At 34.8% G+C, this 70,723-nt stretch overlaps 8 protein-coding genes across 10 annotated transcripts in view; 3 read left to right on the forward strand and 5 right to left on the reverse strand.

The window, feature by feature from the left end:
• The window catches only part of LOC133866211 (alpha-glucan water dikinase, chloroplastic), a 15,218-nt gene extending 13,779 nt beyond the window's left edge, over window positions 1-1,439 (reverse strand). For 2 of the 3 annotated variants that reach the window (XM_062302757.1, XM_062302752.1), the window contains exon 1: window positions 1,104-1,416. The gene's annotated coding sequence lies outside the window, so the exon portion shown is untranslated. Of the gene's footprint in view, window positions 1-1,103 lie in introns of all 3 variants that reach the window. The other variant, XM_062302759.1, reaches the window with a different exon arrangement.
• A 2,509-nt stretch (window positions 1,440-3,948) lies between these two features.
• On the reverse strand, window positions 3,949-4,452 carry LOC133865994 (pectinesterase inhibitor 12-like). Its single transcript, XM_062302540.1, has one exon. The coding sequence runs from the start codon at window positions 4,450-4,452 to the stop codon at window positions 3,949-3,951; it is 504 nt and encodes a 167-aa protein (XP_062158524.1).
• A 9,618-nt stretch (window positions 4,453-14,070) lies between these two features.
• Window positions 14,071-15,986, forward strand: LOC133866222 (high affinity nitrate transporter 2.5). The gene is made up of 2 exons (XM_062302762.1): window positions 14,071-15,308; window positions 15,431-15,986. Exons 1-2 carry the CDS (start codon window positions 14,179-14,181, stop codon window positions 15,804-15,806), a joined length of 1,506 nt encoding a protein of 501 aa, XP_062158746.1. The 5' UTR covers window positions 14,071-14,178; the 3' UTR covers window positions 15,807-15,986.
• Window positions 15,987-18,999: 3,013 nt separating this feature from the next.
• Window positions 19,000-22,522, reverse strand: LOC133866227 (polygalacturonase At1g48100). The gene is made up of 8 exons (XM_062302767.1): window positions 22,177-22,522; window positions 21,978-22,106; window positions 21,669-21,836; window positions 21,538-21,573; window positions 21,236-21,443; window positions 20,188-20,269; window positions 19,579-19,687; window positions 19,000-19,481 (listed from the first exon to the last, which is right to left on the reverse strand). The coding sequence occupies exons 1-8, from the start codon at window positions 22,453-22,455 to the stop codon at window positions 19,077-19,079; spliced, it is 1,416 nt and encodes a 471-aa protein (XP_062158751.1). The 5' UTR covers window positions 22,456-22,522; the 3' UTR covers window positions 19,000-19,076.
• A 6,834-nt stretch (window positions 22,523-29,356) lies between these two features.
• LOC133866233 (cysteine-rich receptor-like protein kinase 3) lies at window positions 29,357-33,248 on the forward strand. The gene is made up of 7 exons (XM_062302772.1): window positions 29,357-30,371; window positions 30,674-30,784; window positions 30,878-31,017; window positions 31,109-31,319; window positions 31,411-31,645; window positions 32,088-32,232; window positions 32,351-33,248. Exons 1-7 carry the CDS (start codon window positions 29,609-29,611, stop codon window positions 32,678-32,680), a joined length of 1,935 nt encoding a protein of 644 aa, XP_062158756.1. The 5' UTR covers window positions 29,357-29,608; the 3' UTR covers window positions 32,681-33,248.
• Window positions 33,249-34,240: 992 nt separating this feature from the next.
• On the forward strand, window positions 34,241-40,083 carry LOC133866243 (cysteine-rich receptor-like protein kinase 2). Its single transcript, XM_062302779.1, has 8 exons — window positions 34,241-34,461; window positions 36,735-37,574; window positions 37,705-37,818; window positions 37,927-38,066; window positions 38,160-38,370; window positions 38,515-38,749; window positions 38,934-39,084; window positions 39,223-40,083. The coding sequence occupies exons 2-8, from the start codon at window positions 36,809-36,811 to the stop codon at window positions 39,562-39,564; spliced, it is 1,959 nt and encodes a 652-aa protein (XP_062158763.1). The 5' UTR covers window positions 34,241-34,461; window positions 36,735-36,808; the 3' UTR covers window positions 39,565-40,083.
• On the reverse strand, window positions 40,059-42,423 carry LOC133866251 (2-phytyl-1,4-beta-naphthoquinone methyltransferase, chloroplastic). Its single transcript, XM_062302785.1, has 8 exons — window positions 42,262-42,423; window positions 42,074-42,138; window positions 41,837-41,927; window positions 41,652-41,740; window positions 41,277-41,410; window positions 41,121-41,182; window positions 40,708-40,807; window positions 40,059-40,329 (listed from the first exon to the last, which is right to left on the reverse strand). Exons 1-8 carry the CDS (start codon window positions 42,394-42,396, stop codon window positions 40,229-40,231), a joined length of 777 nt encoding a protein of 258 aa, XP_062158769.1. The 5' UTR covers window positions 42,397-42,423; the 3' UTR covers window positions 40,059-40,228.
• A 3,053-nt stretch (window positions 42,424-45,476) lies between these two features.
• LOC133858401 (homeobox protein knotted-1-like 6) lies at window positions 45,477-55,289 on the reverse strand. Its single transcript, XM_062293867.1, has 5 exons — window positions 54,662-55,289; window positions 53,985-54,104; window positions 53,757-53,868; window positions 45,979-46,217; window positions 45,477-45,826 (listed from the first exon to the last, which is right to left on the reverse strand). The coding sequence occupies exons 1-5, from the start codon at window positions 54,983-54,985 to the stop codon at window positions 45,668-45,670; spliced, it is 954 nt and encodes a 317-aa protein (XP_062149851.1). The 5' UTR covers window positions 54,986-55,289; the 3' UTR covers window positions 45,477-45,667.
• Between the last annotated feature and the right edge of the window lie 15,434 nt (window positions 55,290-70,723).

The raw sequence follows: 70,723 nt of genomic DNA on the forward strand, positions 1-70,723 counted from the left end.
CCTCTAACTACTATATTTGCAATGTCTCCTTAATGTTTCAATTTTTTCAATGTCCCCAATCTACCGTTGGGTTGCCACCATCGGCACTCAAAATGACAAAAATACCCTAAAAAAATCCAGAAAAAGGGTAAAAAAAATCAGATATTTTTTTTTTTCAGATTTTTTTTCTTCTAAATTTTTTTTATCTTTGGATATTCTTGTCATGTTGGGCAAGGAAGGAGACTGCAATTCCAATGAAAATTGTGGGATCATTGCAAAAATTAAAACATTGCAAATATAATGGCAGTTAGAGGGGTAAATTGGACACATTTCCTACCAATAGCGTTGTAGGAACTACCCGGCCTCTAAAAAATGAGATGTTTCCTTTAAGGATGTGAGATGCATATACTTTCTTATTAATTCTATTAAAAAGCACTAGTAAAAAAAGCACTTGCTTCTCGCATGCTAAATAACACGTTACCTTTCCCAGAGGCTGGATTGTAGGAGATCCTACATCCCACTTTGGAGGAGTTCCCACAACCCCAAGGGAATTTCTGTTAGGGTAAATTTAGTTTTCCTTTTCTTTTCTTTTTTTATTTCTTTTTTTTTTCTAAGTTACAAAATATGTAAAGCTGAAGCTGAAGTATGGTGACAGATTCTATACAAGATACGAATGGATCAGAGTATCAGACAAACTCAATACTTTCTAGTAACAAGAATACAAGTTCACCCTATTCTGAGCTATAAGCCTATAATTCTCTCTTTGGTTAGTAAGAAAAACTGGGAAAAGAAAAGAAAAGAAAATTAAACTATCATGAATGGAAGTACACGTAATCTCTAATCCCCATGCAATCTAAGTTTCTTCTTCTTTTCTTCTTTTTCCTCGATTTCTTTGTACATTTTCTCGGCAACCAAACGGAGCATGAATGAAAAACTAACCAACAAAATCAGTAACACTTCAGCATTTCTATTAAATAACCCTTCAATAGTTCTCGGAGAAACCCGAGAATTCCAAAAAAATAAATGCAAGTAAAACCTGCAAATCTGAGCTAGACTATGATCAATCACTATTTAGAATTGATCAAATTCTTTGAAAAGAACACGGATTCAATTAGTGAAAGTACCTTTGATCCGAGCTCCGAACTAGAGAGAATATACTATCAGATTCTTGGAAAAGAAGCAGAGAGCTGAGAAGGTTGCGTGGCTTCGAGAGCTCCAAGCTCCGAACTCAGTCTGCTATTAGCTATTGCTGAGCTTTCTCACTGGTTCAGTGGTGGAAGATCTTTGAAATGAGGAAGAGGCGCAAGTGACATGTGTTTTATCACCGGAATTGCAAACGTGGCGACTTTCGATTGGACTACGAAACGAAAAAGTTCGGGAAATGGAGCTGGTCACGTGCGATATGGTGGGAAGACTGAGAAAGAGAAGGCGTGGGGTCCGTGAACAGCCACGACTTTGATATTTTAAAATTGTTGTCCATAATTGCCCTTGTTTTCGGACAGAATTTTCAGTTGTAGCCCTGTTTCTTTTGATATTTGTGGCCTTAGGCCTAGTCGGATTTTTTGGTTTTCTATTTTGTTTTGGTACCGTATCTTTTTTCGTCGCTCTTCCCCTTTTCCTTTTCTTTTTCTTTTTCTTTTTCTTTTTCTTTTTCTTTTTTTTAAACTACATCACTCAATAAATGAGGAAACGATTATAAGCAACAAAAAGTTCAACAGGAACGAGCTCTGGACAACAACCTAAAAAAAATTCATCAAATCTGTAAATAGCAAACAAAAAATGACTGATGTGTCAGATTACATGGCCTCGGTGATAGTTGGAATACTGCTCCATAATCAGCTAGAAAGGAGAGGGCAAAGTGCGCCACATAGCACCCAAAAGCTCATTATCTGTATAAAAATAAAAAACCATGCCATAATCAGCCGGAGGAAGCGGGCGATCTGCCAGAAGAAAAGTTTGTCCCTTCAACGAGCATCGAACATGGCATTTTTGTAAATATATATTGGTTTGATCACCTGTTTGCACGAAGTTGCTGTAGCAGATCATTCAGATGCACGTCATAAATGTAGTCATTGATGGATGGATCCAAGGTGCTCTGGATTCTTCCAAAATCCTCTTAACTTAATATATTTGATTATTACCAATTTACCATACTGTACTCTCAACTCTGTGCTACTTTTGGTGGTAGATATTTTAGTATCTAAATTTTATTATATTTTTATTCGGGAGGACGTCGGTCTTAAATATCTTCCTTCCCTCGATTTTTTTTTTCAGCCAACCTTTACTGTTTTAAAAGAAGACAAAAAAACAAAACAAAACAAAACCAAAAAAACGACAAGCACTGACGCTGTTGAATTTAAGAAATAGGTTATGATCATAAGCTTGGATTTTATACAGGGCATGCATGCGCTCCACGTAAGTGTGAGGATAACGAAAGGGATCGTTGAAAATCTACAACCTTTCAAAAGAAAGAAAAGTTTTATTTATTTTTTTTAAAAAAAAAAAATAAGCTTCGCACGATGGAAGGAAGGTTGATCAAAGATTCCAAATTAATTCAGAGACACTTGCCCGAACACGCAAGCAATCCTTCTTTTATCGCTTTGGCCAATCTGTTGGGGCGGCTTAATTATTCATCCAGTACTACTAGCTTTTTTAATTTCTTCAAACGATCGATAACATATGGAATTAGAATCTCATTAATTTAGATCTAATTAATTTCCATTGGATGATAAATGGATTGTCTCTGAGCCCTTGGATCATCAAAGCTCTTTATGATACAAATCAGGTTGTGACGTGTGTGGTTAAGGCCCCGCATGGGAAAAGAATTGTGCCAGATTTGAACAACTAAAGTTGTTCACACAAAAAATCAGGAGAACATCTAATTTTCTCCGGCTGCTTTGGTAAAGTTTGTCCCCCCCACACATCACTTTAAGAGGACGTTGTTAATTTTCTTTCTCTTTCTCTTTCTTTCTTTTTTGTTTTTTTTTTAAAAAATTTAAAAAAAAAAAAAAAAAAAAAAAATCGCTCGATTTGTTACATATGTGAGCCACTCACCTATAATAAACATTCTTTCATATCTATCCCGATTTTTTCGTCATTTGTCGACATCTCATTTGATGGTAATCTAAAAATACTGTAATCAATTAATTACAAATCAAATATTGTAATTATCTAATTAAGGCAAATAATCAAGACCGGTCTTTATTACTAATTACAAATCTTTTATTAATCTTCAAAGGCAGTACTAGCTTGGTGAGTTATACTTGGTAGACACAAGTCATACGACGTCTTAGAAAAGAGTGTATATATTTAGCTGTATTTTGAGAAGTGAGAACAGCAAATGACTGGTTTGACGGCCAAGAATTAGCTCCATCGACTAAAAATTATACCTTATAAAATAGAGATTATTAGTTTGAATCTTCTTTTCCACTTCATCACTTGGCAGTAGGTAATATGAAAAAAAAAAAAAAAAAAAAAAAAAAAAAAAAAAAAAGAAAGAAAGAAGCTGTTTGCTAAGCTTCTAGAATATTGTAATAAATGCCATAAAAAACATGTTTAGAGAGAGAGAGGCTATAATGGACATGGACATGGACATAGACATGAAGTACATATACGCAGAACAACTTTTGCATGAAAGCATAAAATTGTAGAAGACCACGAAATGATATGAAAACTGAGAAGCATATATATATATATATATATATATATATATAACAAATTTTGATACATAATACTCATTTGAAACACATAGCGGATGAATTTTCGTCGGACCCCAACAACATGCATGTACCTCGAAATGGTCGCAGATATAGTTTTTCTATAAAGGCAAGTATAGAAAATTAAGAAAGTCAGAGAAGAAAATTTTTTCCCATACATCACAATCTATGGCACAAGACACACCCACCACAAACTTGGTCAGTTGGTCATTACAATTTCTTCGTGCCACTTAATTAATTTTGGGGTTGTTCCTCAGTGAACCAGAGATGATAAATACAAACAATTGCTAGCCATGCGACTCATGAGCGCATCAATTTTGCCAAGGGGATTGCCCATGCCAGATTCAGAGAATGCATCGTCACATGTCACGTAGTCAGATAAGGCCGCCGAAAGGTTGATGTTAAGGCTGGCCCGATCATGGTTCTTGAGGTTTTTTAAGCTCGTGCGCAGGCTTGTAAGGGCATCATCGAAGCTCTCTTTACAAACATCCATGTACTGGTCGGACTTCCCGTGCATATCAGCCAACCTTATTGCCCGACGGCTCTGGATGATCAATTGGTGAATGGCTGACCGCAAGGCAACACGAGGGTCGGTCAGTCCCTTCACGACTGTACGGCAAAGAGGCTTGAAGTCAGCTTTTTGGCAAATGTCATGTTTGCCGGTGCGGAGGCCATGACCATGAGTGTGGCTGACGAGGAGGACGGTGGTCGTTGCCAGAAAGACTAGTGAAAAAGAGGTGTAGTGCTTGATAGCCATGGTGTTTATTGGTTCTAACTACAAGATTATAGTTTTCTTTAATGTAGATGTCTTTCTCAGGGTCTCTAATCAGCATCCGCGGTCGTCATAAGAAAGCCTTTTGTTATGCATGGTTGCCATTTGATGTAATTAAGTCTTGGCGGTACACCGTTAGACATTCTTTTTTAGGATGTTTTTATTTTTATTTTTATTTTTTCTAGAACAAAAATGTTTGACTAAAAACTAATTAACTGTTTTTAACCCTTTTTTTTTTTTGGTTAAATTGAGAGGACTACCTTTATTATAGCAAGCTTTTGTTGTGTAAATTTAGTTTTTCAAGAAACAAATCAAACCTTCTTTTGGCATTATTTTTTAAAAGAATTTCTGGCCATAAGTTATTCCATATTAATGTGTCTATCTAGAACTTGAAACTCCGGTATGGAAGAATAACACCCCCCACCCACCAAAAAAAAAAAACAAGGGCAAGGCATTGGAATCTCCTACCTACAGTTGGGGATCTACATCTTGCTCCTTGGAATTAGACAGTTCCAATGGAGCCCTTCTGCTCAAACAGGAGCTCATCCGCCCGAGCAAATTATTCAGACAAGCAACCCTTTTCACATCTCTTTACAATTTCTCATTTTCCTTACACTTTAGACAAATATTATACAGGATCCCAATCTGTGCTTATATTGTTGCAGTATGCCGTAAGGTAGATAGAGGAGGAGGAGGAGCAAATTAATAGTGTTTCAATTTGCTTGATGGGGAGGGAATTGTGGTCGTTTAATAGTTTTATTGTACGGATAATAGTCCTTGTTGTGCAGGTTTGTATTATGAATGTTTCTCTGCATTTTAGTTCCTTTTAATGCGCTCAAGTAGTTTAATGTGGTGTGATAAGATATTAAGATATATATATAAAAATATATATATATATATATATATTATAAATACTTAGGTAAAAAATGTTGTATTAATAAATACAGTAAATATTGGTATGGCAAATTTTCAACTATTTAATTTTAAAATAATGTTTAGGATTAAAAATTCTAAACGATAAAATACCTTAATAATTATGAAGAATTTGACCCTTTTGATTTGTGAGGCTTACCTTGATTATAGCAAGCATCTTATGTCTAGTAATAGCCTTCCAAGGAACAATTAAGACATTACAAGTTTAATTTGGACAAGAAATATAAAAAAATTACTGAAAATCTGGATTCCTAATTTAATACTCCTTAATATGGATTGTGTGAATTGAAAAATGTTTTGTTCTCAAAAGGGGCTCAATCGGTTGGAGCCATGCCTTATAAAATGAAGGTCACTAGTTCGAATCCTCTTAACCCATTTTGTAAGGACATGTAAAAAAAAATAAAAAAGAAAAAAGTTAAAAAAGAAAAAGAAAAAGGAAGAGGCACAAAAATCGATTCCCGAGTTTTTCAGTAAAAATATATTAGAATCCTTAATTGGACATCTTGATGGTCTTGGACTCTTGGCATCATCAATGAGTGGACAATTATCCCGTACCAACTAATGCATTCAAGTCCATTGGGCCCCTCCTCTACCTAGCTGGCCCAGATTCAGACACTAAAGGGTCTATCATTCGTAAACAGTGGGCGGACTAATTGGATCAAGTCAACTTAACTTTGGGCTGACTGCGATGTCTTTACATTATCGTTGCAGGGGGTGCAATAATTCTAACATGTTTATCATTCTTAACCGCATTCTTAACCGCATGAATTCTTTTAAATTTAGGTAAATAATTATAAAGGATTCTAATTCTATGCTAATGATCTGCAACTTCCAAGCCATTGAACATGGAACTCTAATTAATATGAGAAATGATATTTTACCACCCAAATACACAACTATGGACACAAAATATTGACTTTTTTTTTTCTTTTTATTTTGTTTTAATTTTTTGTAATTTGTAATTTTTGTTTTTTTTTTTTAAAAAAAAAAACACAAAACCAAACCCCAACCCATTTATATGGTTTTGTAATTTTGTGTTTAATAAAAATAAAAAGGTTTAGAGTTGTGTCAATAATTAGGTCATGGGGTGACAACATATCATATCTCAATTAATATAGTGCAGTTTTAGTGTAAAGTCAAAGGCGTTTATTTCTCTCTTATCCGGAGACATTTGCTCATTGAATAGCGGCGTTGATCCTCTTATTTTAAGGAAGTATCGAGTTTCTTGAGACAAAAGATCATAAATGATGGCCTTGTTTATTGCTTATTTGCTGGTTCGATTTATTTCTAGCTTGTGAATTGGTTGTTTGGGCGGCTAGGATTTGTTTAGCATTTGAAGTTCATTTGACTTACATTGAGCTTTTATTAGGTGTGAAATGTGCAGAAGAACATGTCAATGCTAAATTAAATTCGACATATAATTTTGCTTCCTATAAATTAAACTCCTAACTTTGCTATTGGATAAAAGGCTTATTCGGGTACTGGCCTCTGCCAATTAGTTATTAAAGGCGGCTGAACCATCTTTTATGGTCACTAGAAATGGTTTAACCCCTAAAAAAAAAAAAAAAACAATGGCGAAATGGGAGCTTGACAATAGTGAAAAAGTAACGTAGGGCAGGGATCAAGACAGTGATTAAAAGGGCGAGGAAACGGATAAAAAATATATGACAGTCTATTGGACTAATCATTTTCGTTTTAAATTAATAGCCAAGATAAAAATGATTGGACCTCAATCCAATTATATCACCCCTTTGCGGATTGTTAATATGTTTTTTTTTTAAAGATATGTTATCTACTGAATCTTTGTGAATCTTCTTGAGTGGATCACATTCACTTGCTGACACATGAAGGTCAATGGTCGCTAATCGCTATTGAAAGAATTGCCACATCATCCCACTTCTAGAGGACCCAATTGTTTTATAATTTATAGCATCACCATAAAAACCTGAATTTGGTTTGATTGGTTGAGAATGGAAGAAAATCATTGCTACTTCAGGTGCACTAGTTAGTGCATACTACTCACAAATTCACGGTCATATCCACAAAGTTTTGTTCAATTTTATATCCACCTGAGGCATCAGGCTTAGATTAAGTTAAAAGTGTAATATAATATACAGACCTTATTATCTTATCTGGTTGATCTGGCAATGCCAATTATTTTTTTATATTTTTTTAATAAAAACTAATCGAATAATTGATTGATACTGTTATATCAATATTGTAAAATAATGGTAGAATTTTTTTGCACCGCCATAATTGATGGCCACTTTCTTTAAAGTCTGTATCAAGAAAATATAGGACGATGCCATTTATTTGGCACATTCCATTTTATTTTATATTTACCTACAAATTCTGCATTGTGGGCTGATATTGGTCCCCTCCTCCCTTCTCCTAATATTGCTAATAATAATAATAATAAGATAACAATTTAACTCCACTAGAAAAAGTTATTAATGTGCACTAATCTAGCGACCATAGAGGGTGACAACTGACAAGTTCATCACATCATGTTCTTATTCACTCATAATGCGATCCGCTTTTAAATTGAAAAGAACACCCAATGATAGAGCTGTTGAAACATAATGAAGATGTAACCCTTTCTCATTTTCAATTAGAAAAATAAAAATAAAAATTCATATATATATATATATATATATAACAAAAGGAAAATATTACATTTATCTTCCTCAACATATTTTAATATTATTACAATATCTCCCAATTTACTATTGTGATTGAAATGTTCTCTTTCCGTGCTCAAAATAACCAAAATGCTTAAACTGCTAAAAGTTAAAAAAAAAAATATATATATATATATATATATATATATATATATATATATATCATAAAAAATCACAAAAAAATGAAATATTTGAAAAAAAAAAAAGAAAAAAGGATGAGAAAAGACAAATTTCAAGAAATGATATATTTGGGGTAACTTTGTTATTTTCGGTTGTTGAAGATAAACATTGAAACTCAAACTCCAATGACTGGCTGCGGAGGACATTACAAAAATTAGAATACTGGGAGAATGAGGAGCCCTTTGCAAGATGTGAAGCATAAAGAATGAAATTTAAAGAAATAATTAAGAAGGATATTCAAGACTTTTGGTTTGATTTATTTATGATCTAATGATTTCTTTTTTTCATTTCTTTTTTATTTTCACTGTATTTTCTATATAAGCTCCTTTGGGCATAAATGAAAAGAAATAGATGAAAGCATTACACACAGAACAACTAACTAAAACGCCTTCAAAAAATAATAAAATAAAAACATACAATGAACTAAAAGAGTGCAAACTCGAGTTCAGACTTTAGCAAATAATAATTTTTCGGTAAGTACAAGGTTGAGTAACTGAGAAAGTAAAATTTTTATTATCGTACAGAAAAGTAAATTGAATTGTTTTTTCACTAAAAAGTTGAGTAATTGAGAGATGGTAAATTAAATTAATAAAAGTGAAATATGAGGAAATTAATAGAAAATATTAAGGCTTCATGGATCCATGTAGCAATCTATTACATATTCTTGACACGCACACACATATATATATATATATTCCCAGTGCGCAAGGAAAAGTAAAATAAAGAATGAACATGAGTTGATAAAAATTTGATTTTAATAACATGTTAAAAGAGATTAAGCATTTACTATAAATTCGAATTATAACAAATCAAACAAAAAGTAAGCATTTGATATAAACAAAAATGAAAATGAACCAAATTTAAAATCATCATCAACATTTAATTATTAAAAAGTTAAACTTTGAAATTCGCGCATCAAATAAGAATTGAATTATGTTTTCAAAAATCGAACACCAAAATGGACCATGTGCACGAATTTTGAAGTTTAACTTTTTTTAAAAATAAAATTGAATAAAATATGATTTATTTTTTAAAAAAGCAAAATAAGAATCATATTGGTTTTTGAAAATACTTTTGTTAAACGCACCATAAAAACATTAAAATAGCTTCAATAACACATAATAAAAATATATTAGGCTTCACCCCTACTTTTAGCTAGAGACTTAGCCACTTATCGTATTAAAATACATTACACAGTACAAACAAAAACACATGAAGAAATTTTTTTTTTTGAATATTAAGGACAAATTCCCTACAATAAAGCCTCTGTTCTTCCTTTTGCTGTGCGTCCAGTCCGAGCGAGATTACAGAACACAATGAAAAGATTAAAAACATAAAAAATAAAAATAAAAATAAAAAGTCTCCTTTCCACCTTCCAGTGTGCTTTTTTTTTCCTTCTGCTGTTCTGCAGTTCGGCGACATCTTCTCTTCCTTTCCTTCTACGAACGTACGTCCCACGCAAAGATTTTTCTTTGTTTCAGCTTATTGGCTGCTTTGCCGCATAAACAAGGATAATTGGCTTCTTTGTTTTTTTTTTTTCTCTTCTTCTTTATTTTTTCTTTTCTTCTTTCTTTTTTCTTGGTCCCACGCATGTCCTCTCCAGCACCTTTTTTTTTTTTAAATACAATAGTGAAACTTTCATTAATCTTTAAAAAACAGGTACAAATCACCAACAAAAGTGTATACTGAACAACACTATTAATGAGTATATGTTAGAGAATGGACGAACTATCTCGATCTATTATATTTTATAGGATGTATTGGAGTCTTCTACATTGCTTACTTGGTTGAGTCCTTATCATAAATTTTTCTTATCTTATTGTTGAATGGTTTAAAGTCTTTTAGTTATTTTATGTTTCAATATTTCCTTTTGATTGATAGTTTCAGTGTTTGAGACTTAGTTGGTTATTTAATTTAGTTGAAGTTATCTATGTAGAGTGTATTTCCGTGAGTATTAAGCTTATGTTTAATTGTTTCATTAGGAGTCTATTGTTATTTTGGTTGGTAGAAGGATGGGCGTGAAACAAAAAATGGGTCAAAGTTTTTATTTAAATTGATTAGGAGTTTCCTTTAATTTAGTTATGCCACGTACTTTATTAAAAATACACCTAATTTTTGTTAGAAATATCATAATAATTAATGTGTGGCCAACATGTCACGTACAGTTTAATTAGACAGAAATTAAAGTGTAATTTATTCCAAACAAAAAATTATTTGTGTAATCATAATTGGAATAGGTTTTTTATTCCTCAATAGTATGAATTAATTAAGGTAAATTTTTAATTGAGGGTCACCATCACAAACCTAAAGTTAATTTCTTAGTTCCCTCACTGACATAAGGTAATTTTTATTTTCGCTGCATATTCTAATATATTTTTATTTTATGTATACCAACAATTTTCACATATATTTTGAACTCATGTCAATTTAATACATTAAACTTAATTGAATTTTTTTTTTCCCAATCCAATCAAGTTTGGAGAAACTTTGTTAAAAAAAAAAAATACAATGAACTAACGATCAAATAAAAATATTCTCTGATTTCTTTAGCATTTGTTTATGTTTTGATATCCATAAATCATAATTCTTTTATTGATTTACCTTGATTACGTTTCCTTAATGTTCTCTTTTGCATACTTTCTTTCCATCGCTAACTCACAAAGAGTGCAAATTTAAGTGCAAGCTTTAGCAAGTAATAAATTATTGGTAAGTACGAGATCAATTGACAAGAAATAGTAGATATTAAGTAAAATTTATATTATCGTACAGAAAAATAAATTGAATTATTTTTCCACTAAAAATGGGAGCAACGGAGATAAACAAAAAGTAAATTGAGTTGTTATAAATTCGAATCATAACAAATCAAACAAAAAGTAAGCATTTGATATAAACAAAAATGTTAGTGAATAAAAAACTAGTTAACATGAAATATTTTTCAAATTTAAAACCATCATTAACATTCAATCATTAAACATTTAGAAACATAAAAATAGTCTCAAGAATACATAATAAAAATATACTAGGCTTCACCCCTACCTTTAACTAGAGATTTAGCCACTCATCACATTGAAATACATTACACGTACAGTATAAATAAAAACACATGAAAAAAATAAAAAAGAAAAAGAAAAGAAAAGAAAATAACTTGAATATTAAGAACAAATTTCCTACAATAAAGCCATATGTTCTTTCTTCTTTTCTTTTTCTTTTCATCGTTCGTTTCTTTTTTCTTGGTCCCACGCATGTCCTCTCCAGTAGCTTTCCTTGACTCTCTTCAATTTTTTTTTTCATTTTTCTTCTCTTTTTGGTCTTCTACAAAATAACTCATTCTTTTTTATTTTTTTTTCTTTTGTGATTCCTACAAAAATACAATTCATATATTGCATTAATATCAACTTAAGCTCAAGTTTAATAGGAAGGATTAAAACCAACTAGCAAGAGTTAAAAAAACTAGGGTTTGCATATTAGCCAAGTATCGCCTACTGGCCAAGGACTGACTTGCCACAGGCGGCCAGTAGGCAGTAAGAAAAATCAGTACCGACAATATTCAATTTGGTACGCAGTAGAGATTTTTTTTTTTTTAAAAAATAAATTTGGGTTTTCAAACCGACCCGAACTAACAAGATATTTTTTTTTAAAATAATAATAATAATAATAATTTTTAATCAAAACGGCATAGTTTTGTGTCAACCAAAATGATACTATTTTATCTCCCTATATATTTATCGGATGTGAAAACTCTATATATGTTAATTTCTCAAATTCAATATATTTCTCTCTTATCATCCTTAAAACCTCTAGAGGTGTTCAGGTTGCATCTCTTCTCGCCCTCTCTTCTCTCTCCGGCACCGTCCCCCTCTCAGCTAGCACCGCCCCTGCACGATGGAATTAGTGACACAGTTCAAGCACCCAAGTTTTATTCATGTCAAATAAAACTTTTGACAAAGCCATGATTTGGGTCTGAAATTGTGTGGATATATAAGGTTTCCCTCGTAATACATTTTACAAAACTGACAGTTCAAGCACCCAAGTTTTGCTTGCCTGCTAACACAAATACACAAATAAGGTTTTCCTCGTTAATTAGGAAAAAGAAAAAAGAAAAAAAAATGGTCATAACATGCATTGGCATAACCATTATACTTATCAACCACGTACAATGATATATATAGGCCATTTTTTTCCCTTTAATTTAAACGTTTCCTTTTCATTCTGAACAATGATATGATTCCTAATTCTTTTTGCCCTAAAATGTCAATTGCAATCATAACCCTACAGAATACAAAAAGTCAGCATCAGACAACTCAATAAGTAAATTTCACAAATATCTTTATTTTTTTGCCCGCATTGATTATCCTTAATTGGAATGATCCAAATTAATGATTCATGAACGTCATTGAATATTATCAGGCAACATTATTTATTTATTTATTTTCTAATTGCAAAATATTATTCACTTGATTGGTTTATCCCATTGAAACCGATCGATCACCCCTTTTTCACACTCTTTATCAACCACGAAGTCATAAAATTTCCATACGAAAAGTCTTTTTCAATATTTGATCCTGTTTAATTAAGTCTTCAACCACAAATTTAAAAACACGTGGATAGTTGACCGCCGCTCCCTGAATCCGGATGCTACACAAATTTCATATCTGCATTAATTATCCTAAAAAAAAAAAAAAAAAAAAAAAAAAAAAAAGGAGGTGAAAGTTTTTATTTAAATTGATTAGGAGTTTCCTTTAATTTAGTTATGCCACGTACTTTATTAAAAATGCACCTAATTTTTGTTAGAAATATCATAATAATTAATGTGTGGCCAACATGTCGCGTACAGTTTAATTATACAAGCGTAATTTATTCCAAACAAAAAAATATTTGTGTAATCATAATTGGAATAGATTTTTTATTCCTCAATAGTATGAATTAATTAAGGTAAATTTTTAATTGAGGGTCACCATCACAAACCTAAAGTTAAAATCTTAGTTCCCTCACTGACATAAGGTAATTTTTATTTTCGCTGCATATTCTAATATATTTTTATTTTATGTATACCAACAATTTTCACCTATATTTTGAACTCATGTCAATTTAATAAATTAAACTTAATTGATTTTTTTTTTTTTTCCCCAATCCAATCAAGTTTGGAGAAACTTTGTTAAAAAATGGGTTATACACATTAAACATTGAGAGAAGAGTAAGAAACTGATTAAGACACATTTTAATTAGTAGTTATTATTTTTTGCCCTGAGAAAGAATATTCAAATAAGAATCTCTTGACTAAGTCATACAGACAATGCCGTCGATGCTCTCCGCGTTCTCAGCGATCTCACAGTAGTCAACGCTCGAATGACATTTTTTTTTTGTTGTTTTTTGATCATAACGCGTGAATAACATGATAGCGTCTATTTTCAACGGCACACGTCCCGCCAACAACTGCCCTTTCGCGGTTTCACGCCATTGAATTCCAAGCCCTCCTCACTCTCGGACTCTTGGTGCACCCGAATGAGACTCGGCGGATGAGACTTGGCGGATATGCACAGTTCGGAGCTCCCAACTTGTCTTTTTGCACCCACAAAAGGTCATCCACCACTGAACACAATTTGCCAATTCACAAAAATCAATATCCTGACAGCTTCTTTGCTTTATCAACTAGTTCATCTGCCATCACTCGATTTAGAAAGCTCCATATTCTCACTACACGCCAATAGCATTCCCTAGCTCTAGGGAAAAGTCAAGGGTCAACAAACTAACTAGCAACTAGGAGAGGTTAGCTCAGAAGACTTCACCTCACCGCTATATAAGTTCAACAGGGGGCCAGAGGAAAGGGATAGAGAGTGAGAGAACTGAGAAGCTTACCATCTTGTTTTATTTACTTGCTCAATCAATTCCAATTCAAAAAAAAAACAAACAAACAAACATGGAAGTAGAATCTCACCCGCCCAAATTCGCGCTTCCGGTGGACTCCGAACACAAGTCCACCGAGTTCAGGATATTCTCAGCAGCAGCACCCCACATGCGAGCATTTCATCTGTCGTGGATCTCCTTCCTCGCTTGTTTTGTGTCTTCGTTTGCTGCTCCGCCGCTGCTCCCAATCATACGCGACAACCTCAACCTCACATCCACTGAAATTGGGAACGCAGGGATTGCGTCAGTCTCCGGGGCAGTCTTTGCCCGGGTTGCCATGGGGTCCGCCTGCGACATGTTTGGACCTCGCCTTGCCTCTGCCTCACTGATCCTCCTCACTGCACCGGCAGTTTACTTCACTTCCATTATCTCATCTCCCACCTCTTTTCTCCTCGCGCGCTTTTTCACAGGCTTCTCCCTTGCCACTTTCGTCTCAACTCAATTCTGGATGAGCTCTATGTTCTCTGCTCCGGTAGTCGGTTCCGCCAACGGTTTTTCAGGTGGCTGGGGCAACCTAGGTGGTGGAGCGACGCAACTCATCATGCCCCTTGTGTTTGCCCTCATACGTGACATCGGTGCAGTCAAATTTACAGCTTGGCGGATTGCTTTCTTCATTCCTGCTCTGTTTCAAACATTATCAGCGTTCGCCGTTTTGATCTTTGGACAGGACATGCCAGATGGGAACTTCTATGGCCTGCATAAATCTGGAGAGAAGGCAAAAGATAAATTTTCATGGGTTTTCTATTATGGGGTCACAAATTATAGAGGGTGGATTCTGGCGTTGACTTACGGCTATTGCTTTGGAGTAGAGCTGACAGTGGATAACATTATAGCAGAGTACTTTTATGACAGATTCGATCTGAAACTCCATACTGCAGGACTAATAGCAGCAAGTTTTGGGTTGGCAAATCTCTTCTCTCGACCCGCAGGAGGGTTTATCTCGGATGCAATGGCAAAGAGGTTTGGAATGAGGGGAAGGCTTTGGGCCTTGTGGGTGGTGCAGATGTTGGGAGGTGTGCTCTGTGTAGTTCTCGGGCGGGTGAGCTCTTTAGGTGCATCCATTGTTGTGATGGTTGCCTTCTCTCTGTTTGTCCAAGCTGCATGCGGGCTCACATTTGGGGTGGTTCCTTTTGTCTCTCGAAGGTATGTTTTTCTCCAATTTTTCTTTCCTAGAAGAAATTTACCATGTTTCTCATTGATATCTGTTAAAATATAGGTGCCTAAACCATTAAATTTTACTCAATTTCACGTATCCCATTCTTCAGGTCACTGGGGGTGGTGTCGGGCATGACAGGAGGTGGGGGAAATGTGGGTGCAGTTCTCACCCAACTAATTTTCTTTAGAGGATCCAAATATTCAAAAGAAACAGGGATAACTCTAATGGGTGTCATGATCATATGCTGCACCCTTCCATTATGCTTGATATACTTCCCACAATGGGGTGGGATGTTTTGTGGCCCATCAACTAAACCGCACGTGACAGAAGAAGAGTATTATATGTCTGAATGGAAATCAAACGAGAAGGACAAAGGTTTTCATCTGGCAAGCTTGAAATTTGCTGAGAATAGCGTAAGCGAAAGAGGCAGAAAAGAAGACTCTGTAACCAGGCCCTCTGATGAGACCTCACCAGCAACTGTTTAGGAGACTGTTTTGCGCCAATAACATGGGTTTATAGATTCCTTTATCAAGTTTTTATTTTATTTTCAGATAGAGATCCTAGTTGTATGGGAATCGAATCCTTTGTTTCCCCCTGCTTATGAATAAGCTGATCCTCCAATCTATGACGAAAATTGCTATGTGAAAAGCCCCAAATCTTCTATTCTTCTCTCTTAAAAATGGTTACACTTCAAGACAATGAACTTTCTCAATTCTACAAAAGTCACTCTGTGGGGGCGACTTACTTTTGGTAGTAAAAAGTGATGGGCAGCTGTAGGCCATTTACTTTTCTACCCATATGGGTCCTCACAAAGGAGGGATCTCTGCAAGTTTGTTAGTTTTTGTTACTTGGATCACTAATGGGCTGGGTGTTGAGCCTTTGCCCTTAACCCCGCGGGCCACGACTGCCTCCCTTTGCTCTTTTGCTCTATTTTTCAGTCCATTTAAGATTCGTTGGGGACTCACTAAGTTGGAAAAACTCTACTTATAATCTCTCTTAAAATTAAGTATTCAAACTTTAAAAACTGTAAATTTAGAGTATTTATTTATTAATATATATATATATTTTTTTTAATTTCAACCCTCCATTAGAATTTTTCGCTAAATTTTGTCAAAATTCTCTTAATACTCCTAATTTATTTTAGAAAAAATAAAAGGAAAAAAATTGCAAGGATTTAGGTGTTTGTTATAATTTAACGGAATTTGTAAAAAAAACTCATGCCTACATCTTTGAAAGTTTATATATATATATTATTAAAAAAAAATATTTTGGAAATTTTGACAAGATTTAATGAAAAATTCAAAAGGAGGGTTGAAATTGAAAAAAAAAAAAAATTAAAAGATGAATACCTTAAATTGACATTTTTTAAAGTTTGAGTACTTAATTTAAAAAATTATAAAGAATTATAAGTTATAAATAAAGTTTTTTCAAATGAATTTTACTTTGCCTTTTGAAGTTAGAAGGTGACATGTATATACTAAATAAGCTTCTCGCACGCTTAAGACTCACAAGTCTGTTTAGAAGTTAACTAATTCACTTGAAGTGAGAAAACAAAAATTATTTCATAATTTAAATTTTGTTTTATTGTATTTAACTGCGTATATAATGTCATATTATTTAAATATGATGTGGCAACACATTTATTACGTAGCAATATACACGCCAACAAATTTGTGAATTTAATTTAGACCATAAAATGAATCGTCTCAATTTCTTCATATTTTATTTACAATACATACACAATTACATATATGAAATCTAATTTGAATCATTGCAACTAGTAGTTTAATGGTCCAACAAATTGCCAATTGGCCCAGATTTATTTTTCTCTTTTCCATTTGGGTTTAGGGGATGGGGGACTTGGTGCTTTAACTAATAAAAAATATAAACAAAAAAAATTAATTAGTTGAGTGATTCACATAGGCTGCCAGTAGGAATTTTACATAGCACCATGCATTAGCTTTGCCTCTTTGGAGGATTTTTTTTTTTTTTTTTTTTTTTTTTTTTTAAAGCCCACGCGTGTGCAGTGAAGATATCTTGGGCGGTGCACGCACTGCTACATGCCTGCACCCACCAAAACGGATTAGGATTTTTTTTATAATTTTTTTAAAAATTGATATTTAATTCTCCTCGTTAACATGTCACATTTTTAATATATAATATTTTTCATACCATTCGAAGTATAAAACGACATAAATTCACATAATTTAAAATTTTCAAATTTCTTTGCAAATTGTAGGGGATCTTGATACCACCAAAACCATCATAAAAACCTTCTACCGAACCAACTCTCAAAGGGCAACGGCCAACTAAAAAAGATTATATTAATTATTTCACATTATTTGACGGTCCTTTCTAGACTCTAGCGAAGGGAAACTAAGCAGGCGTTGAAATTTTGTTATTTTTTTTTTTTCTTTCTTTCTTTTTTAGCATAATATTCTTTACCGTTTACATTCATTATTATTTATTGTATATCGATTGATATGAAATGTTTTAAATAATTTTAATATTAATTATTTTTTAAAAAAATAAAAATAAAACTACTTAAAAACACATCAAGTCAACAAATATAAAATAAGTTTGAAGAGGACATTACTCTTTTCAATCTTCTTGATCAGTTTCTTGTGGCCATATAGCAAATGCCTATTGATTTGTTGGGGATTTTGAAAATAATGATTTGTCTGAAAATTTTAATTTATATTCTGCAAAAAAGCATTAATGAAATGCAGTTATGACGTATCATGTGCTCTCATTTATATATATTTTTTAAAAAATGTTTCATGATTTTTTTTTTTAATTTGAAAAAGCGTTATGACGTGACAAAAATTGAAAATAGTTTTTGTATTTTTAAGAGTGTTTCGTAAATTAGATTGTTTGGTAATATTTTTGTTTTGAAAAAAAGAAACAAAAGATATAAAATAAGAATTTAAACAAACAAAGTGTAGGGTATGTTTGTTAATTTAGGTATTTTAAAAAAAACTTTACTTATAACTCCTGATCTTTCATCACTTTTGCAAAAATGTATCAAAACTTTAAAAAGTGTCAATTTATGATATCCTTCTTTCAATATTTGTTTTTTTCTCAATTTCAACCCTCCAATAAAATTTTCTATTAAATCCTGTTAAAATTTTCAAAATATATACCCTTATTTTTTTTAGGAATTTTTTTTTTTTTGCTAAGATTTAGGTGTTGATAAGAATTTAACGAAATTTGAAAAAAAACTCATGCATGAATCTTTGAAAATTTTTATAATTTTTTTTTTAAAAAAATAAATACATAAGTATTTTGAAAATTTTAATAGGTTAAAATTGAAAAAAAAAAAAATAAAATTGAAAGATATATACTATAAATTGACATTTTTTTAAAGTTAGGATATATTTTTATAAAAGTGGTGAAAGATATATTATAAGTAAAGTTTTCCAAAAAAAAAAAAAAAAAGAAAAGAAAAAAAAGAAGAAGAAGAAGAAGAAGAAGAAGAAGTGGGCGGCTCAAACAAATTAAAAGGTCTAACACAACTAGAAATCAGTGCAATAAGACCTAAAACTATTAAGAATCTCGGATAGAAAACAAAGAGATAAAGTAGATAAACAAACATATATAGCCTTATTTATTCTCTCATTAAAAGACTAGACTGAAATACATTAAATGAAAATAGTAATTAACCATTTAACCATCGCCTTCTCGTAGATTAAAAAAAAAAAAAATAGAAGAAGGGAAGCAAACTTGAAAAGAAAAAAAGAAACAATTACCAATTTTCAGAAACATACATCATTGGTGGGATGTGATGTTGCTACTCTTTTGACCGTTGTACTTCTTAAGCAATAGTCTATGCTTGAAGGAACCAGGGGAGCTCTGGATTTCCCATAAGAGTTCCAACACAAGCCCTTCTGAAAACGTTGACATCTCGGCGATGGCTTCAACTGAATATCAATTAGATCGATGTCGGTGCACGGAGTGTCACTGCTACACGCCAGCTGAATTGGTCGCTCGGAATACGTCCCGGTTATCTGATTATATTTAACACCAGATATTTGCACCGCTCTCGTCTTGTTCCGGCAGAGACTCTCGTCGCAATAGAATTGGTCTATCATTATCGGGACCTTCACGTCGGAAACTTGAACGTTTGTGAATGATACGTTTTTGACGGATCCCATGCCCCCCTGTTCGAGAAACCAGAGAAGAATGAGATTAATTAAATATAATAAGCAATCAGTTAATTAATACTTATGAAGTTGATCATTTGATATTGCATGATACCTGCCATGTCTTGATCCTTACGCCTGATAGAGCATTTTGAACTGAGATATTCTCGACAACGATATCGGAGACACAAGCAACAGTTTCGTGCTTCCCTAATCCTCCTAAACTGCAATTATGAATTTCGGGGTGAAATGTTACATTAACTAAAACTTTGATATAAGAGGTAATTATTTAACATAATATGAGCATAAGTGACTGTAATTTACCAGCCTTTTCAGTTAAATATTTACCGGGTTGGCCTTCACTTATTGAGAGGCATAAATGGTGATTTAATAGGAAGAAAAAAAAAAAAAAAAAGAGTAAAAAAGATGCACGAGCTTATAAATATTAATTAATTAAATTATGCTATTCGGAAATGTTATTTGGACGGTGATCGACAAGAGTTTTAATTTAATTTAATTTTTTTTTAAAAAAAAACTCAAACGGTAGGGAGACACTTGTGCCTTCTGGCAGAACTACGTGTCCGACGCGGTCTGCTCCCAAAAAAAAAAAAAAAAAAAAAAAAAAAATCTACTTGTGCTTCCTGACAGAACTACGTGTCCGGCGTGGTCTGGTCAAAAAAAAAAAAAAAAAAAAAAAAAAAAAAAAAACTTAGTGATTTATTACCTTATACCATGTCCAGGGCCGCAATTAATATGATGAACATGGACGTTGGAGCAACCAGTTTGTATGGATACACAATCATCCCCTGCAAAAGAGATAATAGAATCAGAAATTATAATGTGCGCAGCATTCCATATTACTTAATACTGAACCCACAGACTTGCAAAAGCAAAAGTGAGTTGTGTCAGTATTTTTTGTTCTGCTTATTTCAAAAATTAGTTTAGTCACAGTTTACCGCTATAAAAAGAGTCATCGAACCAATCATTCTTTCTCAAGAAATTGGGGTTCAGTTTCACTGAAGGAAAAATAATAAAATAATGAAATAAAATGGAATCTTCTGTTCCACGCAATCCCTAAGGGCAAGATTTTGCCTAATTGCAAGATTTTAGATGAGTACTATTTTGTGTTTTTTTTAGATAAAATAAATCTTAAATCATTAGTTTCCTTAAAATTTTAAGTTGATAGGAAGATATAAATTTTATCATTTAATAAATAATTTAACACTCATCTTTACGTAAAATACTTAATTAAATTAGGGTGAATTGTTGAAGTTAATTTTTAAATTCAGAACATTTGACTCTGATACTATGTTAAAGTTAATAATTTAATAAAAAAAGATAAATTTAATCATTTAATAAATACTTTAACACTCTCCTTCAAGTGTGAGCTTCCAACAAGAGAAATATTTAATTAAAATTGAGTGAATTGTTGGAGTCAATATTTAAAGTCAGAACCTTTAATTTTAATACTGGCCATGTTAAATTATTCCTTATCTTAAAAACTTAAGCAAATAAACATAAATAAATTAAATTATTTACTAAATACTTTAACAATAAACAGCAAATTTGACGAACGTGAATGCTCTAAATTCCACCAAAACGGAAATACGTCATGGGCACCTGACAAATTACATAACTAAACATTGCCGGCCGGCGTGTAAAGCAAAAACGTACGTAAAAGGTTCAGGGTATTGGGACACCAGCCTTGCAAATCTTCCTATATTTTATGGGAAAATGAAAAAGAAATTTTCAAATTTGTGGCTTGCTCTTACCACAACCAATATTAGAATGCTGAATTTCTACGTCTTGGGTGTTTTGCAGGTGAATCCCGTCTGTGTTCGGGCTATCCTCCGGCGAAGAAATCGTAATATTGCTAACTTTCACACTCCCAGAACTGTCAAATTTTAAGTGGCACTGTGGACTGTTTATGATTTTGATGTCGCGAACAGTGACATCATAGCTGGAATAGAATCTCAAAGCCTATATTGGAGAAGAAGAAGAAGGAGAATATCAAGGAGATTAAAATCAACACCGTTATGACAAGATAAAATTCAGAAAATAAAGTAAATCTTACAGTTGGTTTGGTTTTTGGAATGTGCTTGGATTTCTTCTGCGAAGCATTGATCACAAAGAAGCTGTTAGCTGCCATTCTTATGTACTTTTTTTTTACGTAAAAAGTTCAAAGAAGTTAAGGCTGATGCTAACCTGAATATAATGGATTTGAGAGTTACGCCACCAGTCGGAGCCTTGGCCATCAACAGTACCAGTGCCTTGAATGGTAAAGTTATGGACCCATTTGAAATTTATCCACTGAAACAAACCGGATTTCGGCCATAAACCAACTTTTGTAGGAGCTAAGATAGTTCCGTCGATCTGTTAAGCATTTATTTGTTCAAATGTATAAAATATTACAACTTGGAGAAACAGAATATACTTGTCCTTTTTTTCTTTTCTTTTTTCATTTCTTTATCATGAAGATTCTGGGATGAGACGAAATTAAAGAAGAGAGCAAACCTGAAGTACGAGGTGAGGCATACAAGGGCCCTGAAGAGTAATGGGCTTGATAAGGAACTTCGATTCTGATGGGATTTCTACCGTCGCCCCAGGGAACTTGCACGCAGCTTTCCATGCTGCAGCCAGTGCCTGCTTTGTTCACATGCGTTATGAAGTCCAAGAATTCAAACTACAAATAAACTTTTTTGTTTTCATTTACCTTAGAGTCGTCTGAGACTCCGTCACCCTTAGCTCCAAAAGACAGAACATCAAAAATGGTGGACGAGGTGGGATAAGAACCATAGTCAGGAAGAGGGGCTGGTGAAGGAGCTGTAAAATTTGAGCCACGAGTGTCGCCGCCATTGCCACCCTTACGAGGTTTGGTCTTTCTAATGTGATTCTTTCTTGCCTCGACTGAGATTAGGCAGAATTTGACGAAGATCATAATGACCACAAAGAATACAAAAACGAGAACAGATGAATTCTTACTGCTCTTCATTGCTTTGACACCGACCTTCTTTGGAAACTGTCCTTAGAGAAGCGAGGATTCAAGTCTGAAGAGCTTAATTAAGGATACTACATGCTTGAGAGGAGGCATGGAGTACCGTTTATATACAGCGCCCATCATGGAAATAGCCTTGTATTGGTTGTAATTTACAAGGACATCCCTCATTTGGTGGTTAAATTAATAAAAATTGACAAGAATGCCCTTGTTTTGGTGTTATCCAACTTCCTGATTATTTGAATTTGGAGATAATGCCAAATCTGGTTCTCTATCTTAATTAAGTCAAATAAGTTGGGTTAGGAAGTGTTAGCTAATTTAGCTGATATATAGAGAGTGATATTAAAAATTGACTATGTTAACTCCAATCCAACTTCTAAAAGATTGAAGGTTTAAAAGACTAAGAAAATATTGTTTAGTCTATATATATTTTGATCAATTAATGGGCTTGCAATAGGCAAAAATAATAATAATAAACAAAGGGAATTGATTAATATCAACGAGAGATTAATTATTCACCAAAAACTTATTTGCAAACTTGGTATGTCGGCCTTTTATTTTTGATTCAAAAGGTGTTCTAATTAATGTCAGTGAATGTGAAAACAGTTTTCTTTTCTTTCTTTCTTTCTTTTTTTTTTTTTTTAAAAAAAAATAAAAAGAAAAAGAAAAAAATAAAAAATATTGTTTGATGTTTTAATTTGGATTGTTTTGTTAATATCTTTAATTTGTTCTCATGAGAACAAAAAATCAGAAACATAACTAAAATTTTAGGTGAGGGAAATTAAAAAGAAAAAAAGGAAAAAAAAGAGAGAGAAAGAAATAAATTTTTACATGCAATTTTAGAGGGCTACTATGATACTATCCCAAGTGACCAAGTCTATACATAATTACGTACGTACGTGCTTTCAAAAAGCAAAAGACAGAAAACAAAGTAGTAGATATATACAAGCATAACCAGATACCCTACTTGGTAAAATATAGAAAAACATGCCATTTCTGGAGAAAAAAGTAAAACATGAATTCTTCCTAGCTAGGTGAACCGGTGATGGTATATATAGTGAATGATAATGAATTACGATCCTAGCTTTCATTACTGGTTGGATACGTAGCCACGTACGTAGGGTTAAGCATGCGACCTTAAAGCCCACTAGTGGCCGGTGATCTTTAATTATATATACGGACGTAGATTCCACAATCGATCGTAATAGCTAGCGCCTAAACCCTATATGAAAATTATAACTCCCCACCAAATTATTCGTAATGATCGAATGATAAGTGTTGATCCTAATTAACTTTACCACGTACGTATCATCGGACGTTGTAAATATAAGACCGTCTTTATACAACTTATTTAGCCTGGTAGGTGAATTCCATATTATGATCATGTGAATCATAGGTGTTAATTACCTTACCTAAAAAACTTAAACTAATAGTAACGAAATGACTGGTAGAGAACGACGCCGGAGAAAGTAGCCATATAGGGTTGAGAATGTCTGGTACTAAATCCCACTTGGAATGCATCAAATAAGTTTTTTTTATAACTCTATATACTAGACTACTGGCTAGTGATCAGGTTGATGATTATACCACATGGTTATTTATCTTCCCTTTTATTTTTCCCACTTTTTGCAGGTCTCATCGTTGTAAATGCATGTTCATTTACATATATAGTTTGGTGGAATTTGGATGGGCAAAAGTAAAAGCAAAAATAGGTTTTGGGTAATTCTTTGATCAACCTCTGATCTAATATTTTAAAAGTAGTGTGCCTTACTAAATCTAAAGATAATGATATGGATGCCTCTCCGGCCTCCATCCTTAATTGATAAATATTAAGGCGTAGTGTTGTAAACTTGTGAAGGAGTAGTTTTAGATGAGGCAATCATTGTGCATATTGGTTTGCAAAACATAAAATACTTTCCAAAACACATTGATTTGAACTCGATCAACAAAAAATACTTCTTACCTTTAAATCACAAACACTTTGTCGGATAAAAACAAAAAACACTTTAAAAATCATTTTAAGTTTTGATGGCATTAATCGATGGCCTTCGACGGCAACCTTGGCTGCCAAGAAAACCTTTCTCGAAGGCTCTTACTAGTTTCTCGTACGTAGTGCCTCCTGAAGAACTCCTCTTATGTGAAATGATTCCATTGGACTAGTTCTTTGGTCCCCATTTCAGCGACCTTGACTGAGATAAAGGAGCTGATCATGCGCCCAACATATATAACCAGGATACCCAGGTCACTGATCTACTAAAAAACCCTTATAATTAACCTAAACCTACCTTTTGACGTGAGGGGAAAACATGCCTATTAAAAAAATTAAGTACCCAACTCACTTCTACTAGTTATTTTAACTTATTTATCGCTTCAATGCAAAGGCCAATTAAAACAGTGGCAAAAGTTGGAAGGTCGGTGGCCATTGAAGCTATATAGCATATATTCAACTCCAGTGCCCTCTTACCACTTCCTTTTCTTTAAAAAATAAAGAAAGTTGTAGCAGTTTTTTCAGTTAGCAGGCCAGGTATCAATTCGTTTTAGGCCATTTTTTTCATGATCAGAGGGCGTTATATATCGGTACTAATTAGGTTGACAATATTGGCATTGCTTTTCAGGTACTGTACGTAGCTTTTGTTTTTTTTAATGTAGAAGAGATCGAAGGTGGTTTGCACGTTCTTGTGAGTGGGGATAAAAAGGAGAAAAAGGTTTAGGAGTATTTAGTTGATCCATAGGCTAGCTGTCTGGGAATGTTGCATGTTGAGATACTCTCTGTCGTACGTTGTCTTCTTCTAGCACGCGGATGGGCCACACGTGGGACCTCTTGGGGCCATTCCGCTGCTGCTGTTCATATATATATGAATTAAACTCCATCTTTTCAACTTTTTCCTCACACAAGGGAAACTGCATGCTTTTCTTTCTTTATTTTTCTAGCTAGTTCCTTAATTAAGAGAGAAGATAATTAATTAATATTGTCCAATATTGATAGTCTGAAAGAGCAAAAATGTACTCAAAGACGAATGCTTTTTATCTTTTTATTTGATATTATTTGAGGGACATCATTAATTAGGTTTATATATATATATATATATATATATATATATATATATATATATATATATATAATAAGTGGCAGTAAGTCCATTCCATAAACCTTTCATACTTAATAAATTAATAACCACTTAATTTTAAAAAAAACATGTTTTAGACCCCAAGTTTTGACAATCAGTTTAACCGACATAGTAACAATGAATCAAATTACCACAGTTATAATCGCCACAATCCAACAAATTAAAGCATCAAACTAAATCAACATACAGATGTGATGATGAAGTGGAATTTTTTTTAAAGCTCTTCAAAAGTAAAATCATTATGGAAACTAGCCAACCCCAAAGATATCTATTATATAGAAAATGTGTATTACAAATTGATCAACTTACAAAACCTTTGTAAATCTTGATTTAGCTTGCAGCCTTGATGAACGACTCTTTCACCTCTGGACGTCACCCCAATTTCTTCTACTGAATCTTCCTTACAAATAAACTTTGTCCACTGCAACCAGGGATGAAACTACATATAGACTAAGGGGAGCCATGACCTCCTTTGGTTTTCAAATTTTCTTTTAATTTTTTATTAAGTAAATATATATATGTATTTTTAGGCTTAAAAATTACTTTGATCTCTCATTCATATATTTACCCATTCGAATGAGGAATTTCAGTTATGTCCCTGACTGTAACCTAGAATTATGGTGGCTAAAGGGATTTTTGTGTGTGTGTGTGCGCCCGTGCGTGTGTGGGAGGGGGGGGGGGGGTTTAATGGTGACAAAAAGAACAAGAGAGAATGTTCAAATTATGCTCAACAAGGTTTAGGATATCTCACCAAACTATTATAAAAAGTTCTCTATGTCTAAAAATCGTGCCGCGATAGGCAAATATAGGTAGGGTCAAATAAGGGTTTTAAAAGATAAGCCGGCTATTGAAAAAGCATGTCACAAGTTTGTTCAATTGAGCTTTGACGAGATTGCAATCGAGGAATATATTCTGAATAAATCTTGTTCAATCGAGATTGCAATATATTGAGTCGTTTTGTCCAAATTAATTAATTTTAAGACTTGTATTGACATCTAATTTTGACCTATTAAACATATAAATTTGTATCCCTTTGAATCAGCCTTCATCTTATGTTGGAATCAAAAGATATGACTAGGTCATTGCCATGGACAACATTTAATAAATTTGGATTTTTCATGTCTTTGGCCGACTTTTACACCAAGTACTCAACACTAAACATTACAACCAAAATATCATGTTCTGACACATCATGAATTTGTCAACACAAATATAAAAACCTAACAAATTCTATCTTAATGTTTTTATAATCCTAATAAACTTTAAGAATTGATACAAGCTTTGTGGATATATTTATCCTACCAAAATATACAGTAGTGGGTCGTATACAAATGAACTTTCTAGCCCAACCTTTTAAAATAAAAATGGCCCATTAAGTTTCTTAAAAAAAGTAAGGTGGTCCATTTAGTATCTTATCTTGGGAGTTTTAAAAGGCTTGGGATTATGTAGTGAGCCTTATCCATTTCCTTCTCCCAAATTACTCTTCTTCTTTTTTCTTTTTTCTTTTATAAATATTCTCCCAAATTACTTAGCCAAACAATTATAGTAATCTTACTTTCCCACAAGCTCAAAAAAAAAAAAAAAAAAAAAAAAATCTCACTTTCCAACAATACATAGACTATATAGTATACCTTACAAGGCCCAAGTTGCGGATTAATTCAACTTGGCTCATTAATCATAAAAGAGTCAAAAGTCCAGGCATTTCCAACTTGCCAAAGCATGGGCAGCGGGCCTGCCCATCATTCAACCTTTTTTATTATCTGCTTGTTTTCTTCTTCTTTTTCTAATTTTTTTTTTTTTTTTTAAGTTTATAACATTTGTGCAGCCTATTGCATATATAGCTTATCCACCATTCTTACTTTGTTTTTTTTTCCCAACCATTCTTACTAGATTTATTAATTAGTAAAAAATCAAAAGTACACAGATTTTCCTCCCTCCAAAAACATACAAATAAAAAGGGCATATGGACATTGTACTCTCTCTTATACAATAATAATAATAAAAAAAAATTACACACATTGAATACCATCAAAATCCATATATTAATTCTAAAAAAGTATTGTTGAACTTGAACCTGAGATATCTTCTTTTAACAATAAACCCTAGCAAGGAGAGGCAGAAACAATAAGCTTGTCAAAGCATTTATATATACACACCCGTATTCATTAATTCAACTTAATTTGCTTTCTTTTCTACCCATTATAACTTTAAGTATTGAAGGTAGTCGTTCTTCGATCAATTGTATCGTCTGTTCTCCTTTTAACCTTCTTATGATGCCTACATATTGACGTATCATTACTGTAACAACATCATCCTAATCCGTACATTACTTCTCAAAAGGTTTTGGTTGAATTTGAACCCGTGATATGTACTTCAAGTCATGATTTGATGTCCACTTTCTAGTACTTCCAAAGGTCAAGGTCAATTAGAATTTAGATCCAAATTCCAAAACCAGTACTTCCAAGATTTTTGAGTCCCACCACTACGATTATTTCCTCCTCAAGTGCCAACAACTTCCGCGTTTGCTTTTCCAAAATCCTTTTCAACTCGATCAGGCCCTTCATTTCTTTACGATATGGTCAATATATCCACAATAATTAATTATCATAATGCTAACAAAAATTTTCGCACGTTGAAAGCTTGGAGTTTGATTGATTTTTCATTTCGAAAAACTCTAGGCAATATATTCACGTTCGAACGAGCCTAGAATAGAATGCCTCACTCGTTTAAAGTCGATCCGTTCAAATGAGTCTAACACAAAGTGTTTCGATCAAATCCTTCCTTGAAGTTTATTCAACCGAGATTGTCTATAACTCAAAACAAAGAGTTTTTATAAAGAGAAAAAGAGTTTTAGGGTTTGAGATGAAATAAGTCTAGTAAAAGAATTCAAATGAATTAATTTTTAGATGCGTGTAATTGTATTTCAGTATATTGGGTTTAGAAGACTCGTGGAAGAAAATAAATAATTTAATATATGTGAGTTCTAGAAGAATAGTTTTGAATTTGAACTAAACTTATCATTGAAGTTTTTGTGAAGTCAAAGTTTTGCACCGTATACAAACAAAGATTCATACCACCATCTGTCGTGCCCAATTTTATAATTTATTTATTAACACAGTTACAAGTACTCATTTTTAATTTCACTTTCCGGGGACGCGTTATCTGAATTCTGAAACTTTTTTTTTTTTTTTTTTTATTTATTTATTAATGAAATGAGTTTGACAAAAGTGACAGATGTATATATTATTATCCTTTTCGGAAACCTGAAAGCTAAAGGCATACGGGGTAGTTCACCCAATTCCAACGTCCTTTGGCAATCGGTGTGATTCGTGCTTAAACGCAGTTATAATTCAACTTGATGCCTTTGGTAGCTTTCGTCGCAGTGCTTTGTGGTCTCGAACTTGGTCCCCGTCGCGGCGGTCTTGATTGCTTGAGAGACGGTGCAGTACGGACGATGGTCTTGATATTAAATATTTTTGTCTGTTTTGAAAAAATTCATTTATTTATTTGAAAAAAGAAATTAACTTGAGCAGAGCTACGCTAGCAAAGTGGTAGGACGGTCTATAATTTAAACTTTTTCATTCGATGCTTTGAGTAATGACACGTATATATTTTTTTTCAAGTTAATTATTAGATTTATTTTCTACATTTGAATTCTACGTATTTAATTTTTAATTTTTTTACAAATATTATTATAATATATAAAAATTATACGAAAGTGGTAAACGTATGGATTAAAGGATGGCCATTTCAGTCCCTTCGCTGTCTCTCTAGCACTCTCGGCCATTGTGGGGGCATCATTGGGGGCAAGTGGGTACAGGCTAATCGCCCGGAGACTCCTCCGGCGGGACCCGCTGCTGCTTATGCTGACTCGTTTCCCCGGGGCAAAAGCCGAGGGCTTGAAATGGGAGCATCAAAGCAATTTCTACCGAAACAGGGGATCGCTTTCCGTATCTTTCTTGTCAAAAACATTTTGAGCACGTAATTTTTAATCAAATCCTTGCAATTGTTTTTGATCCAATATGTCTCGCCTGCTCTTTCTTCTCCTCCTATTCTTATGCTTCTCTGTAAATCAATGTCTTTCCGACCCAAGAGCCACACAGGCTGCTCTTATGTGCAACAACAGAACTGCCTTACAGCAAGACCGCCAAACCTTCGTCGCGAACTTCTTGGCGGCCGTGGACACCTTGACCTCTCTGATTACCATCCAAAGATATGCCGCTGTTGTGAACGGGACGGGTAATAACACGGTTTACGCCTTTGGAGAGTGCATGAAAGATCTTACTCAGACAGACTGTAACCTCTGCTTTGCCCAGTGCAAGACCCAGGTTCTCAGGTGCCTCCCATTTCAGAGAGGCACTCGTGGTGGCAGGCTTTTCTATGACGGGTGTTATCTCAGGTACGATGACTATTATTTCCTAAATGAGACGCTGAGCGTGGAAGACAGGGCCGTGTGTGGGAACCAAAGTTTTGTTGGGAATGATACTGTCTTCAGCGCTAATGTTAACCAGTTGGTGAGGAATCTGAGCGTGGAAGCACCTAAGAATGATGGGTTCTCTGTGGGGTCTGTGAACAAAGGAAATGTGACGGTTTATGGGTTGGCTCAGTGTTGGGAGTTTGCGAATCGTACTGGTTGCGAGGAATGCTTGGCGAATGCGGTCGCTAAGATTGGTTCATGTGCTCCGAAAGGAGAAGGAAGGGCACTGATCGCTGGTTGCTACATGAGGTATTCGACCCAAAAGTTCTATTATAATTCGACTCAGCCTGTTGAAGAAAGTAATCGAGGTGAATCTGCTTCCCCTGAATTTTTGTTTTTCTTTCCTTCCTTCATGGTAGCAAATAAGTGAAATTGGAATTAGGCCCATATAATCAAATTATATGCCCTGATCCCCCCCCCACCCCCCCCCCCCCCCCCCCCCCCCCTTTTTCTTGGATGAAAAATCAAAAGGGGAAATTTAGATTGTTTGGATTGAATATAGCTTTTGCATTAGAGTTGACATGAACATTAACTTAGTCTGGTGTAGCAAATGCTTGGCTTCAATTCTGATTAATGATGGTCAAAGTGTAATACGTGTTATTTGTGTTAGGACGCCACTTGGCTATAACTTTGGCTGCAACATCTTCTGCTGTGGCTGTTGTTATGGTTATTGCAACGGTTGTTTTCATTGTGAGGAAGAACTCCTTAAGGAAGAGGAGAGGTATTACCTATGCTTGATATCTGACATTCTTAAAGTTCATGTCTGGAGTATTAATTTCATGTTTAGCTTATTTTGATCTGGCATTTGTTTCAGAGAGAAAGCAACTGGGTGCTCTGATGGCAACCGTGAATAAGTCCAAACTCAATATTTCATATGAAATTCTTGAAAAGGCCACAAATTACTTTCACAATTCCAATAAGCTAGGACAAGGAGGATCTGGTTCAGTTTACAAAGTAATTTCAGGTTCCATTATCTACTTTATTCGAGGGAATCGGATCTTTTGCACATGAAATTAACTAGGTAGATTTGTTTGTGTCAAAGTAGGGAGTTTTGCCAGACGGGCAGGTTGTTGCCATCAAGAGGCTTTTCTTCAATACAAGACAATGGGTGGATCATTTCTTTAATGAAGTCAATTTAATCAGCGGCATCAATCACAAAAATCTTGTGAAGTTGTTGGGATGCAGCATTACAGGCCCCGAAAGCCTTCTTGTCTATGAATTTGTGCCGAATCAAAGCCTTCACGACTACTTCTCTGGTTGTAATCTAACCTTGAATTCCCACTTATTTAAGATTATTGCTCTTTCTCATTCAACTCTTATACTTGCGCTTCTTTTGGTTTGATTCAGCTAAAACTAATGGTCAGTTGCTAACGTGGGAGGTGAGGTATAAGATCATATTGGGTACAGCCGAGGGCTTGACCTATCTTCACGAGGAATCAAATACAAGAATCATTCATAGAGACATTAAATTAAGCAATATTTTGCTTGAGAATGACTTCGTGCCAAAGATTGCAGATTTTGGACTTGCTAGGTTATTTCCCGAAGATAAGACTCACATCAGCACTGGCGTTGCTGGCACACTGTAAGCACAAGGCCTTCTTTGGTTCAGAGTAGTGTTTATCATTCTTTTGATTAATTTCATCTGCATGTGATCAAGAGCATTCTTCTGTCTGTCTTGGGTAACATTTTATATGAATGTTTTAGTGAAACACCTCCTATCTGTCTTAGGTAACAACTCTCTTGATGCCATAGTGTTTCATATAATGTATCTGTTGATTCAGGGCAAGATAGATTCAGAGTTGATCTTCTCATGATGCGTATATATTGTTCTTTGCAATATATAGTTATTTGTCATGAATATATTAAGAAAGCATAAGCTTGTCTAGGAGCAAATCTTTGTTGTATTAGCATTACTTGTAGCAATTTACTCGTCCTTCTGTTCCATACGTAGATTCACATTTGAATGTGTTATCACTGCTTACATATCCATCTCTAATATGGAGTCAACCATATTGCATCTGTAGAGGTTATATGGCTCCAGAGTATGTTGTTCGTGGCAAGTTGACAGAGAAAGCAGATGTTTACAGTTTTGGAGTTCTTGTAATTGAAGTTGTATGTGGAAAGAGAAACAATGCCTTCTCCGAAAATTCACATTCCATTCTACAAAAGGTAAATCATTTCATTTGGGAACATTTGCTAATTCCTGCTTTGGTAAATGATTCTCCTGATCTAACTTCAAGCCTGGAAAAATAACAAAGCCTTCTTTTGCCTTTCTTCTGTTTTAAAGGTCTGGAGCCTTCATGGAACGGGTAGGGTATGTGAAGCTGTTGATCCGGTCTTAGAGGGTAAGTTTCAAGAAGAGGAGGCATCTCGCTTACTTCAAATAGGGCTACTATGTGTACAAGCCTCTGCAGAGCTGCGGCCATCAATGTCATTAGTTGTGAAAATGTTAACTGATAATCATGAAATTCCTCAGCCAACACAGCCACCGTTTCTTAATTCTAGCAGTGCAGAAATCAGCCAAAATATACCACCTGCAACTTACTATTCTCAGCCTGAGTCCTACACCAATTCTTCGGGGAACGACATCACAGATAGCGGGATCCAGCCGAGATGAACAATTCTCTCCTTAAACACCTTGTATATTATCCCCTTACCTTCAACTCTGCCATGCCATCCATTCCACCAGGCACTGCTGTTGCCAGCCTGAAGTCCTCTGATACATACTTTTCTATCGAGTTTGTTAGTAGCACATTGGAATTTTTTGCTCAAGGAGACGTTCGAGAGTGACGACGGAGAGCTGTTTGTCATAGTCCCGGGGAAGTCGGGAGCCCTTGTGATTATATTAGGAGAAATCAATCTATTACTCTGGCCTGCACCATCTGCTAAAATACTGAGTTCGAATTAGGTTGTTGTCTAGTTTCAGGATGTTTTAACAGCATCGATAGAGCTGAATGCCTTTTGCATTCTTTTACGATGGATAATCTACATGTAAAGCTTATAGTTACGAGCTTTGAGCTCAATACATATTTGATATTTATGACATAAATCACCGACCCAGCGTAAAAGAAAGTCTCATTGTAAAAATTTACAAGTATGGGAAATCTGAGAAATGAAGTGAGAAGGGTTGCATAATTTGATTAATACACATTCAGACCTGCCGGTTGAATTACGGAGATTGAATATTTTGGATGGTCTTTCAACCCGGCATCATTTTAACCTGGGACTCCATTTTTCTCGCCTTTCACATGTATATTCAATACTATAATCACTCTTTTTATTTTTTCACAGCAAATTGATAGACAAATTCCAATAACGTGTTTGGTGGCTTTCTTCTTAACTTGCGTACAAATAAGAACGATCCGCCCGAATCTATTTCAACGATTCTCACTTTCAAATGACGGTGATTAACAAATTTGAAAACAATATAAAACAAAAATTGCACATCCAAACAAGCTTAGCTATTTATAGTTGACTTCTTCTATCTTCTTAACATTTATAATTTTATAACCACATTCCCCGTTCCGGTATCATAAAATTTTTGTTATAATCATATAAAGATTAAAAATAAATAAAAAATATTAAGTGTGTTTGATAACCCTTTTGCAGAGGTTTTTTTTTTTTTTTTTTGTTGATAAAGTGTTTTGGTGGGTAAAATAAGTTTTGAGTTTTTTTGTTAGTGTTTTGTGATGAAATTTGTTTGTTAATGTTTTGACTTTTTTGGTAGGAAGAAAAAAAGATAAAAGAAAGGGATTAGCAAACGGGACCAATTAAAGTTGGGTAATTTTATACTATTATGCGTACATAAACAAAGCAAAAGAAATAATGATGTTAGGATATTACGATTTTTATTATAAATTTTTAAAAAATTAATATGATAGTCTACGTGCTACTTACCCTGTTAAGACTAAACAATTAAATTTAACCGTCAAATTTATTGCTAAATTTCTTAATCTATGTCGTGACATGTGCACGTGTTAAAACGCCGTTACTTATCTCTAAAAAATAGAAATATATCATTAACCTAAAAAATGTAATAAAGTAATTTAATAATAGTACATACCTTAAGGAGTGATTTGATACCGACAACTAAATAAAACACTGAAGAAGGGCAGAATGGTAAATCTGAAGAGCAAGTCATATCCCCGCTGCCGTGAAATCTGAACAAGACGAAAGTCGTCTCAAGTCTGAGTCGGAAAACCGCGTTTTTCCCACTCTTACGGTCTTACCGATTCCGTCATTGACTCATTTTCTTTAGAAATATAGAGGAAACCTCTCTCTTACTTTCGTCTATTACTCATTTCTTTTCCCCCAAACCTCTTCATCTTTCGGCACCAGCTTTTCTGGTCAGTTTCAAGTTTGATTCAACCACTGACACAGAGGCCAATGCATACAACGGTAAGAACTCTGATCTATAACCTCTTTCCATGATATCTGAGCTTTTCTGTCAATCTTCTAACTACGAATCCCTTAATTTTGTTTCCACTGGTGAAATAATATCGAAAATCTGGTCTATATTTGCCGATTTCATACACAAAGGATAGCTTTATTGGCAACACCTTCAACAATGCTGTTTACTTGAATAAGTTTTGTTAATTCATATACTCTGTTTTTCTTCTTCAATTTTTTTTTTTTTTTTTTGTCAAATCGAGTTTATCCTGTAAAATCATCTTTTATATTTTCATATCCGCTTCATTTGCCATCTACGGAAGGGATTATGGATGAGTTTTTCTTTGAATGAATGAGACATGATCTGTTTGAGTATGTTTACTGCTTAATGATAAGTTTAAATACATTTCACGGCCATTCTATTATTTCTATACCATGGATCAGCAACCTGTTGAATCCCATTTTCGAGAAAGAGAAAGAACAACTACAGTGTTGCACAGAGTTTTCGATGATGGGATTGGTGGGGGCCCAATGGGCTTGGATATTTATTAGAGGTCGTTGGGGGTGTGGTGGAGGTATTGATAATTTTGGTCCCGACTTTTGGTTCTAGAAATGTTTACGGGCCCACACCCACAGACATAAAAGGGAGGTCTATGCTTCCCTCGATCAGTTCATTCCTTGTCCTCTATGTACCATTTTTCTTTTCAAAGTGCATGGAAAACACCTTAATGGCCGCGTGGCTTAAGAGTTATTATTGATTGTGAAAAGCTCTCACTTTTGGATCTTAACCCATACAATGCTTTCCAGTTAGTTGCCCTGGCGTCACAACCGTCTGATGTTGATCGAATAATGCGAAAAAGTGATTAAATCATCCGCAAAAGGTGGTATGTGGAGCATGGGACCACGGATTGGGATCGCTTGAAATTCAGCACCCGAATTTTACTACAGTTTAAGAGAGGGTGGTTGCGGGCCAACATTTTGAATTTGGATCCTCTCCATTAAAGGTGAGGGTGTAGTTATCTTTTCACATTTAGAAAAGACAACTATGCCCTCACTGTTATACTACTTGAAGAGGATCATTGTCCCAACATTTTAGGATCCGAGACCCATGTGTCTGGAATAAGTAGGCCTACAGCCCTATAAAATTTGGGCAATCTAAATTCAAGGATCTTTGTTGTAGACTACGCCCAGTGGCGGAGCCACTAAGGGGCCTGGCCTCCCCAAGCCCTAAGGTTCTCTCAAAAAAAAAATTAAAAAAATTAAAATTTTACCCCAAATTTTGTTATTTTTTTCTAATTTTGGCCCCTCCAAAACTTTTTTTTTCAATTTGGCTCCCCCAACTTGGGGGGGTTGGCTCCGCCCCTGACTACGCCATTTCCTTTTGTGGAGAAATGTTACACACTTTCACTTTCACACTTGAATCTACACACTCTGACGTGATACTAAAAATCATAATTAAATTTTGGATCGATCAGTAATGCATTTTGATCTAATGGTGAATCTTAGGGAGCCGGATCCTCTCCCGTTTAAATAAACTTGAGAAGAGCTGGTTCTTTTTAAAATAAGGTCAAAATTGTCATTTCACAATTTTATTATTATTAAATTTTTTTTTTTGATAATTTTTCCCTTCTGTTTAAAAGGATCAGGATCCAAATTTGATTTTTAGTGTCACATGAGAATGTGTGGATTCGGGAGTGTATAGCATTTCTCTTTCCTTGTGAGTCTCAGCTGGCTCTTTCTTTGAATCGGGTGTGAAAGCAGAGAAATTTTTTGTAATGCAACTATCATACGGGTACAATGCCAATTGCCAATCCAAGACGTGCCTTTTTGACTGGGGGTGCTGGAAATTGGCAAAGCCATAAAACTTCAAGGACGGTGCCAAAAAATCAATGCTGTTACTTTTTTCTATGTTTTTGGCTTCAGTTTCAAACCCCTATGCTATTCAGGACTCAGAATTTCCCACCTATATATCATTTTTATCGTGAAATTTGTTTCATATTTGATCACTTGAGAGATTCTTGATATGATATGCCAAGAATAAAACTGTGGAATTCCCACAACTTGAATGTGAGGACTTTTGTGCTACCTGCTAATGATAGTTCCCAGCCTGGGTTGGTACAACAGCTACACAATCAATATTAGAATTTAGAAATGCTTTATTGCTTGATGTTTTGCCGGTAATTGTCATTCGTTCTCCCAACAAATATTCTTTTCTGTTCTCTTGTTCCATGTTAAATGTTCTTACAGGTCCATACTGACTTTTATTTCTTTTTGCCGCAGAGACTACTGAAGTTCATTGTTGAATATCCAGACAATCAATAGCAGAGATTAATACAAGTCCTAACTAATCCCAAAAATGAAGAAAGAATTCCCATCTCTTTCTTCTCGATATGTTATCTTCCTTGTTGTCAAGACTCTGTTACTACTAGAAACAGCAGTGGGAGATCCCAGATCCCAAACAGTCCAAGTAATTTGTGGGAACCAACTTGAGCACAATAGCAGTATCTTTGTTCCAAATTTTGTTGCTACAATGGAAAAAATCAGCGACCAAATGCGAGTTTCAGGCTTTGGAGAAGCAGTCACAGGTTCAGGCCCTGATATTAACTTTGGGCTTGCCCAGTGCTATGGAGATCTCCCATTACTTGACTGTGTATTGTGCTATGCTGAGGCTCGCACGGTTCTTCCCCAGTGCTTTCCTTACAATGGGGGTCGGATTTACCTCGATGGTTGCTTCATGAGGGCCGAGAATTATAGCTTCTTTGAGGAGTATAAAGGACCGGGTGACGGTGCCGTTTGTGGGAATAAAACAAGGAAGAACTCAACATTTGAGGCATCAGTGAGAGACGCTGTGACACAGGCAGTTGTAGCTGCACCAAACCAGAAAGGCTATGCAAGAGCTCAGGTTGCTGTACCTGGGGCAGTGAATGACTCAGCTTATGTTCTGGCTGACTGTTGGAGGAGTTTGAATGCAAGCTCTTGTAGAGAGTGCTTGGACAATGCATCTACTTCAATATTGGAATGCTTGCCTTGGTCGGAAGGGCGAGCGCTGAATACCGGCTGCTTCATGAGGTACTCGGACAAAGATTTCCTCAACAAAGTAGTCGGAAATGGAAGTTCTAGAGGTAAATGAATTAAAAGTTTGTCAAATATGGATCTTTATGTTAGGGGACCAAGTTTGTCGCATCAAGGAGGATAACATCTCTAGTTGTAAATTTGTCCTGATCATGGGCTTTTATTGATTGACTTCTGCAGGTACCACAATAGTGATAGTAGTTTCTGTAGTGAGTTCGGTGGTTGTTTTGGTAGTTGGAATAGTTATTGGAGTTTATATCTGGAAGCGCCTACACATACAAAAGAAAAGAAGAGGTAAAAATGCTTATTTTGGAACAATGCAGTACTCATTGTGCAACCTCGTCGATATTTTATTCCTTTAGGATCATCGTTAATAATGTCAATGTTTTTATGGCTCCCTAGGTTCAAATGATGCAAGAAAGTTGGTGAAAACGCTTAACGACAGTAGCTTGAACTTCAAGTATTCCACAATAGAGAAGGCTACAGGAACCTTTGACAACGCCAACAAGCTTGGGCAAGGAGGATTTGGTACTGTTTATAAGGTAGTTTCTCTCCTTTTCATATCCCCATAACCCTCCCCCCCCCACCCCCTAAACCATATGTTCTCAGAGATTTATAAGTTTCCTCCATCACAGGGAGTTTTGCCTGATGGACGAGAGATTGCTGTCAAGAGACTTTTCTTTAACAATAGACACAGAGCAGGGGATTTCTACAATGAAGTTAACATGATAAGCAGTGTGGAACACAAAAATCTTGTCAGGTTATTAGGATGCAGTTGCTCAGGACCGGAGAGCCTACTTATCTATGAATACCTGCCTAACAAAAGCCTTGATCGGTTCCTCTTTGGTAATTACTTTAAGTTTTACATTACGATGGTTTCTAGCTAATTCTCTAACCGCTTCTTATGTCTCTCCAAGTTATGATTAAAATTGAAGCTGATGATATTTTATATGAAATCAACAATTTAAATATTCTCTAATTGGATGACAGACACTAACAGAGGTAAAGCACTCAACTGGGAGAAGAGATACGAGATTATTGTTGGTACAGCAGAAGGTTTAGTCTACCTTCACGAGAACTCCAAGATCAGAATCATTCATAGAGATATAAAAGCCAGTAATATCTTGTTAGACTCAAGGCTTCGTGCTAAAATTGCCGATTTTGGGTTGGCCAGGTCTTTCCAAGAAGATAAGAGCCACATAAGCACGGCCATTGCAGGAACACTGTAAGTATCCTATTTCTATTTCATAGTTTGAATCATTGAATGGCCGTTTTTTTTTTTTTTTTAATCATGGAATGGCGCTTTAAAATAGAAGAACATGTATTAGTGAGAAAATATAGCAGTGATTTTAAAGGTTTATTTTCATTTGTCCTCGACAAGGTAGTGATTTCTTTCAATGGATTTACAGAGGATACATGGCTCCAGAATACCTAGCCCACGGCCAGTTAACAGAGAAGGTCGATGTCTACAGCTTTGGGGTGCTTGTGTTAGAGATTGTTACGGGAAGGCAGAACAACAGGTGCAAAACCTCAGAATACTCAGACAGCCTAGTCACAATAGTAAGCTTCAGTTCTTCACCCTTCAAAAAATGCCTCCTTTTTAAACTTATTGATTTTTATTACTCCCTTTAATTAAAAGAACTCACTTCTACCCTTTTTCTCACTTGTTCATGTGTTCTGTTTTTTGTTACAAAATAGACATGGAAGCATTTTCGATCAGGTGCAGTTGAACAATTATATGATCCAAATCTAATGCCGCATGACCACCAGGACAGCAATGTTCCGAATGAGGTTTTCAGGGTGATGCATATTGGACTTCTGTGCACCCAAGAGATTCAGTCATTACGACCAACAATGTCAAAGGCACTACAGATGTTAACAAAGAAGGAGGAGCACCTTCCTGCACCAACAAATCCACCTTTTATGGATGAAGGGACCATGGAACTGAATGACACGTGCGAGGGCCCACTTTACCCCTTCAAAGCAGGAATTTCTGATTCAATTGCCACCGTCGCTGACAGTTCTTTCTATCCCAGGTGACCATATTGCTACAATCTCCGGCAGTTCTTTCTGTCGCAGGTGACTGTAAGCGGAGTGAGGATGGCTGTTTTCTCGGAAAAACCCATGCTCATAAGTTGTCTATTCAAATGAAAGAAACCACAGATCTCAGATTACAACCAGGCCTCAGCTGCTTGTCATTGTCATTTGGCAGCCAACTCAAGGAACTCGAGGAATTCTAGATGCGTGACTGAGGGCTTCAACGACAACTCTCCCAAATTTGAGTTTGAGGAAGTATATAGATATGTGTGTGTATGTATTTGTGTGTGTGTGTGTATATATATATACACACACACACACACACACACACACACACACACGGATGTCTCAACCTGCATGTCAAACACAGGATGTAGCACCCTAAATAGAAAAGTTTTTTTTGATAAGTAACACCCTAAATAGAAAAGTTGGCAGTCTTTTTAATTGTTTGAGATGTAAACCTGATGAAGCAACCAAAACTGCAAAGACAGAATATATGAGCAGAAAAGAAAATTCGGGCTACTATTGATCCAATTGTTTAACATAACATTCCAGTTTAGCAACCAAGAAAACACGGAAATATGAAAAAGTTCAGAGCTTCGGGGTGCTTCGTTCTGAGAAATCAATAATTCAAAGTTGTGAGAACAATACCACCCATGAATTGCATCTAACGTTTGGCTACTAAGTTCCCCATCAGGCCTCCGCCAATCTCGTAATGCCTGGCGCTCGAGAATCCTACTTGTAAAGCAAGCTTCTCCAATTCCTTCCCTGTATCAAAAGACAAAATTTGATCACCCAATTGGATGGAAAGAAATTATGGTGGCAACAGTTTCTTACTGTACGGGAAATCTACCACTCATCTCATCCTTTCTAAGACAACATATTCGATAAAACTTCTGTCAAAGCAAACCACTTTTCCAGGGATTTATAAAATTTGGTGTGTATAAACTTGGTAAGATCATCATATCAAAGTATGGCCTAAGGGATTCCTTGAAATGGAGAGCCCAGCTAAACGTACCAAGTACACCAATTTGATATATACAAGATTGAGCCAAATTTTGATTTCAACATGTTTAATCTACAACCATATTGACAACCAATCCACCTAACGTAGCATGATTCACAATTAGTTAAGGGAGAAATAACCTGTTAAAAATTCCCTGATTGAGCTCTTCAAATATTCATACTCCTTCGCAAGACCATAACCAGTTGCCATTGGGACAACAACATTGTCAATCATCCATTCCTTGCAAAATGAATACATTTAACAAAAATCAATTTATTTTTGCAACAGGTACACATAAATGTTGAAACATAATATTCAATAATCACAACATTGTCAAACAGAAACAGAAACATAACTCATATGAATGAAAACTACAAACTGCTCGTAATCTGAGGCAGCAACTGAAAACAAAACAGGAAGGGCATCCATCATAATTTCCTGTTTTGAGAACATTTTGGTGGATAAAATTTGTAGAGAAAAGCAACAATTACCCGAGTTTAAGACATGATTTTCCTTGAAAGAGAAAAAAAAAATGGTATCTCACAGTGACTACCTGAGTTGCAGCAGTGAATGGTTGAGTGCTTTTGTTGAAATCAAGGACAGATACTCTTGAACCTGAAAAGCCCACAAGAATAATTAATGTCAGGTCTCACTTTCAAATTCACCGGCTTTCATATTTCCACACAGAGAGAGATTATACTCATAAGACCTGGTTTTAGAACTCTCAACATCTCCAGCATGGCTCTGTGTTTATCCACCACATTTCGTAGCCCATAACCCACTGTAATGGCATCGAAGTAACCATCAGGAAATGGCAAATCGAGCGCATCGCCTTCAACCCACCTATATTGACACATTCTATTAGTGCCTCTGTAGCACTCATCAGTATTATTATTAACTAAAAAATTCTAAGAATGGGGAGGCAATTATGGAGGACTTTAGGATCAATTATAGAGAACATTTTAGGAAACTAACATGCAATTCTTTCAGAACAAAATGGCCTTGAGAAACCTTATTATATTTTTAATTAGTATGCATATGCAAATCATTTTATTCATTAACCGCTAGATTTACCAATGCTCACTCGATAATGTTGCGGCAGGCTTTCGGGACCAAGTTTTGCCGGTGTGAAGCAATTGACAGTTGCTCCTTTGAGAAATCAAGACCAGTCACCTGCAAATCGTAACCCCAATAAAAGTAAAGGAAAAGAGCCACATAACACATCTTTCTACAACATTAGATTACAACAATGGTGGTGTTGGAACAGACCTTGCCATTGGACCCGACCTTCTCGGACAAGAGAAAAGCTAAATCCCCACTTCCACAACACAAATCCAACACACGGTCTCCCATTTTAGCTCTGACACCCACAATTCCAACATCAAAAAATAAATCGAATCCCAAATAAAAGGAACAAAAAATAGAGAAGACCCAACTATTAGAAACGAAAAATAATTATTAATGAAGCCTTTTATTCTAATTGAACAAAAAATAAAATACACTTACCCACTCCATGATACTGCCATTCTTTTCCAAATTCGATGCTGACCCAAACTCAACAAGTCATTCAACTGCATTTTCAATTTTTTTTTTTTATAAAAAAAATTAGGAATTAAACCCTTAGAAAGGATCCAAAAACATAAGAAGGAATTTGCATTGAAAGAAAAGAAAGAGAGAGGGTAAAGAGGGTGCACATTATCGTAGACAGGAGCTATGCGGTTGAAGAGGCCCTGGCGCTCGTCAGAAGCACAACGAACTGGCCTTTGTCTGAACCGGCATGTGGAAGGAAGGGATAGCTGAAGGGAAGCCACTCCCATGGGGCCGTACATCCTTTTAGTTAGACAAACACATACTAGTTCGTGTATATGTATAAGATACGGATAATCCGATGCTGCGGCCTTGTACTTTTGTCCCTTCCACAACAAACTAAACCTTTTTTTTTTTTTTTTTGAATTATTAGGGCTGAGGGTCAAAGCCTAATTAAATGATTGGGCTCAATCAAAAAAAAAAAAAAAAAGATGATTGGGCTCTCCACCAATTGGGCCCTCTTCGTAGAGATGGAAAATAAAATTTTTGATTGGAAAATAAAATTTTTGATTGGACCATCACAATGCCATGTTTATATATATATATATATAGTTTTAGGTCTATTAAAGAAACGTATCGGCTTTTAATTGGATATGACATTATAGTATCGTTAGAAGTTTAACAGAAGGTATATGAAAGAATCTATTTGATAACAAATAATTAGGACTTTGATTTGATAAAAAGTTACACCCCATCCATCCTTTTTTTCTCAAGAAAAAAAACATATCAAACGAAGAAGGAAAAGAACAAAGAGGGAAAGACAGACCAAAGAAAAAGAGGAGTTTGGAGATTACGGAGGCTTTTGATCGCTCAGGAACTAAGTGGAAATGGAAAGAATGAGAATGCATCCAATAGACAACATAGAAGAGGTCCATCTAATTAGATTTTTTTTTTTTTTTTTTTTTTTTTTTTTTTTTTTTTGGATTCCATCTGAGTAGATTATGTGTAAATCAATTGGCATTACGGTTAGGGGTAAAACTAGAATTTTAGATGTGAGGGAACGAAATTAGAATAAAAATCAGGAGGTAAAATTTCGATTTTAAAAAAGTTATAGTAGTATCTGAAAGCCCCCAAGCCCTTTACTAGTTCTACCTTTGACTACGATAGATTTTATAAGCAGCGGCAAAACTAAGGGATGAGAGAAGACCAATGACTTTCCTAACCTGCTAAAATTTTCATCAATTTTTAGTTATATTTTTAATTAATTTTTTCCAATTCTATCTTTTAATCATGACGCATGGGAACCAAAATCTTGACTTTATCAATGTTTCTAGGTTAACCAAGTAGAATTTTTTTTTTCAAGGAGATTAAAAAAATAATAAATAATAAATACAATTGCAAAGTGCAAACCAGTAGTCGTCGCTCGTGTTAAATGGACAAAAACTAATCCTTATATAGTTAGTGGTACATCTGTTATGAGTGCCTGCTAATTTGGCTTATAAAATTTATTAATTACACAAGAGGTCTAGATAGTTAATATTAGGGAAAAAGAAAGTTTAAGAGTTTTAAGACAAGTAGAAGATTACCTTCCATTGTGTACTTCATAAATTGACATTCCTCTTGTTTAAGAAAGTGTTGTATCTCCTTTAATAAATGAGAGACCTTATATCATATGTACCTTGTGAAATGCAGGAATAAATTACGAGGAGTGGGATTGTCTTCATTTCACTTGAAATTGAAAGAATGAAGATAATTTATGGTCAAAATTTTATGTTGTTACATTTAACGGTGTACATAGTGCCACGTTATTTAAAAATTTTAAATGACGTGATAACATATTCACTATGTAACAACATATACACCATTAGATATTTGAATCCTAATATTGACCAAGAAACAATTGCTCTCCATTTCATTTGAAATAAAAAAGGACTAAGGTAAGTGGCTTTCCATAATGAATTTATTATTTTAGTTTCACAAAAAAGGGTAAGCTTTTGATGATTAGGCTTATACATGTTTCTTCGGTATAAGGACAATGGAAGATGATAACAAAATAAGATGATGATCCATATTAGACTTCATGTATTTAATGGTGTATATTACCTCAAGATGAGGTAATACATTAAATTTGTGAGATCAAAGAGGGCATGTTAGAGCTAAACTCAATGAGTGAAGAGCTGCTAGACAAATAGATAGCCATTGTGATGGCAGCCACGTAGATCTAACAACTGCAACTATAGTGGCTACTAGACGGATCTACCACATGATTACAAGACAAATCGAAGGTCCCTGGTAGTTGTTAGGCATAGCGGTGGCCAACGTGTTAGATGCCAGACAAATAGATGGCCACCACGATGACAATCAAACAAATCGGCAGCCATTATGCATTTGACAACCATTGTGGTGCTGCCAGATAGATCAATTACAACTGCAATAGCCGCCACACGGATCTAATGGTACCAGTAAATGCTGTTTGGCAGCATTGCAAATCTTCAGTGGCTCATTAAGTAACCTCCAATTGTTGAGGTCAACCTCTCTCTCACTTTTTTTTTCTTCTAATTTTTTATTTTCAAAAAAAAAAAAAAAAACAAATTAACAAATAACATAAAACACAAGACACTAATAAACATTTAAAATTATTCATCTTTATATCAAATCAAAACATTTTTTTCAAACAAAAAATAAAAAGTACCATCTAAAAAGTATTAACAAATGGAGCTAATGTTTCCCTCCGCAAGAAGAAGCAATCTCCTCCTCAAGATTCTTTCAAGACCGATTTTGACACCGATATAAGGGACTCACACTTTGCTCAAACAACTGTTTATAGAAATTTTGAAGGCTAAATCATTAAGGATGCTTCCCATATCAGCCCCCCTTTGATCCCAATTTAGGAGAGGATCTTGAAACCCCTCTTGTGTTGCCAATCTAGCTACTAGCTACTTCTCTCCAGCTCAAGGATTTCACTTTGGAAAGAGACTCTCAAGTTGTCATCATTGCTCTCCCTCCTTTCTCGTCTTAAAGGGCTAGAAGAGTTCATAGAAGTGTAAACTCCTTGACCATCTTGCGGCCGTTGGCTTTATTAGGCAGCGGCTGAAAACCATTCCAACTACGTACACTCCCATCTCCTCCACTCGCATCTCTTTCATACACATCCGTTGTGGGAAGGACTCCCCATTCTGACATTTTTTTCTCTACTGTTGTACTAAAAAACACAAAAAACATATTATTGCATGCACTTTTAAAGGATTATGATCAGGAAAAGAGTTTCAAGTAATAATTTAGACGCCACTTGTAGGTGGTGAAATATATATATATATATATTTTAAAAATATATATATATATTCAAGACAACCAAGACGGGACTAGTCAACCAAAACCATGTAAGCATTTACATTATCGGTGTTGGTCAACTTCCAAATCTACATGAAAAATACAATTATTTTTCCTTTTTGATAGGAAATTTAATATATCAATGTCGGTCAAGTTTCCATTTTACAATATACATGGAACCAATACAAGCATCGAATTATCAGGAGATACATTTGAGTATATATATATGTGCATGCACGTACGTCAGTCATCTGCAAAGAATTGTCCGGAAAGATTATCCATAACAGCAAATTGCATATTCTCAGATGGTTTCCAATGACGCTTTCTTTGATTTATAAACCAGTTGTTTATTTGCTTCTGATCTAGGCCTGTTGATTCAGCCAGCGCAATCTTATCTCCTTCCTGAATATATATATGTTCAAGTACAGCAAATTATGATCATCAGACTTGTCCATATAATCTAAAATGCTATGCAATTTTGCCCTACGTACACTCTATAAAACCTAATTACACGACTCCCTATATATTTATTTTCCAAGCAAGAAATGATTTACCGTTGGGTATGGCCATTTATAGTGAGCATTCCACCATTCAAGCAATGTTTGCCTCGCTTCTCTTGGTAGCTTTCCTTTCTTTTTCTTCTTTGAAAACTCCAGCTTTAAGGAACCAATATGATTGCCAAACCTACGTAAAAGCCTATCTTTAAGATCTCGATCTTCGCTCTTCAGTTGAGCTTCCTGAACCTCCATCTCTCCTCCACTAAAATCCTCATCTGATGACACAGCACCTTCATCTGGCCAGATGAACGCAAAAACGTCTCAAGAAATTATACACACATGCTCACACAAGAAAGAAATCCACAGAAGGCAGTGTAAATCATTCTGAACTAAACAGTGATATACAAATTAATTTCCAAGAGAGAGTATATCCATGAGCAAATTTAACTGGAATTCCACAGTTCAGCTATTAAGAAATTCCAACCAAGTTTTGATTAATTTTACAAACAAACAAACAAACCCTCCCAAATTTATGAATATATTGTAATACAATAACCTCATCTCCCTGTGGTGAACACGTAACTGATGCAGATATCCAATGCACAAGCACATCCAATATGGGTTTTAGCATTATATCATAGAGTAACAATTAATTAGGGACCATAATGCGTGGGGATTATGCCCAGAAAAAAAAAATGCGTAGGGACTATAGCTCTAGACAAGGTTATTTCATGTAACAAATAATCAAGAGATAAACCTTCATCTAAAAAGCACAAATTTGTAGGTGCAAATCACCAAAGCTCTCATTTAAGCGAAACACTATCCGCTTAACAACTTATAGTTATAGTCATGTAATTTGCATACATACTCATTTCATTTAATATGGCAAAGAAGCATACATTGACGCAACATGGATGGTAGGTGAAATGATCAAGGAGAAATCAATGATCTTATAAGGTATGTAAATTGGAGAATATATATATATACATACATGCGTCTAAATGTCTCACATAACTTAAATGCAATCATAATCATATGTATATAAGCTTTTGGACACCTTTCTTTACAAACCGATTTTTAAATGTGAGTTATCCTATACTTAAAGTTTGTATAATTTGATATCAAAGTCATCCCCATGTCAAATATGAGATCAGGTGCAAACAATCGAGTATAAGATTGAATTGGTTGCGACTTTGTAGCCGAGTCTCGGAAAGGGTCGCAAAGATATAGCTTAATGAATCTAACTCGTTTAATTAAATCACAGAGACAATGGGTTAGGAACAAGGGGTTTAATCCGTTTGATTATATAGGCTGGACTAGGGTTGGTTTATATAATCTTATATCTATGCTTCAATATGACCCGAACCCGACACGCTAACATAAATTGCCACCTTATTTACGTCATAAAATACTAATGGGTGAGTAAAACCGTAAAAAAGGAAAATGATACTATCATATCATTGTCGATAGAGTAATGAACTGTTTGGCATTAGAAATGAAATTTTATTCCATCCGGATTTTTTCTAAAACCCACCCACCCGCCCAAAAACCCGGATTTTGACCTGAATTTTGAAATTACTGGTGGGACCCAGCGCAGAAAAAGTTGACTAAAAAAAAATTAATATTAATAATTTAAATCAATATAAAATAAAAAAAATTAATATTAATAATTTAAATAAAAAAAATAAAAGAAATTAAAAAAAAAAAAAAACAGAGCCGGCAGCCACCCCCGACCCTGGGGGGAGACCGCGCAGCCTCCCCCGACTACTGGGGGTGGCTGCGCGGCCACCCCCGACCCTTTGGGGAGGCCGCGCGGCCTCCCCCGAGTACTGGGGGTGGCCGCGGCCACCCCCGACCTCCTCTGGGGGTGGCGCGCGGCCACCCCCAAAGGGGTGGCTGCCAACCGGCAGCCACCCTTGCTTCATTTTTTTTTTTTTTAATTTTTAATTTTGATTTCAATTATTTTTTTTAAAAAAAATTATTTATTTATTTTTAATTAAATAATTAATATATAATAAATTATTATTATTTAAATTATTATTTCACACAACTTTTCAAAATACCAATCATTATACACAACTTTTTAAACTATTAATCATTTCTTACCATTAAAATATAATATTTTTCAATCTCAAAATTTAACACCCAAACACAATTTCTTACCTCGGTATTTGTAAATAGAATTAGAATTCAATTCTAATTCTCAAAATTCAATACCTAAACGCACCATAAGCCACTCTAAACATAGGTTGCAGAGCGGGAATGTATGTTACAATGTATAGTTCAAATTTTGGCAAGACAATGTAAATATTCATAAAGAGATTCGCAGCATATATTCTGTAACCCCACGGCAAGGAGAAATGTGATGGAAATGAAAAAAAAAAAAAAAAAAAAAAAAAAAAAAAAAAAAAGAGCTAATCAGAGATCACCTATGGGATATGGGTCCATTCACAATAAACTAGGTTATCTAGAGAGAGAGAGAGAGAGAGAGAGAGAGAGAGAGAGAGAGAGAGAGAGAGAGAGAGAGAGAGAACGAGAGGCTAGGGAAGGAAGGAAGAGGTACCCACGCCAGGTTTCTGACAGCCACTCCATCTGACAAGGATTTGACCGCCGAATAATGGTACACTGCACACTCCACGCCGAGGTGGCAAAGAAAAGTAAAAGGGACAGCCTGATCAGAACTCTCAGTGTCTGGTTGCATCGTTCGTCAGTCGGAGTGAGAGACTCGAAAAAGTCAGGGTGAAGGAGACGGTACGGCCACTACAAAATCTGATTGAGTAGATGGTAGATGGATAAGCTCTTTCCCCGGTTACCCCACCCTACAGCGACCCATAATACAATGCCTAACATGACCCATAACCTCCCCCTTGGCCCCCTAACCCCATTCCCTTTATATATATATATATATATATATATATATATATATATATATATATATATATATATATATATATATATATATATATATATATATATATATATTTTCTTTTCTTTTCTTTTCTTTTCTACAATCAGCTTCACATTGAAGTGATGAACAGAAACAAATAGTTTTTTATTTATATTATCACCGACATTATAATTAAGTGAATAAGCCGCATTATTCAATATCAAGGACTCTCATAGCCAAGTGTTATTTGTCCACCTTGGAAACAAAAGAACCTACAGACAAAAATAGTTTCTTCATTGCGTCCCAGAATAGTGAGCTTGACTTGTCTTGATTGATAAACCTTTTTAGATTGCGATTTTTGGCTTTCGTTTTAACGTGACAAAAAAGTAAAAATAATTTTAAATGTTTTTATTTTTTTAGCTAAATTGAAAAAAAAAATTAAAAATTCTTAAAAAAAAAAAAAGCATCGACAATCAACCCCAAAATTATTAGTGATCCTCTTGTGTGCAAAAACGGTAGAGTTTAAGCCCCATTTGGCAACCCTTTCTCTTTTCTATCTCAAAAAGTCAAATTCCTTTCTTCACATTAATAAACAACTTTCTTCATTTTTTACTCACAAAAAATTCAATAACTTCTTTCACTTCTATGTCACATTAACCCATTCATTTCTCGTTTCTACCCTCCCAAACACCCCCGGAGAGAAATTTCTAATTTTATTTTTGCACATGCGCCCAAAACAACAAAAAGATGGCATGGTTGGGACCCCCTGCAACCCAAACAACATGCGGAAAACGCAACACGTGTCACGGACATCATTAAGCACAAAGACCCACAAACAGATCAAATGTCCATGGAAATGACAAGCACTAAGCAGGGGCAGGAGTAGGCAGGGGAAAGCTCAGTGCGCGTTGAACACTCCCTTCACCCCATAAAGCTGCGCTTCGCAGCGAGAACTGCGGGAGTCCATGTGAGTTACTCTGGGAACTCCTCGACCACCCGCTCTATACGGGCTTTACAAAAAGCTAAACATTTACTCTCCAGTTCCCCATAATGCCCCTCACGATCACACACTCTTCCCCGCCCAACAAATCATTTCAGGCTTCTCCTGGAAACCTTTTGAAGGAGAACAAGAAAGAGCTTCGAGGGTCAGACCCAGAAAGAGTCCGTGAGTAGAAGGGAAAAAGTTCAGGAGCATCTTATTTTAGTATACAGAATAAAGCCTAAACCAGTTGAAACCTTAAGTTTTTTCCCCATGGGTAAAGTTTAATGTGTAAAAAAAATATAAACAAGTGTTCGATCCCACATAATAAGGAGCACGCTACCATAGGACTTCCTCAATCTAAATTATGTCACTCGTCAGTCTAGGGTTCTTAATGGAATATATCCTTATATGAACATCATATCATATAATAAACAATATAAATATACAAACCATTATTAAAAATGAAGTAGGTTTCCTGCCTACACAATGTATATGCATGTAGCAGACGCATTTCATTGACAGCAGGCAGAAAGTTTCTTGCCTATACAAAGTATATGTAGCAGACATTATATAACAATTCAACATATATTGCTTGAGACGCAAGTGAATCAACACTCTTCTGAAATCCGAAATATGGTCTGAGTTACCGAAGAATCTATTTTTGTTTTGCAGGATTATAAAGGAGATTTTATCAAACAAAAGCTTCTGGTAGGATTACTAACCCACTTATGTTAAAGTGGAGGGAAGAAAAGCATAGGCTAAAGAAGCAATATAATCCAATAAACAAATTATTTCATTAAGGAAAAGAGGGTCCAAGAATGCAACAACTTGAGAGTAAGCAACGCTAAATATATGCTCCGCAAATGCTAAAAGTGGTTAAAGAGAAGCAAAGGTCTCTCAAAAACAGCCCTGCCAGATAGGTGGCTTAACAATCCAAACACGTGAATATATGCCCAATATAATGTCCAACTGGACATCAGCAACGGTCGGATATCTGAAAAATGCTATCCTTTTTTTAATTTTTTAAGAAGTTAAGGAATCATAGTTATGCAAAAGAGAGGAATAAGAGAAGTAGAGAACCCACTAAGCACAAGAGAGAAAACAAAGGGGGAGAAAGGCCAATATAAAAATGATTAAAAGCATCACCAAAAAGTTAATTTGTACTTCCAAATAAAAACAATAATAGTTGCCAACCCTAACTTAACCAGATTACCGTGGTCTGCAGATCTTTTTGCAAAACATAAAATATTTTCAGTCATCATCCGAGGAACGTCTAAGGCTGCTATACCCATGCCAATGGCACGAGATCCACTCCCGTGCAAATGGTAATTGCAGCAGCCTTTTTAGCTAAGACACTTAAAATAAGCACAAATAGATTCCTAAAGTAAAGCAATCACAAAAGAACTGTCTGCATTATCAGCAAATGCCAATTGTTCTAGCTCTACTTCTCGTTTTTGGCACTAATTTAATTGGATGGATGGTCACACAACCTTGCAAAGATGTGTAATTAATAATCAAGAAAATTTAAAGTTTAACAGGATGTCAAGGATGCGAAAAAGCAGCAGCAAATTATCATGCCCTTACATGAGTCCTTTTAGAAAACCAGTGATATTCGCTCACGTGATTTGTAAGATTTGTATGCGAATCTCTTGTTGTTGATAATGAAGATGACTAATAAAATGCTGGATTTGGCTTTGAAAAAAGAAAACTACACCAAACGTTTGAACAGTCCAAATTTGATTTTACTCTCTCTTTCTCATTAAAAAAAAAAAAAAAAAAACTTAAAACTAAATTTGGACAATTAAAAAAGTAGAACTCCATTTTGGTTGGTTCAATATTATATTTCAAAAACTACCAAGAACAATTTTCAAGAAGATATAACTGTTTGTCAGCCATCAGACAATTCCCAATGATCATTTTTCATCTCCAACCATCTATTATATATATATATATATATATATATATATATATATATATATATATATATATATATATATATATATATATATATATATATATATATATTGCTCATGCTATATCGGAACTCGAAACTCTAATAAAGTAACCAGACCAGACATCGTTACATGACATAACCATCAAAATTTGGGCAGGCTCGTGTAATTTCCAATAGATTGATTGAAGGGATGCAATAAAGTAGAAGGCATCCATCACCATGTTGTCTTTTACACTTGTAACAATTTGCACTAGAAGAGAGAGAGAGAGAAGAAAATGCTCCATCTAAATCAAATGAAAGACGAGTACCCACCCCAAAAGAATCTAATAAATTACATGCTGATAATATTAGAAAGCATATGTAATTATATGTCAAGTATCTATCTTATATATACTTTAGGAAGTAAAATTAAAGCAGCAAAAAAAAAACTTAAAGAAGGATTTCATACTACGTAAATTGTTTCTGATTGAAGGGATAAGAACACTCTCTCTTCCGATTCTGCACCAGTTATGCCCACCATATCCCTTTTCATGCCATGGGGCTTCTTTTCTTTTGGTGTAACATATGAACTCTATCTTTCATGTTAAAACTTCTAGTTCAGCATAAGAACATTATTTAATTCAACTCCAAATTAACTTGAAACTCTTTGGTAGTCAATAATCACTACAAGACACAAAACCCTTATAATAAATTACTCAAACATTCATAAGTTATTTGCTCGATTTACATGCATAACTTCCCAGACAAGGTAATTTCTACGCTGACAACTAAAGAAGGAGGTTAGGAGTGATTACATATTCTTTATCCATCTATTAACATTAATTAGAAACCTTTCTCTTCATTCAAATGTATAGAAATGTTTAGCTAGAATAGGCGGCACTAATCTAAGTTTACATGAATGATCCACCATGCATTAGCATAATTTGAGTCAGATTGACATACTTTGATTCTGATTATATTATGGAAGCCATTAAGATATGGTTACCAAACCAAGCCAGAAAATGGACTCTATAACCATGATTGCATGTATTTCACGCATACTTATATGCTTTAAGCTGAAAACACCAAAAAAAAAAAAAAAAAGAGAGAGAAAATCATTATCTATCATTGGAGCGTGATATAGAGAGAGACCATTTGAAGAGCAGCAAAAGGCACCGATCCGTAAGAAGCTAGGATTCTCTATCAATGGTGGTTATACGGAAAGTATCAAGAAATGTCAGTTCCAAAAATCGAACTACTATTGTAGATTGTACTCATCACTCATCACCAATGGCTGAAACGTCAAAATCAAAATCTCAAGTTCAAAAAAAGTAAATATTTTCGAGCTTCATATTTCTCTGAGCGCGCACAGACAAAAGAAAGAAAGAGAGATTAAAAAGAGTGAAAGGAAACGAGATGAGTAGGAAATGCGATGGATGAGACCAAGCCCTGTGTAAGCAATAAACTGAAAAGGGAAAAGTTCCAAACACTGTTACTAGTTTTCTTTGAATAAACAATGAAGAAGAACCACTACCATGTACTAAGAAAGCATTTCCAGGTCATAATCCCCAGGAACACCAGTGGAGTTTGAAACAGTCGCTAATCTAAGAAGCGGGTGTCTATCATCATCTCTAGGGTTTTTGTTTGTTAGCGTAATAATGATCTAGAGTCTACTAAAATTGATCTTCTCTACAAGTGGGTGCTTCTTTGCATAAACAGAAAAAAAAAAAGAAAAAAAGAAAAAAAAAAGATAGGACTAGCTAGGACTAGGACTATGACTATGACTAGGACTAGGACAGAAATAGTTGTTGATTCCTGTGTATTTGCTATGCTATCGTGAGCCAAAATCTACGCTATCGTGCGCCATGAACACCACCTGAATCGCCTGCTGGTCTAAGTAATGAAAGACTAGCTCGTTTTTTATAATAAATGGCGCATATAATGCCAGCCCTTGAGCACAAAAATCAATAAAATCTTTAATATAATAAAGAAATAAGAGAGAGTGTGATCGAAAAGGCTTTGAATGGAGGCACCTGTGCAGAGATTGCTGAGCTGGGTTTCGATCTTGTTCAAGAACGTGGTAGCCTCATCAAACGGCCTAGAAAGATCGGATTTGTACTTGACCAGCATGTCACAGTAGGTTTCCTTCACAACATACAAAGAAAGAAGAGAAACTTAGGAAGCAATTTAAGACGATGGTTTATATATATAGTGTGCTTAGTATAGAGAGAGAGAGAGAGAGAGAGAGAGAGTGGGGGGACCATGAACTCATCTAGCTCGGGATCGGCTCCTAAATACGTGGAAACAACGTCGCGCTTACAAATGTCGTTTTCTCGCCGGATTTCATCGAGCAAACTTGCTATCTCCGGAGGCGCCCCTACCTGTACAAAAAGAAGACCATTTCTATACATATTAGTTTTAGCTTCGCTCGCAAGTACTCACAAACGTGCACTAAATAGGAGCTCAGACCCCTTTCCCCAGAGAAATTGCAGGCAAAGAAGACCTTTTTTGGTTTTTCTTTCCTTTCTAATTTCCCCCTTCATTTTCGGAGAAAGCTTCAAAACAAAACGAAAACCCAAAAAAGAAAAACAAAATTAACTCGCAGCAAATTGGAAAGGACCTTCTTCAAAGCCATAATAATCGGCAAAGATAGGTGTAACGCTCTCAGTAGGTAGGTTTGAAATTAAAACCCACAAAACAAGCAGCTCAAAAATTTCCACCACTTCCAGCTGTAGCTTAGTACTTAACCCAGACCGACACATAATAAATATCATCACAGTTTAAGAAGCGCAAAACAACATGTTGTACTACAGAAACAAAACAATTTAGACTAGTTTTGAGAGAACAAAGAAAAAGAAAAACTTAGGAAAACCAAGGAAACACGTCCTAGGCAAGCGGCTGCTGGGTCTTGCACCGGGAAGGACGAGAGGTTATTCACCTTTTGGCAATCGATGTAAGCTTGAAGGAGGCGAGGATAGCAAGGATGGGAGGCGATTCTGGCTTTGATGACGCTCGACATGTCCTCCTCGCGTTGAATTTCGGGCGTGAAGGAGGCGGCTTCCGATAGAGCCGAGGCCGCCGAGAGCAGCTCGTCGGATCCGAATATCGGAATCCGGTGATGATCGCGGAGGGCTCCTGCCGACGAGAGAAAACCCTGGTAGTAATCCGCTGTGGGTAGGATCAGATTGTCCGGGGACATCAGCGCCTTGTAGTTGTCCGAGTACTCCGCCGCTGAGTTCAGACCGTACATTTCATCCATCATGAGGCCCTTCCTATCCTTATCCTTCCAAGTAAAAGAGAAATAACAGCAAGTAGTAGCAGATTATTAGCGTGATGTTACTGTGTTTAATATGGAAAGAAGAAGAAGAATAAGAAGAAGAAGGATCGAGTTTGAGGATTTCTAAACTTAGGGAATTGATTTAATCTTTTATATAATTTTGACAGGAAGAATGGATCGTTTGCTGGAATTGGAGTAGCAGAAGGGAACTGCAAGTTCTTGGGGAGTGTGCTTTTTGGGCGAACAAACAAGCAAAGATGCTTAGAGCTAGAGGATGAAGGCTTTGACAAGGTCCTTTTCTTTTGCTACCTCTTTTTCTTTCTTTTTTTTTGTTATTATTTTTTCATTTTCTCTTGTCATTTTCTATTTATTTTATATATTTTTACTATTTACAGCACTGGCGATTTATTTAAAAAAAAAAAAAAAATTGATAAATTTAGAGATAGCCCAAGATGTGCAAGCGGTCCACAGGCGGCCTTTTCTTAATTGGCAATACTAAACCCCACTATTCCATAAATAGCAATGTTAAGTTCACAGTCTTTTCGTCAGAAGAAAAATGATAATAATTAATGTTTATATAAATTATAACAAATACTTATTTTAATTGTAACAAATAAACAATGTAAAGACAGTTTTTTTGTCACTTACTTTTGTTTGTTAAACAATGTTTTTCTCTCTCTCCAGGGCAATAATTTGCTGCTCTTTGTCGCTGGGCTGAGGAATAAGCAGTTGAGTGGGTACAGGGTTCAATTAGAAGTTGTTTTGTGACCGGTTTGGGGATCATGTGGTAGATTTTAAGCTGACTAGCTGAGGGTTGGGTGTACGTGCCGGCGGAACAAGGATGTCGACGTCCGTTCAAATATTGATTTTTTTTTTTTATCATCTTAAGTTTTTAAAATAAATAGTAATTTTAACATGATATCATAACCAAAAGTTTTGTGGTTAAACCTTTCTCAATCATTCACCCTCATTTTCAATTAAATATTTCTTATGTTAGACCTCATTTATTACAACAAAGTTTGAGCCCACATGTAAGGGAGAATGTTAAAATATTGATTAAATGATTAAATTTATATATTCCTATCAACTTAAACTTTTAAAACAAATGGTGATTTTAACAATCTACAAGAGGGTTTCTCGTCCTAGTGTTCGGCATTAGGTCTTTGTCTCAGAGAATCACAATTTGGGAAGAAATAAACGTTTCTGACATACGACACCGATTGTTGATACAGTGACTGCACACTAAACACTAAGAGGAGCCTGAAAGGAGAAGATAGTCAAACAGATCCACCAAAAATCTAGCAGAACCACCTCTAATGCTTAACGTAGAATGAGTATGAAGGAAAGCAAATTGGTAGAGTAAGAGAGCGTATAAATGTGTACTTGGGGTAAGGTCCTCTCTTCCTAATATAGGCTTGTCGTTCCCACCTCTCATTATTAGGGTTTAGAGTATCTTGTTGTTGTTGAGGGCATGACTGATGACGTGGGAAAGTTGTTACTCACGAATATTGGGGGAGCTTTTCTGGCGTGAAAAAAAAAATTAAATATATATATATATATCGTTATTTGACCTGACGATTAGGTAAATCAGTTGCGGTACATCCTATTAGAGCACTAATAGCAGTTACCCTATATTAGTTCCATTCCCTATATTTAGGGAAAATTTCTTGAAAAACATCAAAAAAACCTCCTACAGCAGATGCCCTATATTTAGATGAGAGAGTTGGGAATGAATAGTGATTCCCTATGTATACATGTCTACTATTCATTCCCTATGTATTATTTTAATATAAAAGAAGTATAATTAATTGATATATGGAAGAGAGAAAAAGTAGGAAAGAGAGAAAAATAATAAAATAAAAGTAAAAAAATAATATTTAATTGATATACGGAAAAGTAAGGGAATCTATTGTGGGGTATTTTTTTATAGGGAAGTAAAAAGTAGTTTTGTTCCTTAAAATAAGGAAAATGATTGGGAATCTACTGCTAGTGCTCTTAGGGTATAGGTGCATCTTTGTTCCAAAATGGGATTGGTTTTGGGCTTAACCGTTGGGCTTCTTCCTAGCCCATTGGTCGTGGTCTATGTTGATAGGTCGTTAGGTCCTTTGGCAAAGGAGCCCTTCGGCAGGCGAGCTTTATGGGCTCTTTGATAGCGAAGGGCCGCATTTGAGTCCGAGGGACCCGTGGTAGACGAGCCCAATGCCCCCCACCCAAATTCTCTAAGCCGACTTACTTATAGGTCGATCCACAAAAATTCTAACCAATAAGTGATTTTTCAATAGGTGGGCCTTAAGGACCCATCAGGACTAGATACACCAAGCATCTCCACAAGAAAGAGGTGTCTTACCTTTCGGTATGGATACCTTATTATGACTTCACGTTAGTAAATAGTTTGCGGCATATCCATCCTTGTGGTGAAGGTAATGACTTAGGGCACGGTCAACTTTCGTAGTGTGATGGATGATGTGTAAATGTTACGAAACTAGAATTCTAAAGTAGTGCAAGTAATAATTTATTGTTCTACTCTATTGTATGATTTACCTTGTTATTGTTTAGTAGTTTAGTTTATTTAAGTAGCATTGCCACTCCATTGCCGGGTAGGAGCATGAGTTAGTAGAGAGAGATAATCTCCAGTACGTATCTTGTAATAGTAGTTTGATTAGTATTAGGAATTAGAATTCAGTTGTTATTCATTATTCAAGTCTCTGTTTAAACTCTCGTTTGGTCGAATCAAAGTATGCAATGTTTATATCCTCAAACCGTGTGTTTCTGAAAAGGCTGAGGTTTCATATCAGTAAAGGCCCGGAATGAATTTAGAGTCATAAAGTTCAGGCGAGCTGCAGCCTGTGGCAAGTGATCCTCTAAGCCAATCTAGATTTCTAATGACAACACCTTTTTCTCTCCTTACAGAGGGGCAATCTTCTCTAATGGTCTTCATCCACAACTCGACCCAGAAATGGAACCCAACCCTTTTCTATATCTTGTCAATTCTGGAAGCAAAGGGGATCCAAAGCTAAGCCTCCCTTCTATTGAAAAAGCTATGTTTTTTTCTTTTAATTTAGATACACTTTGGTTTCCTTACTAGCAAACACCCACGACAAATAAAAGAACTTGGAACTAATGGAGAAAGAAAATTTGAGAACATCCCTCTACCATAAAAATTGTGTATTTTTTAAGTATAAAAATTGGCATTTACCCTAAAAATTATTGTTTGGAAATTTTAGCTTTATGACTAACCAGAGCTATTTGGCGATTTTCCTTTTTTGTTAAATGATTTGATTGCTTTTATGATATTCAAATACATATGTGCAATGATTTAAAAGATCCTTGTCAACAGTCTTTCATTAAGCATGCATGATTAATTTGTATCAGAATAAATTTGGATCCACTATTTAATAGAATTAATTACAAGAATATTTGGTTTAAATGACAAGTCCTTGCCAATTCAAATTTCATATTTAGTTTTAATTAAGGTAGGTATGCATCATCTTCTGTACTCTAGCTAAATTAAACTTGAAATGTTGAACAAAAGCTGATAGATTAGTTTATGCACAATGAAACGAATCAAGATATGGAAATATTTCGATCCTTTATGCCGATTGGTGATTTACAATCACAACCCTCACTTTATTACTATGGATGGTGTTTACTAAAGAGGAACCAAAATGGAAAAGACAGGCAGTATATATGTAAATAAAAAATATGTGGAAAAACTATACTTACTCCCTTCAATCTACCACGCAATTTGTAATATTCCAAATTTTATAAGAAAAAAATAAATAAATAAAATGGGAATGTCTCAATAATTTTTTAATTTGGTTAATATATCATACTTATTTAAATGACAAAAATACCTTGCATAAAAAAAAAAAAAAAGGACAAAACGTTCATAAAAATAAAAATAAAAATAGACCAAAGCAACACTTTTTGTTTTTTGTTCCTGAATTTTTCTTTCATTTTTGAAATAATTTTAATATTATGCATGGTATTTTTATCATTTTAGGCCACAGGGAGATATTGCAACCTTAATGGTAAATCAATAGGATACATTAACCAAATTGAAAGATTGAGAGGAACATTGCCAATTACATAGTAAATTGAGGGGAGTAAGTGCAATATTCCTAAAATATGTAAACTAGCGGCACATCGACCAAATATGTACAAAAAAAGACCATCACAATACAGTTGCAATGAGAGTTTGGCTCCCCAAAATTTATTAGTTTTTTTGTAGATATTTCTCCCATCCTGCCCATGTTGTACGTTGTGCGAAGGAAGTAATGGGGGAATTTTATGTAGTGGAAGAAAAGGCGAAAAACAATGTGGTGCATAGTTTGAACACAATTGTACCAAAATGGATGGTTCCCTCTTGTAGTGTGGTCAAAATTAATTGGGATGCGCAACATGTGCAGATTGATAAAACAAAAAAGAAGATGAGCGTGGGCATAATTGTTAGATATTGTGATGGGAAGGTTATGGCAGCAATGTGTTCATCCAAACCGTACATAACAGATCCTACTGTAACAGAGACTTTTGAGGCGTAGAAGGCTGTAGACTTTGAGATAAATATGAGAATACAAAATTTAATTTTAGAAGTTGATGTTTTGAAAATTTTAAAAGCACTCCAGAACGACGAACAATCTTAGAGTCAGTATAATAATCTAATTGATGATTCGAAAACTTCATTTAAACAGCCTCCATTCATCGTGTGTACACCATGTCAAAATAAAAGTAAATATGAAAACTAATCATTTGGCAAAGGCGGCTCTCTAATGATTTTGGGAGCAAATTTGGATAGAAAAATATCCCATTTTTATTCATGATATTGTAATCTCATTGAGTACTTCTGATTGAAAAGTTTTATAAAATCATGAAATTTTCACTAAAAAAAAGAAAAAAAAAAAAGAAAAAAAAGAAACTAAGAAGTATTCCTCAACTCTTTGAGAATAGATGCACAGGGTTTTGCCTTCAATGTCGTTGCCTCGACCCAATACACAACTAAGAATTATTCCTCAAGAACGGGAAGATATTAATAACGGTTACGTTTAAATTTTAATGGTCCTCTTCAGTCTTCACTTTAAATTAAGAAAGCATTTTCTTTAGTAGTCTTAGCTCATCTTACAACAAAAAATAAAATATTTAATTTTTGATAATTAACATATAGTGGAAAAAATACTGTAACATTGTGGACAGAAAAATATAAAATTATATGGCTAAAGTTATGGAGAGTTCAGTTATTTTTGTTTATATATCCCTACTTTTTGTATTAGATAAATATCTATTTTGATGTTACCCTTTAGCTTAGGTTCTATCACTCCCCCAACAAATAACCTCATTTTATTATAAGCCTCGAAGAAAAAAAAAACCCTCTCTTTCTTTTTTTTATTCATTGCGTTCAAATAAATTTATATTTAAGTTAGACTCGAATTAACACAACCTAAAAATACATTTAATCGTAGATGCACTGGTGTTCCCAATTACTAAGGTCCCTTCAAGCCCTCCAAGTTAGAAATCTAAACACTGAGTGTCTTTCAGGCCAACAAGACTAGGATCCCACGAAATCTAATAGTAACACTGAGTGTTACGCCTTGACATATGCAGTTCTTGAATGTTCGTAGGAGACAATGCAAGAGATTACTATTATGCCACGTCAAGTAACCTCATCGATAGTCTTAGTGGAAGTTAAGCAATCGTTAATGCAACCACAAAAGAGCGAGAGGTCGATTCTGGTACTCTTCCAAAGCTCATACCCTACTGAGAAAAAGGCATAAAAATGTGTTTTATAAATATGAAGGAGTACTGACACCTCCATGTATGATCATATTCACTCATTTATTAGTCTCTTTTATTCATTTTTCCTCTAAATTCCTTCTTACTTACTTAAGCATCAAAGTATTTTCCCACCAACACATTCTACAAGTTCCTTTAATTTATACACAAGTATTCTCAATTAGAATATTTGTGTATGAGGTCAACCGTATCAACAATTTTGGCGTTCTACTTCAAAAGAAATAGTTAAAATATGGCATCATCAACTTTTGTTTCCATCTCAAACTTCCATCTTTTTTATTTGGATAAATGGCAACTCCTCTTTCTTTATAAGCTTCCATCTTTTTTTCAGAAACATGTGATATTACCTTTTTTTTCAACCGGGTTATGAGCAACAGAAAAATGACTAAAAACACACAATCTACTATATTCCATTGAGATAAAATTCCTAGCTTTACCATGTATTTTTCAAATTTGAAACCTTGATGCCAAGTGTGATGGAAGCTTACAAAAACCTATACGCCTTTTAACGGTGGCCGACACGATTCCGATTGGCCCAACTGTCCGACACAACTTAATCGCTAACAGATTCATTAATTAAAAACTTCGAGTGCTTAATATGTTGCTCTAAGGCTCACTATCTAAGAAATGGGACCCGACAACTTTGACTATCCAGCAGACTACACGATTTGTTGCATCATAGCCATGTCGGTTCACTTGTTGTGACAAACGTGTTGGGAGCTTAGCGCATTAAAGTTCTGCATCGGCAGCCGTTGATCTAGTCCGACGGGGTTAACATCGGAGGGCATAAAGCTATTTTTATCGTCCGACACCTTTCTAGTTGTTTTTGTGTAAGATTGGTGTACAATTGCACATATGGGATGGCATTGAAAGTTTCTTCTCTATACAATAGTTACAAAATGATGCGAAGCATTAAAAGAAAATAATATTTTATTCACAATAATTTCGTGAGAACTTTTTTTATAATAATACTTTTTGATAAAACAAAAACAGAATGCTACAAAATTTATGTTTGCAAATCTATAAGATCGTGTTCTAATAAAAAGAAAACATACGTTCAAATAATGTGGTAAGCTAGTTTACATTAGACATATGCTATGCTGATGTGTCACGTCATCCCATAATCAAAAAATTAGACATGTCAACTAGAACAAAAAAAAGATCGTGCATATTGTGGACCACACCAGTAGGTCATGTTGTAAGCCCTACTAAAGGGGTCGACCTGAAAGCAGTTCACGAGCCAGGATGCGAGCTTGGGAGCTCGCGTACCCTGAGTCTGATGGTCGAGTTGTGATACTCAAATCAAATTGTGGGGATGGAGCTAATAGTGAAGATTATAGCCATGGGGATGATGAGGATATAGCATGTGGGTCTAGGGAATATTGGGGCCACATGATCAAGTCATGGTAGTCAGATTGAACGGTGGGGATGGAGATAATGGTAAAGATTATGAGGATAGTGATGAGGAAGAGAGAGCATGCATGTGCGTTTGAGAATTGAGGGCACATGCTGGTTAGCTATTCGCAGAGGCGACAAGTTTGAAAAATCACTCATATGAGAGTAATAGCAGGGATGGATCTAGAAATTTTTATGGGCAGAAGCCAAGGGTCAAAAAAAATTATTGGTAGAGACCAGTAGGCTAAATTTTATTTTTTTACCTTATAATTTTTTTTTTTACCTACTATTGTTTTGTTGCTTTTTGAAATTGAGGGGGGGCCATGGCCCCTGCCAGCCCCCCCTTAGATCCGTCCCTGAGTAATAGCACGGTCATGCCTACCACAACATATGGCGAGGTGGCCACACGAGCACCCCTCTTCCATAACAAAGAGGTGGCCACACGATCACCAATCTCACAATAGAATTTCTTCTTATTATTATTATTATAATAATTGATATGCCTAATTTTTAAATTTTAGCTTGACATGTCAATGATGCATGTGGTGCCGGTGTAACATGTGTTTGATGTAAGTTGATTGACATGATGATTTGAACCAGGGGCGGAGCTAACTTTTAGACTTTGAGGGGTCAAATTAAAAAAAAAAAAAAAAAAAAAAAAAAAAAAAAAAAGAGGTAAAATTTATTTATTTATTTTTTAGGTTTTTTTTTTTTTTTTTTAAAAGCTTGGGACTAGGGGGGCTATGGACCCCAAAGCTCTACCTAGCTACGCCCCTAATTTGAACACCTATTTTCATTTTATTAAATATAATATGACCAGATGAGTAATGAGAACGGAAAGAATTATTTAATAAGGATGTAAACCTTAAGGATGCTTTCGACAACGTTTAAAACATTGAGGGATTTAATAAAACAGGGACCTTCAGGATTATTAGAGCCTTTTTCTTTTCCTATTTAGTATAAGGCACGCAAATCTATCACATATGTAAAGTTGAAATAAAGATAAAACTAATGAAAAAGTAGAAAAACATAACCAATTGAACAAAAGAACTTGCATTTAGTTCGTAATGCGTGCATGTTAAATGCAAATTAAACTTGTAAAAGGAGGGTGGGTCTTGATTAAGGAAGTCCGTAACATATGGTTTGTTTGACAAATAACATAACATTACACGGCAGTAGAGAACACTATTCCTATTTTTTTTTTCATTTTTTTATATTTTTCAATAACAATTCACATCAAAACATTTTCATTTATTTTACTTTTTATATCACATTAATAATTTTTTATTATTATTTAAATAAAAAAATTCACTACAATACAAAATTTTTTCACTTTTCTATACAAATTCTTTTTACTTAATATTACATCATCACTTTTTACTAATTTCAAAACTAACAACTCACTACTCTGTTCTGTTTTACTCTTTGTCAAATAAGCTGATAATGACAAGAGTAGAAATAAAACAATCAAGACAAAGATAAACAGATAAAGTAAATTTTTTGTGATATTCTAAGATCTTATTTATGAATCTTAAAATTATCAATGATATTATGATATAATAAAACACATATTAAACTTTTGCTCAGGATTTGTCGATTAAAGGTTATTCAAATGGGTGTCGGCACGTAAAGCATTTGTTGGGTTCCTGTTGATGGTTGATTGATTGATTTGATCGATCATTTTGCGTCATTTTGGTCGGAGTAAAAAGCAGTAAAAACTTTCTCTTGGTAAAAGGAAATCCTCTAAAAAAAAAATATAAAAAAAAAAAAAAAAAAAAAAGGTAGAAAGTGAAAACGGTAGTCTAAGTTCTTTGTTTGTGATATACACCGTTAGATTGTCCTCGAAGTTCATAATAAAGCACATGCACTATTCGAGTATCACCGGCCATCTGAAATCTTGGGCCGCAGGAACACCGTGCGCATGTACAGTAAAAAAAAAAAAAAATTTTGGTTTTTCCTTTTACCGTGGATGAAATCCATTTGTTTGCTGCTATAAACTCGTATCGATCAGCTATTTAATATTGAAGTTATGAACGTAAATACTCCGAAAAAACAAAAAACTAAGAACGTACCTGTAAAGCTTGAATGGCTCTGGAGGAAAATATGGCCTTCCGAGCTTGAGTTGATGCCGGAACAGAAGAGCGTCACCGTCACCGTCACCGTCACGATCGAATCAGATTATGCCATCTGGGACTTGATAGGGTAGAGAAGAAAGAGTCGAGGGACGTGGCATTCCTGGAAAGCCAAAGGAATTTGAACACGAAAGGAAGAGTGTCGATCAATGAGAAGTGAGAAATAGGGAAGCATGGCCATTTGGTAGCCTTCAGAGCATTATATGGGACCTTGGGTGATTTATATATATATATATATTCTTAAAGGAGAACTCAAAGACACTCTCTGTTTCCAAAAGTTTCCATGAACATCTGGGGACGTTAGATATATGCAAAGGCTTTTAATTATATATGGTCAAACACCAACATCTATACCTGATTTTCTTGGCAGAGTGCCCTATTTTTTATGTTATCAATGGGAATCAAGACTAAGGAATGTCTGCTGAATTAGTCGTTCCAAAGATTTAACGAGTACGTACTATAATTAAACATATGTCATACCTTGTCCACTTTGTAAAAAATATTAAGTAGTAGTGCATGTACTCCTGATCACAGCACCGACCGCCAATATATATTTTTGGTAATTAAAATTTTACAAGTAAAAATGTGAGTTTAGGGTACGTTGAGCAATAAAAGAACATTAATATGCTTATATTAGATTTATTGAGAGGTACAGTTCAATGACTAGGAGCCGTCTTGAATGTTGGAAAAGGGCAAAGGAAACAAGGTGGCAAGCCAAAATTTGAGAAAGTTGTCTTTGTACCTCATGTCAAATTATATTCAGCAAAGCAATATTATGTGGTCCACGATCCTGATTTATGTTTGCTGCTTTAATTTAATTTACTTGATTATGAAAATAACCAAGCTGAAGCTTTCGAGGAGGACTCCTCTTTTCTTTTCTTTTGCCAAGTTTTCTTTTCCTTTCCTTTAATTAATGAAAACAATTCCTTTTCTTTTCTCTTTTTTGTTTTTCACTCTTTCTCCACCTACTACTCCTCTTCATATTAGAAGAGGCAGCATGCACTTTAACTCTTTAGGTGATTCCTTTAGGGGTTTAATTTCCATCAACAAGCCAGCTGTGATCGCCTAGCAATCTGTTCATGCAGCATCCAAAGAGTAGCTTGCATAAGATCGAAGGTTCACAATACTTCAAAAGAAGTATGCATATATGGCATCCACATGCAGCTCAAAAATAATTAGAAAAAAAGTGAATTCTCTTTGGAATGACTAGCTTGTTGCCTAATGGGCCCAGTCCAATGACCCACGGGTCCGAGGGCAAGCTTGGCTTTGATCAAGGACTTTAGCTAACCGAATGGAACTCGGAGGTATTTTCACCGTCGTACTACTATAACCTTTCGGTGCTCTTGCAAAACTCCGTCATCAAGAACTGGGTGTACATATATAGTCATTGCATCAACATCATCAGAAGGCTCTCCTACCGGCTCCTGAGCTGGCATCACGTACTCTAGTGATTTTTTTTTTTTTCCTTATTTTAATTTGTAGATATACATCATCCGAGTCCGACCAAACAAAAATATGCACCAACACAATCTATTAATTGCAAAACAAGCATTGCTAGTCATGCACGTATATGTATCAAGTCAATGTTAGGGTAAGATAGAGAGAGGAAGAGGTATAAAGATTTTTTAGTAAAAAAATCACACGTGTTTCTAACACCACCTTACTTAGTGATCAAAGAAGTTCAAAGTTTGGCATCATCTTTTTATCATCATTAGTCGAAATTTCGGAATAGTCAGCGAAAAGGGTCGTGGATATATCATGATAATCTTGAACAATGGAAGTCAACAATGCGTAGTGCTTAATGATCCTGCCTTCAAATAGACCCCAAGTCATTATCAAAAGATACCCATGTGAAGGAATGTAACCTCTGATTAGTTGCTTAGTATTTCTTTACTAATTGACTCCTTAATTAAGCACAAGAAACGATTAATCTTAAGCCACGTTCCAAAAGAGCAACATCTTAAAAAGTGGAGATTTGCCCCACTGGGGACAGTTCAACGAGATTAATGACACCTAAACCCGACAACATGTTGATGCTGCTATTTTCTTAATTGTCGATAATTTCACAGGTTATGAAGGGATTGGCTAATTAATTAAACTAAATTAAAGAATGTCTCTCTCTCTTTTCACACCCACCGGCCACCTCTATAACCATCGTGTAATTCGACCTTTTGCGAGTTCTCGACACAAAGATATGCTTGATTTTTGAGAAATGATTTCTGCTTTAGAGAATTTGTCCAAATAAATAAAGCACAGCAGTAAATGCTCATCGTGTGATATCTCTTGCTTCCTGCATTTTTCTTTCCAATTACAGGGTAGTCAAAAAGGGATTATTGGTTGTTGACGTGGACCGACCAAGATTGGTCAAAGGGGCAAGATCTATTTTTTATTCGATTGGAGTGTTCTATCATTTTATTCTTTAACACAAAGTTTGGCTTTGATATATATTTGTGTGTGTATATATATATATATTGCGTTATTGTCCACTGTTTAATTAAGAAAAATATACTTTTGGCTGTTGGCTGTACTCGTATATTAATTGTATAATTAATTAGTACTCTATTTTCGTGCATATGTATAAACTTTTTCAACAACTTGCTGTAAAATTGGAAAGGAATAAGAAAAAGTTAACTGAAATTAAGTGTTAGAATATATATAGGATAATATACCATATTAGGTTTTCTGTAGTTCTCTTATTATGTATTTCTCATAAGATAATTATTAGATACTACATTTTTATTCTAGATTTGACACCTTTAACAATCTTGCATTTAACAATCTTGCCTATTCTAGATTTGACACCTTTAAAGAAATGATTTCTGCCATGATCCACCACCTTTCATATCAGACCTTTGACCTCTTATATTTGCCAATTTTGGCCTACTTGTCTTATCTAGGGCAACCCTATAAAAGAGATCAAAGATCTAAGTCTAAGGTACACACAATTCACCCCTTCTCTTTCCAAGCTTCCTACCCTTCCACTTGCTTAGGCATCGAAGTGTCCCTTGCAATATCTCCCGATGAGTCACGTGTCTTTAGTATTTGCCAATGAAGGTATCTTTGACTAGACTGTGGTGGTGCGGTCAACTGTATCAACAAGGACAGTATTGATCATGAATTAATATTTGAGTCGCAATTTTATACTGAGTTTTCAGATGTTGAATTAATGGTCATAAAATATCTTGATAGAGAATATCAGCTCAAGAATGACAAGAATCGGCATTATTAGTTATAGTTCGGGCAATATCACGTAACGTGCAATAAAACAGATATAGTTTTTACTACGAGTATCAGAATCGCACACACGACCCCAATCCAAAAAACTATCTTCGTCACAGACGTCATGGCCACCAAGTTAGCTTGGTGAGCATCGTTTTCGGCCTCACAGTCCACTATTTTCTCCTATCTTTAAGTTATTATTTGCCATTTTAGGAAATATTATAATTAATAATTTTGGAAGGTTTTGTATTACCAATTTCACCAGATTTTGGGTAGACTCCTTATTTTATTTCAGATTTAGATTATACGTAATAATTGGACTTATTGAGTTCTTGGCAAAATTTGATTTTTACTCATCTATTTAAGCCCAACTTGTAGGCTTTAGTTCAATTAATACTTCAAATTTGCAAACTAGTGGTTTCGATCAGAAACAAACATTTACTCAATTTCCTTGTAGCGTAATATTTAGAAAGAACACTCGTGGTTTTAGAAATCAATAAGATTATTCATAACTGATGCTAGTCTCTAAGGCATGATCCCAACATATTCTGGATTTAAGACCAACAACAACGTGTGGCAACAACAATTATATTACAAAGTTTATCCACATGCATATAACCCTAAAAGAGTTCAATACGACGCAAAAGAGCACCGTCCATTTTCATTGATAGTACTCAATTTACAATTGAGAAATGATACACGTACATATTTTTTACACATCTTCATATAATCAAGTTTCAAATTTACCATTAAATTTGTGAGATTCAATGTGGGTCTCATATATTCAATAGTCGATTTGAAAATGAGATGTGTAGATGATATATGTAAATCATTTCTCTTTACAATTTGATTTACGCTTCAAGATATATAAGCTAGCGAGTAGCATTAAGCTGTATAAGAGGCATTAGATTCTGTATAAAAGGCATAGTGCCTCTTGCAACGTACTCACCCAATTTCTACTAAATATCTACAAAAGAGTGCTCCCAACAAAGACATCAGATTCTAATCAAACTTTAATTATACTAGAATGCAGCCGTCTGAGATTCATTGGTCCATCACAGACTCTTAATTAGAACCAAAGAGCAAGTGAATATACTCGGCATAAATGACACATTGTCTAAGCACTATTATCAAGAAATCCATGGTCTTGTCATTGAGCTAAGCATTAAGTGTAAGCTGAAATCATGGTCGTGCACGAAACAATTTTCCTTTAGGCATTAATTTGGTCTAACAATGCCTGTGCTTCATCCAAGAGGTTAACTTTGACATATATATTGAGGAGAATGTTGATCAAAATGGTTTTGGGCTTGTGGCCATAGCCCATATGACAAAAAAAACATGGTTATGAACGAGCTTACCTTCCTTCTTTGACAGCCCCGGGAGCCAAGCAGCAGGTGATGAGCTCTAAGTAGGTGATAGCGTCTACCTAGATGCTGTGCCCATCAAATGGAATGGCGGAACAATTCCATGGCGGAACCAATTTTGTTTCTTTTTATATTTGTTTATAATTTATTTAATGTAGGTGACACGTAACATAAAATGATTAATGTTAACGTGACATTTGACGGTTTCTATTAAAAAATTAGACAAAAACGATAGATATGATAGAATTTTTGAGAAATCCTATACCTCATATGAGCAATTAGAGGTGCTCTTGACTCTTACAAACATAAGGTTTGAATTAATGATTACTTTTATTCAATAACAAAGCAATATTTAAAATAATAGAATAAGAGTCTCGCGTACACAAAATAGGACTTCTATATGACTCACAACTCTATAACCTAACATCTTGTCAACAAGACTCCTAAAAGAGATAAATCTAATCCTACCCAAATAACAACATAAAAGAGATAAACATAAGAGCTACTAACACATGTCCGACTAGTCTTCTAACAAAAAGAAATAAACCCAATAGAATAACACTAGTGCACTACTAACAATACTGCACTGCACGTAACACCTCTAGAGTCGATATTTCTACAACCATTGCAATCATTTATGTAACACTTCGGTCCCATATTGAAAAGATGAGAAGTAGCCTAGATAGAATGAGTAGTTTATAAAGGTGGTTATGAATGCTAAGTCTCATATTGCTTAGTTACTAGGTGAAATTAAGTTTTATAATGGATTGTAAGAAAACTCTAAATTAACTAATCATTTTAAAGTGATAGCACATATGCGACTAATATTTTTTCCTAAATCGTTGCAATTTACCCATAAGTTTATATCTTGAAAAGTGAATTAAATTAAGCAAAAGACATGAAATGTAGGGGAGTGAAGTCTAGCCCACTATATGTTGTCCATGTCCACTTGAGGTTCCAAGCCAGCCTAGAAAAGGATAGCTTCTGGTCAAAAGGAGCCAGAATGGAACTGCCGTCAGCTTGAAGGTCTTGCTTTTGCATATTAGAGGTTAGCTTATATAATCACAAAAATTCCCATTGTCTTTTTGACCAAACCCCATAATACGTATAAATAATTAATTAGTAGAGATTACAATCACCTTTCTAGATTTGTTTAATAAGAATTCGAGCAATTAAGAGCAACAAAGAGGACTCAATTTCACACCCATGCAACGTATGTATGGGCCATAGGGTTTGTGGAATTGTGGGGGTAACGATTCTTGGATTTTTCTGTTAAAAGGAAAAGCCTTTGCGTACACATTTTAATCACGCTCAAAGTTTCAAGAATCAACGAGTCAAAGCAAGGGCGGCTCAATAAATTTTGAGGTCTAAAACGATAAACTTAGGTGAGACATTTTTTATATTTAAGTATTTTTGTTTAAACAACTTGTAAAATTCATTTTTGTTAGGAAATATTTAATTTCGACAAATGTCAAATTTTGTATTAAGTTACATATAATTCTTTTTATGTAGAATTTAATTTGCACAAAACAAAATTTACTTTATTCTAAAAATTATATTAATGAACGAACTCTTAATTTTATGTTCATGTAGAATTATGAGTTTAGTAACTGTTTTAGGGGTACAATTAATTAATGTAACTTTTCATTTTTCTTTATTTTCTTCTTTAATATCAACCTTGGAATTCAATTCTTTGTATTTATTTTTTTACCATAATTAAGGCCTTAATTAAATAGTACTGACTAACTTTTTTGTCATAATATTTTTTTTTACCATAATTGGGGGCCTTAATTAAAGAGCATTGACTATCACTAATTAATTGAGGG

This window comes from Alnus glutinosa, chromosome 1 (genome assembly GCF_958979055.1).
Source record: "Alnus glutinosa chromosome 1, dhAlnGlut1.1, whole genome shotgun sequence".
NCBI lineage: Eukaryota > Viridiplantae > Streptophyta > Magnoliopsida > Fagales > Betulaceae > Alnus > Alnus glutinosa.

Excerpts from the sequence above, each read along its gene's own strand:
- LOC133866251 (XM_062302785.1), bottom strand. The coding sequence starts at position 42,396 with ATGTACGGCCCCATGGGAGTGGCTTCCCTTCAGCTATCCCTTCCTTCC. Across the intron at positions 41,741-41,836 it reads AGGTCGGGTCCAATGGCAAG|GTGACTGGTCTTGATTTCTC; the intron begins GTCTGTTCCAAC and ends TACGATTTGCAG. Across the intron at positions 41,183-41,276 it reads GTTGAGAGTTCTAAAACCAG|GTTCAAGAGTATCTGTCCTT; the intron begins GTCTTATGAGTA and ends TGGGCTTTTCAG.
- LOC133866243 (XM_062302779.1), top strand. The coding sequence starts at position 36,809 with ATGAAGAAAGAATTCCCATCTCTTTCTTCTCGATATGTTATCTTCCTT. Across the intron at positions 38,371-38,514 it reads CCTTGATCGGTTCCTCTTTG|ACACTAACAGAGGTAAAGCA; the intron begins GTAATTACTTTA and ends ATTGGATGACAG. Across the intron at positions 39,085-39,222 it reads CAGACAGCCTAGTCACAATA|ACATGGAAGCATTTTCGATC; the intron begins GTAAGCTTCAGT and ends GTTACAAAATAG.
- LOC133866222 (XM_062302762.1), top strand. The coding sequence starts at position 14,179 with ATGGAAGTAGAATCTCACCCGCCCAAATTCGCGCTTCCGGTGGACTCC. Across the intron at positions 15,309-15,430 it reads GTTCCTTTTGTCTCTCGAAG|GTCACTGGGGGTGGTGTCGG; the intron begins GTATGTTTTTCT and ends CCCATTCTTCAG.
- LOC133866227 (XM_062302767.1), bottom strand. The coding sequence starts at position 22,455 with ATGAAGAGCAGTAAGAATTCATCTGTTCTCGTTTTTGTATTCTTTGTG. Across the intron at positions 21,837-21,977 it reads TGCCTCACCTCGTACTTCAG|ATCGACGGAACTATCTTAGC; the intron begins GTTTGCTCTCTT and ends AATGCTTAACAG. Across the intron at positions 19,482-19,578 it reads TAAGGATCAAGACATGGCAG|GGGGGCATGGGATCCGTCAA; the intron begins GTATCATGCAAT and ends TTTCTCGAACAG.
- LOC133866233 (XM_062302772.1), top strand. The coding sequence starts at position 29,609 with ATGTCTCGCCTGCTCTTTCTTCTCCTCCTATTCTTATGCTTCTCTGTA. Across the intron at positions 30,785-30,877 it reads CTCCTTAAGGAAGAGGAGAG|AGAGAAAGCAACTGGGTGCT; the intron begins GTATTACCTATG and ends CATTTGTTTCAG. Across the intron at positions 31,018-31,108 it reads GATCTGGTTCAGTTTACAAA|GGAGTTTTGCCAGACGGGCA; the intron begins GTAATTTCAGGT and ends GTGTCAAAGTAG.
- LOC133858401 (XM_062293867.1), bottom strand. The coding sequence starts at position 54,985 with ATGATGGATGAAATGTACGGTCTGAACTCAGCGGCGGAGTACTCGGAC. Across the intron at positions 54,105-54,661 it reads CTTACATCGATTGCCAAAAG|GTAGGGGCGCCTCCGGAGAT; the intron begins GTGAATAACCTC and ends CTTTTTGTACAG. Across the intron at positions 53,869-53,984 it reads CCGAGCTAGATGAGTTCATG|GAAACCTACTGTGACATGCT; the intron begins GTCCCCCCACTC and ends TATGTTGTGAAG.
- LOC133865994 (XM_062302540.1), bottom strand. The coding sequence starts at position 4,452 with ATGGCTATCAAGCACTACACCTCTTTTTCACTAGTCTTTCTGGCAACG.